The following is a 72,089-nucleotide window of genomic DNA, read 5'->3' as shown; positions in this document are numbered from 1 at the left end:
TTTTCCCCCAAAAATGAAGGTCAAAACTAATTAAAACAGTATTTTGCATTGGAAAACGTAAAAATAATAATAAAAGAACACGTTGGTTACTTCTAAAAATTTACCCTGATTTGGTAAAGTGCTTCTAGCCTTCTACAGCCTCAAATAATGCGAATGTTTACCCAAAAATCTCCGCCAAATGGAAGTGATCGGACTGTTGCTGAAAAATCCCAGCGTTGATACTCAAACAGCTGACACACAGCATCGATTAGTAGCCGTGGCGTCCTTAGCAACCAGCCGTTGCTAAGGATGACGTCAAGAGAGCTGAGTCTGCTCGAAAGTTGATTGATTGAATGATTGAATATTTATTGTTGTAAGGTATACACAGTACTTTTACAACAAAATAAGGTGGTGGATCTTGCCACACACCTCCTTCACCAAACACAATTTTGCAGTCAGTGATTATAAAATCGTGGGTGTAAGAGAGGCTATCTCCGCCGCGGGCGTGTGACTTTGGCGGCCATATTGAAACACCGACACTTCAATGAGGTACTTTCGGGTGTCGTCTGCTACCTAGCTGGTGAGCCCCATTCTTTGATAAAAAATATCATGCCCATGAACGAATACTTTAGACTGGGTATTATGCATATGCGTACATTGACCTTCCATCCGGCAATCCCTTACACACAGTCATTTCGTTGTGTTACTGATGAGTTCAGTGGAATTGGCGTTCATATCTTCATTCGTATCGTCTTTTTGAGTAAGAATAGTGCTTTCTTGAAGCTTGACATTGCCTCAGTTTTCTGAAATTTAATATTTGCCAAATACCGCCACTTGACAATTGTTTCCATACGCCATAGGCGACCATCCCCATGGTGCAGGGTTGCCATTCGTACGATAATTATCGTACACGTACGTTAAACTGCCTCTGGTACGATGTACGTACATTTTCTTATTATCGTACATTCTGTACATTATTCTGTGTTTTATGGCATAAGAGTTTTAATTAAAAAATGATAAAAAAAAAAAAGCCTTTTCATCAAGAGGACATTTTTCCATAGATAGTATGTCATCTGTAAAATGACAAGTCGTAATTTTCTTTAGTGCACGTATCCATGAGATAGCTAGGCTTGTTGTGCTTGTACTGTACGAAATGTACAGGCCACATTTCGAGTCACATTGACGGTTGACCGTTACGGTTTGAAATTGATCTTCTTCAGTTGTCACCGCGAAGCTGTTGGGCGCAGTCACGTCAGTGAAAGGCTCAGTATTAGAGCTGAGAATCGGACACCATTTCCAGGTCTTCTAATATGGGTGATAAGGCGCAGGACAGTGAGCAGGAAGTGCTTCCTGTAACGCCACAAAAAAGGTAAGTTATATGGTGTAGTTTTAAGCCGCTGTTCTTTTCTAATTTAGAGCTGTTCTTTTACACGTTAAAGTGCAAGCGCAGACAAAGAAAACAACGATATGGAATTCTGTTAACAAGTGTGAATATCGTAACGAACAGGGGAAAAAAAAGTGCTTTGATCTGACATAAACCTCCCGTTCCGTGTCAGTACACGAACGTGTCGCACGCACACACACACACACGATTATATATATATATATATATATATATATATATATATATATATATATATATATATATATATATATCACCATCATCATCATCAGCCGTTGAGGTCCACTGCAGGCTGTCTGGTAGAGACTGTATGTAGGGTGAGAAGTAATTGTGAGTGTGATTGTAGTGTTGTAGTGGTTTTGGGTGTGTGTGTAGTCTGTGAACCAAGTGTAATCGGCCCGCCTCAAGCCGATTGGGTGCAATCATAGTAGTATGCGACACTGGTTCAACCACAGCACCCCTTGCGTCCGCCAAAATGGCAAGTTGCTTGGTGAACTCTTCCCAAAGTATTGTTTACAACTGGCGGGAGGTGAACCCGCGCTCATCAGCGTGCGAAACGCACACTCTACTACTGTACCACAGAGGCTCCATATATATATATATATATATATATATATATATATATATATATATATGTATATATATATATATATATATATGTATATATATATATATATATATATATATATATATATATATATATATATATATATATATATATATATTCCTCAGACTAGTTCGAGTTCGGGTTCACATCATCAGCAACAGTATAGGAAGAACCTGACTTCAGGCCATAGCTACGTGGGCCTGTAGCAGTAGCAGTTAAAATATACGATAATTTTCACATGCATCCGATATATTTTTACGATAATTTGGGTGGAAAAACGATAATTTTGAAACATCAGTACGATACCTCGATCAAAAAAATCTGCCATGGCGAGTTAAAACATAGCTCACTTTTCGCTAGCTCTCGGTGAAGGCGGATGTGTAAACGATTGATTTATTAGACCATTATGGCGATTAACCAAGGTTTTGAAGTCCAATATTTGCATAATTCGTATGATGTACCTTGATATATACAGTGAGGATACAAAAAAGACAATTACAAGTTAGCGTAGTGCTGCTACATGAGCGTGATTACTTCCTTCACTATGAGGACGTAAATCACTTTATTCTTTATTCCGACGACTCTGTTCAGCTCAGGAGAGACAGAACTGGATGATACAGCTTCATTAATCCCTTTCAGTATGAGTATTCTAAATGGGAGAAATGGAATTCCCCCGAGCTAAGCCCTGTATTGGACTATATAGCCCCGCTAGGGTTACAGGAGGGAGCTACCCCTCCCGGCACGGCAGCCCGGGCGAGGCTCGAACTTGCAATCCCCCGATTACAAGTCCAGCGCGCTACCACTGTGCTACTATTCTAAATGGTAAATCGTTTGGCAGCAAGAATAAAACTGCGTATCATCGGACTGAGAAAGTTAGGCTTCTGACATCACTTTCTCTCAGAGGCTTACCTGATCATTTGGTACATGTTTTATAATTTATTTTATTATCCCTTCCAAAAATTGAAGGAACATACGATTCTAAATGGCATGGGAGACTTGGTACAACTTGTCTAAATTTCACATGCCACCGGGAAGGCAGTTTGTTCCGGTCTGAATGTGTATTTTCTAGGGAGTATGCACTTAGAGGTTAACAGGTAGCTAGGAATAAAAAATGTAGAAACTGTAGCAACTGCAAAATAATTGTGTAGTCACAATGGTAAGAGTTTATGAAAAAAGAAATGGATAAGAAAACACATCACACAAAACAACATTCAACATTTATTAGGTAACAGCATGTAGTGCTGCTCTCGGGTGTCTGTCCTTTCCTTTCCTCCTTCCTTCTTTCTTTCCCTCCTCTTCTGTCGTTCTTTACTTCATTCCTTCCTCGTCCTTTTGTCAGCGGGTGATTACGTTCCCTCTTCTATCTAACTTTCCTTCATTCTTTCCTCTTCCTTCTGTCTGTGGGTGACTTTACACTGAGTGACAAGCCAAATGGTTTCCTGTATACGTTAGGTAGCAACACAAAAGAACCTGACCCTTCGCTAACCACATTCTTCTTCTCCAACCATGTTTAGCCTTAGTCTGTTTTTGTAAACACTCTCGGTGGCCTTTTCTCAAATCCGGGACTGTCCCTTTGGTGCGCATGCGCGAGTGTATTGGAGAAATGTTAAGAGGTAAAATTTACTATCTATCTATCTATCTATCGCCAGACGCCTCAATCCCGTTTGGGGTGGCCACAAACAAATCGCCTCCAAGTCGCCCTGTCCCCCGCCATTTCACTACCCTGCTCCCAACTCACACCCCCCTCTCTCATATACCTCTCCACCCCATCCCTCCATCTCATCCTCGGTCTCCCCCTCCCTCTTCCATGTTCAAAATCGGTGTTAAGAATTAATAATGATCGGGACTTCATGTATGTATGGGATCAGCTACAATATCCAACAATCAAAATTGCATTTATGCAAAGAGAATGTATGAAAGTAATCACTCTAATATCCGGATGCCCAATATCTGTACATCCCCACTACCTGGACATAATCGTCCTGGGATCCAATATTCCCCCCCCCCCCCCAAAAAAAAAAAAAAAATCCATACTATACTTACCTCATTTCACTCTTTAGTGTCCTTTATTGGTGTGAATAGGGTGTTAGGAGCTATGCATGTGCAGTAGGAAGGTGTTTTTCTGAGTTAGGCTAGGTTAGGGTCCATAAGTACCAGAATATTTATTAATGTATGAACATTCTTCTAAACCCTCATTTTATGTTTCTTCTGCATTTATTTCAGTCATTTATGTGCCTTATTGGTGTGATTTGGGTCTTAAATAGGTGCTATGCATGTCCAGAGGGAGTTGTACAGGTGTTTCTCTGAGTTAGGGTCCATAAGTACAAGTCCATAAGCTGGGGCCCAATATCCAGACAGAATCAATATCAGGACCTACCTATGGCACTATTATGTCGGATATTGGAGTGATTACTTATAACATTTAAGAAGTGAGTCTACCATCGTAACTCATGAAACTGCACAAATTAAAAAGATCATTCATATTGATTATGAGTGTTCTAAATAGTATTTTATTATTCTCAATGATATATCCCATTACTATATCTCACAGTTCCACAAGGGAGTAAAAATAATCCATAAATATTACATGCATGGTAACTGGGAAAGAGCTGCCGCAGGACCGAATTAGGTAGCAGACAACGCGCTGAAAGTTCCCCATTCAAATTCAAATACTTCATTTCCACTAAGCAGTGATTATTAATGAAGAGACACGTTTTGCTTATAATACAAAACATATATGGATTATGATTTTTTCTGCCTAGTTCAACAAATTATATCAGGTACATTTAACCAATGAGTATAAAACAATGCCATGGGTTGCTGCAGTGCAGAACTATCCATGTCATGAAACCAAATGTCTAGATTGATAAAGACCGGAAGAAACAGAAATATCTACAAGAGAGTGTGGATAGAAGAGAAGAGGATGAAATGCGCACTCCTACCATCAAACCCCCCTCCCCACTATGGAACCGCAGCTCCACCCCTACCCACGAGGACACCACAGTGGGCCAGGTAAACACGATGCAGACTCGGAGCAAGACGGGCCCAGGTACATCCCGGACCTATCTCCCTCTTCCTCTCAACTCACCCAACCACGACATCACAGTAACGGCCACCTACATCTCGGCCAGACCAGCCTTCGTCAGGATCGGGATGGGACTGCTCCAGATACAGTCCCAGGCAGGACACTGGTAATGGCCACTGCACATACCGGGGAAGGGACGGCCACTGTATGCCCTTCAGCTGTTTCCCCCTGCAGCACCATGGTAATGGCCACTGTACGTGTCAGGGAAGGGACGGCCACTGTATGCCCTTCTGCTGCAGCCACACCTGGAGCCTGCCTTGGTGTGATGGCCACTGTACGCACACCGACAGGCAAAGGCAGGAGAGGTGGAACCGCGACGATGGCCACTGTGCGCATAAGGAAGGAACAGCCACTGTGTCCCTCATCCACCTCCTCCTCCTACGGGAGTAGCACCGCAGTAACGGCCACTGTATGTACCGGGGAGGGAACGGCCACTGTATGTCCCTCAGCTACTTCCCGCCGGGCAGGCAGAACTACGGCGACGGCCACTGTATGCGCCGGAGAGGGAATGGCCACTGTATGTCCCTCATCTGCCTCTTCCTCCTTCAGGAGCAGCACCACGGTAATGGCCACTGTATGTACCAGGGAAGGAACGGCCACTGTACATCCTTCTGCTGCTATCCCAATGGCCTGTGGAACTGCGGCAACGGCCACTGTACGGGCCGGGGAAGGAACGGCTACTGTACGCCCTTCGTCCACAGTCCTGAGGGTTCTCCCAGAAAAGGTCCCTGGTGCGGCCCACTCTCCACCCAGCGGCCGTGCAGGACGCCCTTCTGTCTCTCCCTCCAGGTGTAGTTCCCCGGAGGTGCTGCCGTTCCAGGAGTGGTGGCAAGGTCCGACAGCTGAAGGTGGAATCCACGCCCTTCAGCCTGCCTCTGGATGATCCCCAGTCTTGACGGATGCTCCACAGATGAGGTGCCGCAGCCAGCCCCTGATGGCACCCCAGCCTAGAGGTGACCGCAGTCCCCGGCCTCCCAGGGACACCCCTCAGACCCCAGGGCGGGATCACCCTGGCCTCACTCACTGTCAGCCCTCTGCCCACAGTAAGAAGCGGCTGGCCCAGCTCCTGATGCTGTTTGGCCCCAGCCCCGAGGGCCACCCACCAGGTCGAGGCCCTGACAAGAGAGGGTCTCCCTGCTTGGGCTGTGACGCCCCCAGCAGTCCTGTCTCTACTGCGGGAAAGCTCACCTGTAGGGCTCCCTCTGACCCCCGGGTGCCACCTTGACTAAGCCCAGACATCGGCAGCCCAGTGACGACACAGTGAGATCTCAGTGTTGTACCAAAGACTTCAAAGTGACAGTGCCCGTATATTCTAAAGACAGTGAGACAGGAACATCACACGGAAAGTGACTCTAACCTAACGTACCCAGTATACTGTGTCAATGCCTAAGTTCCCAGGACTAGAGTAATATTCAGGTGTTGTGGCGATACCTAAGTTCAACAGACCAGTATACTATATAAGGACTGAGGAAATAGGATGTATGAACTGTGTCACCATCCCTTTGTATTATTCTCCTGTACAGTAACTCGGGTGTTATCACAGTGTATGTGTGACGTGATGTACTATTGTTAACTAGCCTGTCACTATACCCGTTTCACATCTAGTATACCACTGTATGAATATTGTAAGGGAAATTGGATTAAGTCTTTAGGACGAGAAGCCGCCCTAAAAACATCCAGCACAACAGAGGACATGAAGAGAAAGACTGGAGATAAATGGGTCCGTTTTAGTGGCCTCATTTATGTAGGGATACTGGGGAAGAATCTTCCCATCCCACCCCAGGGGGCAATAATCTTATAGAATTAGCAACAAGATATATTTCTTACTTGTGAAATGTAATGCCAACTCTGATGAATTCCTGTATCCATTTTTGCATCCAGAAGATGCACAGCTGACCATGGCACTATATATTACGGAATCATCGGCTGCTTTCCAAAACCCAACGAACACCTCAGTTCAAAAACCGCGGGCATCAGGCGAGGTGTAACATGGCTGCCGCTACATCAGTTACACTCTGTTAGCCATGAAAAAGCCTATCCATATTATAGAGCTCAGTGGTGTAGCCCACTAAAATGCGTTCTCCCGCTGCCGGACTCCCCACCCTGCTACGGAGCCGTAGCCCCACCCCCACCCCAGGAGGACACCACAGTGGGCCAGGTAAATGAGACGCTGGCCCAGTGTGAGACGGTCTCAGATGTGCCCCGACCTTGTGTCCCTCTTCCCGTCAACCGGACCAACCATGACGTCGCAGGAATGCGAAACTACTTCTCGGCCAGACCAGCCCTCGTCAGGATCAGGATGGGACTGCTCCAGATACAGTCCCAGGCAGCACTGCAGTAACGGCCACTGTACGTACCAGGGAGGGAACGGCCACTGTACGTCCCTCAGCTGCTTCCCCCTTCAGCTCCGTGACAACGGCCACTGTACGTGTTGGGGAAGGAACAGCCACTGTACGTCCTTCTGCTGCAGCCACATCTAAACCCCACCTCGGTGTGACGGCCACTGTATGCACACCGACAGGCAAAGGCAGGAGGAGTGGAACCATGACAACGGCTACTGAACGCATTGGGGAGGGAACGGCCACTGTACATCCCTCATCCACCTCCTCCTCCTCCTCCTATGGGGGTAGCACCGCGGTAACGGCCACTGTACGTACCGGGGAGGGAACAGCCATTGTACGTCCCTCCGCTACTTCCCGTTGGGCAGGCGGACCCATGGCGATGGCCACTGTACACCCCGAGGAGGGAATGGCCACTGTATGTCCCTCATGTGCCTCTTCCTCCTTCGGGAGCAGCACCGCGGTAAAGGCCACTGTATGCGCCAGGGAAGGAACGACCACTGTACGTCCTTCTGCTGCTACCCCAAGGGGCTGTGGAACCGCAACGATGGCCACTGTACACGTTGGGGAAGGGACAGCCACTGTACGCCCTTCATCCACAGTTCCGAGGGTTCTCCTGGAGGAGAAGGTCCCTTGCACGGCCCACTCTCCACCCCTCAGCTGCATGGGACGCTTTTCTGTCTCTCCCTCCAGGTGTGGTTCCCCGGATGTGCTGCTGTTTCAGGAGTGGTGGCGAGGTCCTGTCGCTGAAGGCGGGGTTCATGCCCTGCAGCCTGCCCCTGGATGATGCCGGATCCTGACGGACGCCCCGCAGGCGAGGTGCTGCAGCCAACCCCTGACGGCGCCCCCACCTAGAAGCGACTGCAGTCCCTGGCCTCCCAGGGCCAGCCCCCGGACCCCAGGGTGGGACCATTCTGGCCCCACTTACCATCAGCCCTCTGCCAGGAGCAAGAAGTGGCAGGCCTGACTCCTGACACTGTTTGGCCCCAGTTCCAAGAGCCCCTCACCAGGTCGAGGCCCAAGCAGGAAAGGGCCTCCCTGCACCCCAGAACAGACACACGCCCGGGCCATGATGTCCCCGAGAGTTGTCCCGTGCGTTCTGCAGGAGGGCTCCCCAGTAAGGCTCCCTCCAAAACCCGGGCACCACCTCAGTTAAGGCCAGACCTCAGCAGCCCAGTGACGACGCCTCAAGACCCCAGTGTCATGCTAGAGACTTAATAGTGACAGTGACTGTATGTGGTATAGAAACAGTGAGACAGAAACACCACCCATAAAGAGTCTCTACCCCAGTTTATCCAGAGCGCTGTGTTAATCCCTAAGCGCCCTAGAACCAGAATGATATACTAGTGTGTGGCCAAGAGACCAATATACCACGTAGAGTCCAAAGAGACCGAGTGTATGAACAGTGTCACCAAATCTATGTGATATTCTCTTGTGTAGTAACTCAGGTGTAAGCACAGTGCCCATGTGATATATTGTACCAATATTAACCCCTAAAACGCGGCCATGGACAGCCGACCCCCCCCCCCCGTGTGGCGGGGTTGGATCGTGATCAGAGTACCTGTAGGAAAATATTAGCCAAAAATCAGAGATTAAACCTAGAACATTATACTTGGTATGGCAGATAGTACTTACATTCAGCTTTCTCCAGAGACAGGTGTTGAGCCTTTGTGGACTACCCAAGGACTTGTGGAGACTTGCAAAGTTGGGTAACAAAATCTTCACTTTCACACCTCCAGCAACTCGGTTTCCCCTCTACCACAGCCTCATTCTGTCACAGAAAACTTTATACTACAACGTACAGGTAGTTTGGAATCCGTATTTGTACAATAAGCACTGAAAATGAGGCTAAAATCAACGAAGCGTACGGCTGACATGCAGCGCGGCGGCGGTCTTCCCGTCACTCAACAAACATTTCCATTTTCACAGCTAAAAACACGTATACTACATTATTTTCAATCATAGTACTTCCCAAAACACCACCACGGCGCACTTTTATTCTGCCTTATGCCCGTCACTTTATTCTCATTCCTGTCGGCCGCTCGCACTGACTCAGAAGAGCTAGAACTCGCCATAATGTCACTTTGAAAGCCTGCGGTAAACTGACACTAAACAGGGGAAAACCGCGCGAAAAAAAGCTAGTGTGACAACTGGGGAAACAAGCGTTTCCTATTAGCATAAACTGCTTGTGAGAGGAGAGCGCAGATTTACAGTTCTGAACAGTCACCGCGCTGCCATATGTCACAGCCAGACTGGCCGGGCCGTGGTGGGGGGTGGGGGGGAAAAACGCGATACTTGGCAACAATGAAGGTCAGTAGTACAAAGGTCAAGTATGCTAATTGTAGCTAAAGGGTGGCGGTACTGATAGACACTACCAGCTGGAACATCCTTGCCCTTGCTTATTCAAAATTAACTCAAATCGCAAACGCGACGATCCGCCGTTATGTCCTTTTTGGCAATCGTCGCAAAAGCGACGATCCGCATTTAAAGGGTTCTGACCTGTCACTATACCCCATCCACATTCAGTGTACCACTGTATGTATATTGTAAGGAAGTTGGACTAAGGCAAAATATGTGTTAAAGTGTCTTGCCGAGTTTTTATGCCCTGTTCCTTTGTAAGTGTTCTATTTCCGGTCTAGAAAGAGGACCCCGCTCAGTCGCTGGTGTCTTTAGAACAAGAAGTCAGTCTAAAAACATCCAGCATAACACCCACCGAGCCAAGGCCACCGAAAAACCTCTGTAACGTCAGCAAGAGAGAGGCATTGAGCTCTATAGTATGGAGAGACTTTCTCATGGGTGGCACCGCGTTATATATGTAGCAGCCACCAGAGCGGAGCTGGTGTAGCGTCAGCCATGTTACACCACGCCTGATGCCCACTTCTTTGTATCACTGAGCTTTATAGTATGAAGAGGCTATCTCCGCCGCGAGCGTGTGATGTTGGCCGCCATATTGGAACACCAGCACTCAAATTCAAATACTTTTTTTTCTACTAAGCAGTGGTTTTTAATAAAGATCCACTCGTGGCTTATAATAAAATTAGCAACAAGATATATTTCTTACTAGTGAAATGTAACGCCATCTCTCTTCAATGAATTCCTGTGCCCATTTTTATATCCATAAGCTGGCAGTGGACCATGGCACTACATATTCCGGATTCATGAGCTGCTTTCAAAAACCCCACAGAGCAGCTCAGTACAAAAACGCGGGCATCAGGGGTGGTGTAACATGGCTGCCGCTACTCCAGCGTCGCCCTGGCGGCAGCTACATAAATTACGCTGTTCTACCCACGAGAAAGCCTCTCCATACTATAGAGCTCTGTGCTTTGTACAGAGTTGCTCTGTGTTTTTTTAAAAGCAACTGATGATTCTGGAAAATATAGTGCCATGGTCCACTGTACAACTTATGGATACAAAAATGGGCACAGGAATTCATCGAACAAAGATGTCGTTACATTTCACAAGAAATATAATTATCTTGTTGCTACTGCCCTCTGGGGTAGGGCAGAAAGATTCTTCCCAGTATCCCTGCATGAATGAGGCCACTACAAGGGGCCCATTTATCTCCAGTCTTTCTCTCCATGTCCTCTCCTCTTCTGTTCAAACTCTCGTAGATATTTCCATGTTTCTTCTGGCCTTTATCAATCTGGACATTCGGTTTCATGACTCATGAAACCGAATGTCTAAGTTCTTTCCACATCATTTCAACACCATTACTTCGACGTAAAACAGCTTCAACATCACTATCATTTCAGCATTAATACCACACTATCTTTTCCCTTTCTGCCAACAGCTTCAACATCACTATCATTTCAGCATTAATACCACACTATCTTTTCCCTTTCTGCCATTACCTTTCTCTGCCTTAGTGTCATTAAGGGTAAGTTCTGCACTGCAGCAACCTATGGCATTGTTTTATATTCATTGGCTAAATGTATCCGATATAATTCGTTGAACTAGGCAGAAAAAAAACATAATCCAAATGTTTTTGTATCATAAGCGACGAGTGTATCTTTATAATAACCACTGCTTAGTGGAAATATTTGAAATTGAATTTGAGTGCTGGTGTTCCAATATGGCGGCCAAAGTCATACGCTCGCGGCTGAAATAGCTTCTCCATACTATAGAGCCAGGTCTTGCTTCTGCCTATTTGACATTTTCATGGGTAACTGTTGAAAACTATCTCCCTTCGTGTGTGTGTGTGTGTGTGTGTGTGTGTGTTTTATAAGTTGTGGGTGACATTCTTACCCTTAGAATTTGGTAAATTCAGTGTTGGAGGTGCATCATCCTCTAGACTTCTTTGATCTGGGGGTACTGGTATGTCCAGCAGTTCGTATTTGAGTAACCTCTTAAATGCACTCTACTCAAAATGATGACTTCGTACTCGTGCTATGTCTGGGTTAAAGATGTCTTTTCTTTTACATAAAAATATCCACTTTTGACGAACTTCATCATTTCTTGGGAATCTGAAGAAGCTGACACCCTTAACCTTCTTCCTTGAGTCTTCATAACACCCGAATACTGCACAATTAGCAGGCATTATACAGACCTTTTCCAGTGACATCACAGAATCACGCGACTTTGTTTACGACTCCATATTGGATGGCAAACTCTTCGCAGTAATGGCTATCCACATAGGGCTGTCCGAGATGGAGCTCTCAGCAATCTGCAGAAATCTTGATCAGCACCATCAGGAACTTTACCAGCAGATAAAGTGTCTGGGGCTGGATCCATACACCATATCCAGGAAGAAATTTACTAATTTCAAGGATTGGTTTCCGAAACCAGATCTCGGATACGGCGATCTTTACCATTATTTGGTAAACACTTCGTCAAAGTTCACTGGGGCATCCCTCAAGGTAAACAGACATGTCATATTGCTTTTGTGTAATGCAGGTAGCTGGAAAAGACACACAGTACATGTTAATCTTCTTGACAAGTGGGACTAAGGGGGAGACTGGGAATCTAGCATGTGATGAATGTAACAGGCTACCCAGTGACATAGTTACTGTCCCCTTTTCAGAAAGTTCCAAGAATAGGATAAATAAGCATATAACAGGTCTATCTATCTATCTATAGCCTGACAGGTACAGGTTGCATATACAAATTGTCATTCTTGTAGTCACATGTCTGTGAGAGCAGACTAACTTGGGCCTGCTTCGGCTACCGGTATTGTAGGCAGGGTGGATTATTCACACTCTTATGGCAGCTGCCATGCATGGGCTGTTCTAGGCAGGGTAGATTAGTCACACTTTTGTGGTAGCTGTCTTGCATGGGTCTATTGGCCTACTGCAGTTATCCTATCTTCTTAATCTCTAAGTTAGGTCTGAGGTTAGGCTGGTTGGTTTAGCTTGGTTTGGTTTCGTTTCATTTTTAAAGGCTCCAACATGCTTGCATGCGTCGGCCTTGGTCACCTAATGGTGGCTCTCCATGCTGCACGATCCATTGCAGCCTCCCTGTTCAGTCCCTTAACCATGAGGTCACACTTAATGACCTCGTCCCATGTCTTTCTCGGTCTACCCCTCGTAACCCCACCCCCAGTATTGACACTTCTCACCTTCCTCACCCAATTATCATCCCCCATCCTCTCCACATGTCCAAACCATCTCAATCTACCTCTCCTCATCACAGCATCAATACACTCCAGTTCCATCCTACCTCTCAACTCTTCCATCGTGAACCCAGCCCCCCCAGACCTTGGACGCAGGGACGCACTACACATCCACCTAATCATTGTCATTTCTGTACGTCTGAGCCGGTGAATATCCTCCTCCTTCACTGCCCAGGTCTCACAACCATACAGCATTACACTCCTAACACATGCTGCATACAAAGACCCCTTAGCACGTAGGGAGAGTCCTTTCAATGTCAGGAGAGGCAAGAGCTCCCTGAACTTCTTCCAGCCACTTCTCACCCTAGCCACAGAGCTAGCTCCAGCCCCACCTCCAGCACACAACATGTCTCCCAAATAACAAAACTCTTCCACACACTCAAGAGATTCACCAGCAAGTTCAATTCTTTCACGTGTGACAATCTCCACCTGCTCTCCCCTCTCCCTGACACGCTGTACACATAAAATCAGCATTATCTCGCAGTCTACCTCTGATACCACTACATCTCTTATGCACCCATTTATCACAAACACCGCACAAGATGGAATTACTTCCCACGCCCTTGTGGCAAACTGATTTCCGACAAATAAATGATTCTTATTAATAACATTATAAAACAATGATAACAGAATTTCAGGTATATTTCCAGAATTATATCCAACTCATTTGAAGCTTATAGTTGTCTGGTGATAGGGGGTTCTCAGTCTTCTGCCTTGCAGAATAAATATGAACATCCTTTTCAATAATATTGCTATAAAATTAAAAACAGGAATGTGAAGTCAGACTCATTTGAAGTGACTGTCACCAATCATACCTATGTTACTTTTATCTTAACTTGGCCCATAATTTCATTTTGCAGCTTATTTCATTGAGAGAAAAAGTCGATACCAAGGCTCTACATCCTTTCCATATCACTTCTTCATGACTACCATCATCTTTTAGTGTTAATCTAGTCTGACAACTAAGAAGTCTAGATTGGGGGATGGCAATTTTGGCCAAGGTAGAGTAAAAGGAGTATAGACCTAGTACACAGACAGTTACATTAGGTTGGTTAGGTATTTAAAAAAAGAAAAAAAAAAAAATGAAATTAGTCATACAAAACATGTGAGTTGGGTGTAATTCTGGAAATTTACTGCTAAAAAACATTTACTTTGGAAATTTCTGTAAGTCGAGGCCTAGATACATACTTACAGCCTCTATATGTGTGAAGCAGTTTAAAAAGTTGTCAAAATAGTGTGTGCCAAAACTGTTACCATTACCACTGAAGTTAACTTTTATATTAGATACAACTGAAACATAATGCTGACACCAATTAAAATGAAGGTCATTTATTTCACGCTAATGAATACCACAACATAAAACTTGAAGACCTGGACAACATACCTTACATGACTTAACATTTTACGTTAACAGAAAAGTCTTACTACATACAGTAATTAAAGACAAATATAAATGGCTCTTGATATAACCTCTAGTAATTACATATTTTTTGTACTCAGAAAAAAAAAATGTATATTTAACTGGAGCACGTATTGACAGTTTGGCTTTCAGTGGAGCAACTTTCCTTTATACTGTAAATATAATGGAAAACTATACATAGTACCGGTAATACTAGCAATTATTTCATTTTAATCGAAACAGTTTAGCACAGGCTCATACTGGTATAAAACAATTTTATACTGTAGAATGGAACAGTGTTCTGTACTCATACTATTACAATGATCCATCATTAATATCCCCACTGTTCACCACTACCTTTTCTTCATCATTCTTCACACACTGCTCACCAATGATATCCCTGTTTTCCCCCTTCATCTGATTTGCTACCTTAAATATCATAATATTCCTTTCCACACTATTTAGGTTATCAAGTACAAGTCTCTGAGACTCAGATTTTGCCCTGTAAACCTGTTTTCTAGCCCCACACTTGGCAGCCAAGTATTCCTCTTTGTTACCACCCATTTTCCATGCCCATAAAAGCCTTCTTTTCTCCTTAAATGCAGCTTCTACATGTCATCCCACCACCATTTCACTTTATGTCTTGGGGGGGTACCCCTTGTCCATCCACACACTGAATCAGTAACTCTCAGGAGATTGTTCTTGAGAGCTCTGTACTGTTCATTAACACTTCTGTCAACAGCTCCCTGTTCAGCCACAACTCTACCCATCTCACTGTAGAAGGCATCCCTTATTGCCTGGTTTTCCATCTTCCATGTGTTCCTCCTAAGTGCACAGATCTTCTTTTTTAACACCCTCTTCTTAAGCATCATGTCACATATCAATAACTTGTGTTGCTGAACACACTCTTCACTCCCTGTAACATCCCTCAGTAACCTCCTATCAGCCCTCCTGAGCAGGAAATAGTCTATCTGGCTACTATTTCTCCAAGACTCATATGTAATCAACCTATTCTCTTTTCCTAAAATGCATGTTGCACATAATTGTGTTCATTGCCTCCTCAAACTCGAGTATCCTTTCCCCTTCCTCATATCTTGTACTGTATGTTCATCGCCCACGTACCCCTTCATATCCATGAGCTGCTTCAGCTACATGACCATTTAAGTCTCCTTCCAAAATTACAATCTCATCATCCCCCATACCACTTACCACACATATTAAGTAATCCCAGAATCTATCTTTTTCTGCATAATCCAAGCCAGCCTGTGCAGCATACATCAATGTAAATTAAAATATGACCCTATTGGGAACAAAATTTTCACTACTATTATCCTTCCATTCACTCTTATTATACTGATGACATATTCCACCCATTTTTCCTTAACCAGCACATCCACAGCACCATATCCATCTGCCTTCCCTGCCAAAATATCTTGTACTGACAATCCCTCCCCACAGTCATTCTGGCTGATCCTCCCCTATATCTAACCTCCTGTACCAGCCAACATCCACCCACATCTTACTCAGTGCCTCGACCCCTTCCCCCATTCTACTCTTCAAGCTATGCTCACTCCAAGATGCCACTCTGATCCCCTTGGGTGATATAGTATCATCAGGCATCCACTTCTCAGTTTTTGTTCAAAATTAAGTAGAGGGAGGGACAGACCACAGGCTCCACCCACCCTCACAGTCCCAAGTCCAGGCATGGGACCTGGGACCCATAGCCCACCAGACATGACCGCTGGCTATGGCTGGGATCTTGGTGCACCCTGCAAGGACAGCTACAGGGACACCCTCCAAGCATGCCTTGGCACTGTAACTGCCCCACAACTATACACCCACTGATACAGCAGCCTCCAAGGACGTTACTCCCAGGTCTGGCCCATAGCCAGGGCAGGTCAAGAGGGTCAGATGACCCCCACACCTGCCTAATGGTTCATCTTCTCACAGTCTGTTTTTTAATATCAGTGTAAAGAGTCACTCCCTGTTGTTCTGAAGTTTTGTGCTGCATCTCAACATCACTTATGCAGACACCCAGACTCCCACAGCATGCATGCAGCAGACCTTTAACCAGCCAGCTGCTATACAAGCCCAGATTCACTAAGGTCCTGCGAGTTCAAGCTCCTCTCTATTGGGTAGAAGCAACAGCCTGGGAACCGCAGTGCCCAGTATCCTCTAGCACAGATCCATGGCCCATCCCATCCCAGCCTCCAAAACTATGCTGGCGGAGCCCACGTCACGCCTCCCCTCAATAGGTCCGCCACTAGGTAGCACGGACAAAGTTTTCTGGCTGCACGCTCTTGCTGGTGTCAACCCGTGACACAGTGGAGTACGTTGTGTGATATGTAACGCACATGTAGGGTAGTGTATGAGAGTTAGAGGAAAGTGTTTGGGAAAATATGCTGGTCTACTCTCCATGTTCATGCCACACTGAAATGGTCGGCAAATGGAGATGGTCAGATATTCTGATGGCTAGTGCAACAGGAGTTTCATCTCTCCCTATCACCAGCATTCCCATTCCCCTTGGGGGTACCACCCTGACTGGCTGGTGCTACAGCCTACTCCCTGTTGTTGTAGCATTTTTATTGAAAACTGGCCTATGCATACCCTCCACAAGTTTTCAGAAATCTTGCAGGACACTCTGTAATAACTCTCTCATGTTTGCATCTTCTTTTGCTCTTTATTCCAGCCGATGCTAAACTATTTTATTCAGCTAAGAGTAAGTTACAGGAGCTTCAGTGTTAATACTGTCACTATTAACTCTCTCAAGCTCAAGACAACACTAACATTTTATTTAAGCTAATGTTAAATTATTCTATTCTGCAAAGATTGAGTCATAGGAGCCTGAGAGGGTTACTGAACTTTCATAAGGTAACATTTAAACATCAGTTACTCCTGACATTTTTCAGGTACTGCAGAGTGGACTGCCCATGTGTGGAACTGGGTGACTGTGAGTTGGAGCCAGGATTCTGAGGGTTTGAATAATGAGTGAACAAGGGTTAGGTCCATTAACTAAGCAGATTTTGGATAGTTTCAATCTCATCAATTTTTTTTGTTTTTCCCAGCTCTCTGACTCCACCTCACCATATCCTTGGGTGGAAAAAGAGCTCTGGATACTGATGACGATGATCATGATGGTGATGATGATATACACTAATGGTGGATGAGAAAAGAGGTCTGGATGACAATGATAATGATGATGATGATTATACACAGTACTGGACTGAATCTGACACACAGGAGGAAATCTGTCTGGTTTATGATGCAATGTCTGACAAAGAAATATGGTAAAAGCCAAACTCATATAATGCCTTTCAAGGGAAACTATAGCCTGGGGTCTATTGGGTTTTCATTCCAGATACACTAATGGTCACAGGAACTCCAGCAACAACAAGAAACTCCCAGGAATAAATGGATTAAAAATAAAAAGAAATAACATAATGTCCATCAGAGTTAAGATAAGCTAAAGAAAATAGTAACAAAAATGCACACTCACTGATAATACAGTAATAATAACAATAATAATAATAATAATATTATTATTATTATTATTAACCATAATAAAAATAGGTCAAATAAGAGAAGTCAAGATTCTAGGGGCTTGAATGGTGTGTGACTGAGGGTGGCCTACGAAAATGACCACATTGTAATTAGTTCTCATTCTAACACCTTTCTTCTTGCTCTCTGAATCCTGCTTCACCTCATCAGTGGATGGAAAAAAAAATAAAAATAAATATCTGGAGGATCATGATATAGTGGATTGAATCTGATAAACGGGAAAAAGAAAAAAAAAAAAGTTTGGTTTACGAAACAAAGTCTGACAAAGAAAACTGATAGGTCAATCCCATATTATGCCTATCAAGGGAAATTTTATCCTACAGTTCACTAGGTTCATATTCTGGCTGAACACAACATCACCATCACCATCATCATTGACAACAAGCTTCCTTGCAGCAACCAGGTTTAAAATAAATAAATAGAATATAATGTTCACCAGACTTATAAGACACTAAGGAAAACAGTAAACAAAAGAAAAAAATTATAATGCTTTAATACTCAAAAAAAAAAAAAAAAAAAAAAAAAAAAAAAAAATCGTCAGGATTCCGGGGGCTTGAATGGTGAGTGAATGAGAGTGTAGCTCATTTAACATAACAGGGCCAACTTCAGGTTAGTTTGGTGATAAGTCTGACACTGAAAAATGGTAACAGCCTATCCCATTTAATACTTTTCAAGGGAAACCTAAGCCTGCAGTCTGCCTGATTCACATTTCAGATAAAACAGAGGTCACAGTAAGTCCAACAACAATAAAAAACAACAATAACAAATACCTTGTAGTAAACAATTAAAAAATAAAAAGTAAGAATACAGCATTCATCAGAGTCAAGAGATGCCAAAATGGAGTAAAGAAAAAAAATAAAAATAATAATAATAATAATAATAAACCACCCAACCATTATCTTAATCTGAGTTGCCCCATGAGAAGCATAGAAGCCCAGGACTAGGCAAGTTGGTCCTGACATTTAAGCTGATGGTGACCAGCCTCACTCATTCCTGAGTGGCACTACTTGAGCAATAAACCCCAACCACCCCTTGGAAATGAACCGACACAGGCTCAATCCGGTTGGAGTGCCTTAATTACATAATAATAATAATAAAAATAAATAATGATCATAATAATACATATAATACTACTACCAATAATAATAATTAGTTACCTATATACTTACTGTGTAGCCACAGTAAGGAAGCTTTGCTGTAACTATTTATGGGATATAAATTAAGAAATTTTAGCATCATAAACAAGTCTGTGACCTTTGAAAGTAGTTCAAGGTCATTCATACTTGGAACACGTACGTAAATTAACCTACGGTAGCTTCTTCTCTAATATCAACAAGATCTGAAGACAAAGATGTGGAAGAACGCATGGGCGCATTTTACATTTGTCTCAATAACTGGCTAACTGCAAACTTAAATGTACCCATGCCCCTTTCAGATAATAAGAGGGACCACAGGTATATTTCTGTACAGTTACAGCTTTCCAGCTTTTTTGGTTTTCTCTAAAATGTGCGACAATGAAAACACTGAACAGATTTAAATTCAGTACTTTCCACCAGGCTAAATGGCAAGATATTCAGCCAAAGTTCTCAGCAAACATTTTTATCACAAGATTTTCTACCAAATTACTGTAGCTCAATTAGTTTCTGAGATATTTCAATTTTGAATATGAAATTTTTGACCTAAAATGAGTATATGACCTCAAAAAAATAGATCAAGGTCATTTATGGCACTTTTATGTGTGTGTGTGTATGCGTCCAACTCTAGGCATAGGCTTCACAGACCATTCCCAAGGCCCAGTAACTCTCCTACATACCATACACCTCTAGATGTCACCACTTCGGCGCTAACACCCACCGTCCATATTGAATACATGTTAGGGCTGACTCATACAGGACTGGTGTTTTGGTATTAGCAGGTCTTCTGGTAGATCAGTAATGGCTGCTTTTATGAAATTCAAATCCTTAAACTGTTCCCTGCTCCAGCCTGGATTTGAACCTGGGTCCATTAGGACTGCAGGCCACCTCTCTACCGATTCAGCCGCCCCTTCCCCCCAGGGCACCTTCCTGTATAATATCATCAAGATCTAAGAAAAAAAGTGCCAAAAAAAACAAACAATAATAATACTTATGAAAACAACAATTCTTCGTCATTTACAGGGTGAAGCTTAATAATAATAATAATACACATGGTGGTAGTACAGTAGTAGTAATAATAATGATGATGATGATGATAATAAAAATAATAATAATAATAACAATAATAATAATAATTATTATTATTATTATAATACAGTGAACTCTCAATTATCTGTCGGTGCAATATACAGCCCAACGCAATATCCGGCGCAGCTATCTTGACTCTAATAAGGCAATATCTGGTGATTTTATGCAACATCTGGCACTGAAATAGGACTTAACTGGTGGTCCAATGCAATATCTGGCATTAAGGAGTCTCAACCAGCTTGCAAGCAGTAGCCAACTGGTGCCAGGGGAAATCCCAAAACTCAGAGGCCAATGAAAATGCCCACTACGCACCAGCCAACCAGAATCCACCTCACTCGGCACACTGAGAATACTCCTGCTCTTTCATTCTTGCCCATGGATGTCATTCAATGAAGACATATCTGTGCAATTCGCTCTTTCGATCACACAGTCGCAAAACCCTGGTGCTGTTACTGTTTGAGGTTGTGTACTGTACAATATTGTATTGCAGAGCTAATGGCCTGTCAGTGATCATATCCTAGTGCTCTACTGTTATTGTAAAATTATTGTGTACTGTACTGTTTACAAGTGTCAGTACTACCAGCCAGCGCTGTTACTCCTATCCCCCCGTGCTGTTTCTCTTGACGTGCCTCACCTATGGCCTGAAAGTCCTCTTAACTACATTAGTTGTGATTGACAGCTGAGTTTGTGGTTTTTGTGGTGGTGCCCTAGCTAGTGCAGGTCCTGCTGGCCTTGTGTTTTGTCCTGGTCCTTGTCTCGATGGCACCTCCACCACCTGCTAAAAGGCATCGTATCATTTTCTCCAAGAAGAAAGATGGAGCAAGGCTGGACCATCGCAAGGCTATGGAGCACTATGACATGCCCCGGACCTTGTTACAGGATTTGCGGAAGACCAAGCACTCCATCAAGATTTCTTCCAGGGTCAACATGGTGAGACTGTGCCACAGCATGAAAGCAAGATGATGGCCAAGCCACGCTTTTGTGAACTTGACCAGGCCTGCCTAAAGTGGTTTCGACAACAGTGTGGCAGTGGCATGACTGTGCATCCCCTCGAGCTGAAGACCGCAGCCACAAAGTTCTCTGAGCAACTCGGGATCATGGATTTCAAGGTGTCTGAAGGTTGGCTGACTCGGGTCAAAATTCAACATGGGCTATCCAACAAGATGACCTATCGTGAAGCATTACTTGCAGACACTGAAGGAATTGATGAGTTTTGCACTATGCTTAAAAACCTAACTGATGAAGAAGGGTTATGTCTCAATCAGGTTTATAATGCTGATAAAACTGGTCTGTTCTTCAGATCAGTGCTGACTAATACCTTAAAAGAAGAAAAAGTCTATACTTCACCATAAGGTGAGCAATCAGCACATCTTTATTTTGTGTAGTGCTGATGCAACAGGTTCCCATCATCTGAAACGTGTTGTAGTGGGGCATGCTAAACAACATCACTATCTCCAGGGGTTGATGAATCGTCTCCCTGTGATTTATTTCCACCCAGTGAAGGCTTGGTTTGCAGCCAAGATCTTCCAAGACTGCTTCTACAATCATGCTGTGAAGGAAGTTATTTGTTATCAAACGGAGAGTCCTTGCCGTGCCTGCGACCAAGTAAAGGCTCTGCTGCTCCTTGATGATGCTCCTGCTCATCCTTCTGAAACGGCGTTGGCTGGAGATGGAAGTCATATTGGGGTTATGTTCTTGCCCTCTAACTTGACCTCAATCTTGCAACCCATGGACCAGGGTATTATTGTCGAAACGAAGCGGCTGTACCAGAAGAGGTTTATGGAAGACGTGATGGTTGTGCTCGAGGACATGGAGAAGACAGTCCAAGGCAAAGACAGTAAAGGAGAGAGGACTTTGGCCATCCTCAAGCAGTATTCCTTCAAGTCTGCGGTCTACGACTGGGCGCAGTCTTGGAGGGAACTCTCTGTGCTCATGCTTGAGCATGGTTGGAACAAGCTCCTCAAGGGTGAAAAGGCCATTGCTGACTTTTACCAGCTTCAAAGCTCAGGACTTCGTCTGACATATGGAAGCAGCAGGAGAACAGGTAACTGAGAACACAATCCACAATTGGCTGGAAGTGGACAAGGGAGACCCTGGGTACCAGACTCTGTCCAACAGGGAAATTGTGGAGTCTGTGACTGCATTGGGCACAAAGCACGAAGTGGAGGAGGAAGAGGAGGACAATGATGATGACGACGAAGTGGCAGAAATCCCAAGGCTCCAGCAGGTTTGTGATGCAGCAGATGTCCTTCTTGACTGCTTCGAGCATCCTAATTGGTGGCCCATCTTTGCCAATAACATGGCCACTTACCTGCAACAGGGCTGTGAGAATGTGATAAAGCTGCAGTCAAGATGGATCCCCAGGCAGTTGTCCATCACATTCTTTTTCCGCCCTGTGACACCTGCCACTCCATCGCCACAGCGCTCAACCTCCTCGCATTGTCTTCTGTTGCCTCAGCCATTGATTTCCTCATACTGGCTTCTGTCACCCCAGTCCTCTACTTCCTCACATTTTTGTTGTCTACCCCAGTGAGGTACCACCAAGGCCACTTCTTCATCTCAGCCAGGCATCTTGCCCATGGCACTACTACCTGAGGTCTGAGGTCTTCCCCAAGTCAGAGGTCTCACTGGAGGTCCACTTGATTCCCTCTGCCACTCCATCTTCACTACCTACTCCAGCACCCTTGGCAGATCAAGCCTGAGGCAGTGGAGCTGGAATAATCTTAGGGGAAGGCATTTGCCACTACACCACATGGGATTATGTGTACTGTACTGCACAGTGTACGATTCCACCCTCCATCGATGCCAACAGTTGGTGAGTACATAAAATAGTACACTATGTACAGTACTATATTACTGTACTGTATCATTACTATCTTGTTTTTATATGCTTAGTTTTCATCATTTATTCATGGTAAAGTTTTCAGGATAGAGGGTTGAGACAGGACCACAGTATCTGGCTCAAAGCCAAATGTTTTGCTGGATGTGCAGTATCCAGCATTTCATGTTACATGTATCTGGCATAGGGCTTGGCTGAATTATGGTGGAGAATTGAGAGTTTACTGTAATGGTCAGGATTCTAGACGTCAGAATGGTGAGCGAATGAGTGTGGCCCACATGGGAAAGAAGAGGAGATAATGATAATGATGATGATGGTGATTTACTTTCTGGTGGGTGTAATAAGCTCAAATGTGGTAGGTGCAGGCACTCACCATCCACTCACTCGATGTACTGCTGCTTTGGGTGTCTACCCTTTCCTCCCTTCCTTCCTCTTCTGTCTTTCTTTCCTTCATTCTTTCCTCTTCTTTCTGCCTACGGGTGACTTTACACTCCCTCTTCTGTGTTTCTTTCCTTCATTCTTTCCTCTTCCTTCTGCCTATGGGTGACTCTACAGTGAGTGACAAACCAAATGGTTTCCTGTACACCAGAAAACCATTTACTACGCTGGGTGGTAATTATATGGCCAAATTACAGCGCCTGGTGGTTTAGTGGGTAATTAAGGTGCTCCAATCGGACTAAGCCAGTGCAGGATTATATCCATGGGGTGGCTGGGGTTTATTGCTCACATAATGCTACTCAGGGATGAGTGAGGCTGGTCACTTTCATCTTAAATGTCAGAACCAACTTGCCTAACCCCGGGCTCCTACGTTCATCATGGGGCAACATAGGATTGGATGATGGATGGATGGATGGTAATAACCTCATACTTGTTGGTGGGTCCCTTCTCCAGGAGCAGAGAATTTTATGATGATGATGAGGATGGTCGTTTACTTTCTAGTGGGTGGAATAACCTCGTACTTATCAGTGGGTCCCTTCTCCAGGAGTGTGCGCAAGAGATGTTTGGCAGAGAATTTACGTGACAACACCAGGTATCTGTACTGGTTCTTCCCATGGCTGGCACTCTTAAGCTTGTACAGGTGAGAGATTCTGAAAATATACAATGATTATCACAATTAAAACACTCTATCTATCTATCTGTTTACATGACAGCACCAGGTATCAGTACAGGTTTTTCCTGTGGCTGGCACTCTTAAGCTTCTACAGGTGGGAGATTCTGCAAGTACACCCATGGCTCGTTATCCAGCGCATCAATAACTGGTACTTCATTAGACCATACACAAGAAGTAGGTGAACATTCCCACAATCCAAACAATCCGAATGTCCGTCGCCTCGTTAGTCCAACACCCTTCCTCTCCAGTCCAACACATCGCCTCTCCCTAGGTTTGAAACAAGGCTCTCCCAGTCCTCCCTTCCTCCCTCCACCCCCTCTCTTCTCCCTCCCCCACATCCCTCCACTTCCCCTCCTGTCCCTCCTCCATTCCCCACCACACTCAGCAATGCCAAGCATGTCTCCCTCCCAGTCCTCCAGTCTTCCCCCACTTCTGGTTGTCTCCCTCTCCACCCTCTGCCACCCCTGCTTGTCTCCCATGTGTGTGTATTTACCTAATTGTGATATACAGGAAATGAACTAAGCTCGTGGGGTCCCATCTCTGTTTCTCAATGAGTCAAATTTTGCTTTAAACTCGTTTAATTTTTAGACTGGATGACCTCTTTGTCCAGGCATTTCCACAGGTCTATACATCTATAAGGAAAAGTATATTTCTTGATATCCTTCAAGCAGCTTGGTTTCTTCAGTTTCATTCTGTGTCCTCTTGTTACTCTCTTATCCCATAAAAATAGATCGTCTTTGTCAATTTTATCTACTACCATCATGGTCCTGAACACTGCAATCATGTTGCCTCTTTTTCTTTTCTCTTCTAAGGAAGGCAAATCCAGCTTTTCCAGCCTCTCTCTGTACGACAGATCTGGCAGGCAGGGGACCATTTTGGTTGCTGTTCTTTATATTCTCTCAATCTTGTTTATATCTTTCTTTTTGTGTTGGGACCACACTACTGCTGCACATTCTAACCTGGGGCGAATCATGGCCACTGTCAGTTTTTTCATCATCTCATCCATATAATGAAAAGCTACTCTTATATTAGTCAGGCATTTATACGTCTCTAACTGCCTTGTTAATGTGTTTTTCAAGTGACAAACTGTCCTGGACCAGCACTCCCAAATCTTTCTCTTCTCTCGCTTCTGTGATTGGTTCATTACCCATCAAATAATTCAATGATGGCCTCTTGGTACTTTTACCCATTTCCAATATTTTACATTTCACTGCATTAAATTTCATTCCCACATCCGGTACTAATCATGTATCCTATCCAGATCCTCCTGCAGAATTTTACAATCCTCCTCAACCTCGACCTTCCTCAAGATCTTTGCATCATCAGCAAACAGACTTGCATAACTGTTCACTCCATCTACCATATCATTTACATAAATCAGGAACATTACTGGCGCCAACACCGAGCCCTGTGGGACTCCACTGGTTACTTCCCTCCATCCAGACATCCTATCCTTTATTACTGTTCTCATTTGTCTGTCTTTCAAAAAGTCTCTCATCCATTCCACAAGGTTCCCCTTCAGTCCTCCTATATGCTCTAGATTCCACATTAGTCTCGTATGGGGTACCTTGTCGAAGGCCTTCTCCAAATCTAAATACACACAGTCCACCCAACCATCTCTCTCCTGATGCATGTCAATTGCTCTTGAGTAAAAACTCAACAAGCTGGAAACACATGACCTTCCACTTCTAAATCCAAACTGGCTATCAGCCAAAATATTCATCTCTTCCAGATATTTTATCCATCTCTCTTTCAGAATTTTTTCTCACAATTTTGCAACCATGCTGGTTAGGGACACTGGTCTCTAATTCAGGGGTTCATCCCTGTTTCTTCCCTTATAAATTGGTACCACATTTGCCCTCTTCCATTCTTGAGGCACTTTCCCTTCTTCCAGAGAACACACAATTAAGCTGTGAATTTTATCCGCCAGTTGTTTTCTGCATTCCTTCAGTACCCAATTAGAAATTCCATCAGGTCCTGGGGCTTTCCTTACATCCTGAGTTTCCAGTAATTTATACACTTCCTTTACTTCCAGTTTTATATCTTTTATCACTACATTTCTAGTCACTCCCTCCCCTTCCACAAACTGCTTTTCATGAGTGAAAACTGATTGGAAACATTTGTTCATTATTTCTGCTTGCATTGCTGCATCTTTATAGACCTCTCCTTCTACTTTCAGTTTGGTGATTCCTTCCTTTTGTTTCAGTTTGCCATTGACAAATCTATAAAACAGTTTGGGTTCATCCTTACATTTATCTATTATACCTTTTTCAAAGCAGTGATAAGAAACAGGGAAGTGAGCATGGAAGTGAATAAGTTACTACATGACAGTATTGTGATACCAACTCTAACGTACGGAAGTGAAGCTTGGACGTTGTTGGAAGGACACAAGTCAAGAGTGAGAGCAGTGGAAATGAGTTATTTAAGAGGAGCTTGTGGAGTCACGTGGAGAGACAGGCTGACGAATGAGGATATAAAGGAGCGTTGTGGTGTTGATGTGGATGTGATAGGAAGCGTTGTGAGGAACACACTGAGGTGGTTTGGCCATGTGGAGAGGATGGAGGGTGAAAGACTGACGAAGAGAGTGTATGTGAGTGAGGTGGAGGGTGGAAGAGGGAGGGGGAGACCGAGGATGAGATGGAGGGATGGGGTGGAGAGGTATATGAGAGAGGGGGGTGTGAGTTGGGAGCAGGGTAGTGAAATGGCGGGGGACAGGGCGACTTGGAGGCGATTTGTTTGTGGCCACCCCAAACGGGATTGAGGCGTCTGGCAATAGATAGATAGATAGACCTTTTTCAAAGTTCTTTTCTTCCTCTCTATGTATTCTTGTGTATTCATTTCTAGTTCTTTTATATTCTTCCTTTGTTCTGTTGTTACCTCTCTTTCTCCAATTGTTCCACGCCGTGTCTCTCTCTTGTTTTGCTCTCATACATCTTCTATTAAACTACTCCTTTTTCCTGTTTTCTTTCCCTCTTACTCTTGGCACAAATTTTTCCACTCCCGAATTACTGAGGCCTAGAAAGATATCCCACTTCCTCTGTATCTCTCTTTTCTCTGAATTTTCTCTGATCTGCATTTTCGAAAAATTTTCTCAATCCTGTAAAGTTTGCTTTCCCAAAGTTGTAACTTCCCTGCCTATAAAGCTCGTCTCTTGGCTCCACATTCCCTGTTATCATCTGGAATTCAATGACCACATGATCACTTTTTCCAATAGGACACAGATATTTCAAGGATTCTATTACACTGGGTTCTTTGGTAAACAGTATGTCTAGTCTTGCTGGTGTGTCCTCACCTTGGAACCGTGTCTCTTCTTTGACCCATTGCGTCATCACATTGTTCATTGTTATATTTAATAATATAGTGCCCCACGAATCTTCGCTGCCTCCTGAGTCCCATTCCTCCCAGTTCACCTCTTTACAATGGAAGTCACCCATTAAAATTATATTGTTGCTTTTCTCAATCATTTTCTGTAAATAACTAGCCATGTCTGACAACATTTCCTGGTATTCATCATCATTCCGTGCTCTTGTCTTAGAGGGAACATACACTACTGCCATATCTCTCTTGCTATTCTCTCCAGTTTCTAATTTCATCTTTATCACTTCAACCCTGCCTTCTCCCATTTCCACGGTATTTACATTTATGTTGTTCTTCACTGGTGTCATCACTCCTCCTCCTGTTTTTTCTTTTCTGTCTCTTCTCCACAGTTTGTATTTACCATCTCCCATATGAACATCAATATCATCACTTAATTTGGTCTCTCCAAAGCACATAACATCAGGTTCATGTACCCTCAAAAAATCATTGATTTCTAGCCTTGCTGATATTAAACCATACTCATTAGTATATGCAAGCTTCCAATTATTTTTGATGTTTTTTATACCCTCTTTTCTCCTTCTCTCCGCTGGTACCACTTCCTTAATTTCTGATCCATGACTCTCCAATAAAACACTGTCTTCTCTTCCTCCGTTCTCTGTTTGTTTTTTACCTTTGCTTCCTTTACTAACTCCTTTATTTTAGCTCTTTCTTCCTCATTTGCATCTCTCCTTATCCAAACATTTTTGAACCCTTCCTTACCTGATAATTTCCATGTTCTACTGGTAATTTCGTTTACTGTTGCATGGGACTTAAACTTTACCTTCAATGGCCTTGTCCCTCCTTCCTCGCACTTTCCTAACCTAAACACCTCTTCAATCTCTTCTTGAGTTTTGTTGTTTTCCTCCATGACTACTGATATTATTTCTTTAACTTTACTCAGTTCTTCTCTTTCTCTTTCTGATCTTATTGTCATACGTTTTTCTTTAACTCCTGAAATTATTACACATTTTTTCTTATCTGCTACATCCCTAACTAAAGATTCTCTACTTCTCAGTACCCTAACCACTTCCCGCTCCACCTTTTCCTTGCTTTGTTGTTCTGGAATCTTTTTCAAATTTACATTTCCCTCTTCCTGAATTTTCTTCCACCCCTTATGTTGCTCCTTGATTTGTTTAATGTGCTCCTCCTGTATTCTTGATTTGGATTCATACTCATCTAGTTTGCTTTTCATCCTATCTCTTTCTTCTTCCAACCTCGTATTCTCCCTCTTAAGCTGTTTTATTTCATTTGAGGCTGATTCATTGCTTACTTTTAATTCAGTAACTTCTCTTTCTTGTTCGTCACTATGTGTAAACATTTTTTCCAGTTTATTTTGCAGACTTTTGATTTCATTTTCCTGCTCTACAGTCCGTTCCTGTAGCTCTTTAATTACTGCTCATACCTTTTTTTTATCTCCTGGACAGTCCTCTCCGCTGTTTTCTACACACCTGCTATTCTTGTTTGGTTCAACTTAATACTTCCATTTGCCACATCCTCTTCAGCAAAGCCCTCAAACTCTCTCTCACCGATTGTAAACAATGCACTGTCACTTTCTGCCATGGATCAACCTATGGAGACTTTCTATTATCACTGTCTCTTGTTCTTTTTATGACAGAAACCGCATTTTTTTTTAACTACTGTCCAACGGGACCACCACTCACGCACTCATTACATAATCACAAATAGGCTGGTCTTCTTTTCGTCACTGATTCAGCGATTATTTCCCCACGATCCAGGAAGAGCTCCATCTCTGTCGGCGACGTGTGTGTGTGTGTGTGTGGTAAGTGACAGTGAGTGAGTGACTGGTGAATTAGTAAGAGCGAGAAAGTGAGTGAGAGTGATGAGTAAGTGAATGAGAGTGAGTGTGTGAGACTAGCGGGGAGGTAGTAGGGCTGTTTGGCTTTCTTGACTCCTTCCCTGTCCCCCTACCCTCCCCCACCCCCACTTGTCTCCCTCCCCCACCCCTGTCTGTCTCCCTTCCCATCCTCCCCCACCCCTGTTTGTCTCCCTTCCCATCCTCCTCCATTCCTACTTGGTGCACTGCCAGCAGCCTGCCAGGCTGTTTAGTTGCCCTGATGCAGTGTTGAACACTGCACATCCCACCAGCCTACCCTCCTGCATGTGATGTTTAATATGCCATTTTTCAGCAACAGTTTATTGTTTCATTTTGTTTTGAAGGCTCCAACATGTTTGCATGCATTGGCCTTGGTCACCTAATGGTAGCCTTCCATGCTGCACAATCCATGGCAGCCTCCCTGTTCTGTCCCTTAACACTGAGGTCACATTTAATGACCTCATCCCAAGTCTTTCTTGGTCTACCCCTCGCAACCCCACCCCCAATATTAACACTTCTCACATTCTGCACCCAATTATCATCCCCCATCCTCTCCACATGCCCAAACCATCTCAATATACCTCTCCTCATCACAACACCAATACACTCCGATCCCATCCTCCCTCTCAACTCTTCCATCGTAACCCCCCCCCCCAGGCCCTGCACACAGGGACGCACTGCACATCCACCTAATCGTTGTCATTTCTGCATGTTTGAGCCTGCGAATATCCTCTTCCTTTACTGCCCAGGTCTCACCACCATACAGCATCACACTCATAACACATACTGCATACAAAGACCCCTTAGCACATAGGGCGAGTCCTTTCAATGTCAGGGGAGGCAACAGCTCGCCGAACTTCTTCCAGCCACTTCTCACCCTAGCCACAGAGCTAGCTCCAGCCCCACCTCCAGCACACAACATGTTTTGCAAATAACAAAGTTCTTCCACACACTCAAGAGATTCACCAGCAATCCTTTCAAGCCTGACAATTATCCACCTGCGCGATGCACACATAAAATCAGCATTATCTCACAGTCTACCTCTAATACCACTACATCTTGTGCACTCATTTATCACAAACACTGCACAAGATGAAATTACTTCCCACGCCCTTGTGGCAAACTGCACATGGACGCTCTCCCTCTTCTTTGACCGTACTGCCACCAACCCTAGATATCATCACTTTTGTTTTATCTGCATTTACCCTTAACCCTTGTGTCCCATACCCTCTCTCCTCTTCCTAAATCTTTCCTCCGTCTCCCTTTCATTCTCTCCAATCAACACCAAATCATCAGCATACAACATCTTCCACGGGAGTCCATTTCTGAAGTCACGTGAGAGGGCTTCAAGTACCATGATAAACAATATGGACTCAAAACTGACCCCTGATGCACACCAACATTCACTGAAAACTCATCACTCAAATCTCCATTCACTCTTACTTGGGTGCAAGCACCCACATAAATGGCCATAACCACCCTAACCAGCCACTCCTCCAAGCCAAACTTTCTCATTGCCCACATCACCACCTCTCTAGGGACTCTGTCAAAGGCTTTTCCTAATCAACAAAAACAAAATACAGATCCCTTTTCTTTCCTATATATTTTTCCTGAAGCTGCCGAACAATGAATATGGCATCAGTGGTCCCCATGCCTGGCATAAACCCAAACTGCATCTCATTCATAATCACTCTTTCTTTAATCATACCTTCTAGAACTCTCTCCATTACCTTCATTATCTGATCTAAAAGCTTTATACCTCTATAATTTCCTCTTTCCAGGGCATCATCCTTCCCTTTTTACACATTTACAATTACACTCATCAGCCAATCATCTGGGACAACATACTCATATATAATCATATTTATCAGGTCACTGACTAACCTCACTCCTACATCTCCTGAGGCCTTCAACATTTCAGAAGTCAACCCAGACACACCTGCTGCCTTCCCCACCTGCATCCTGCCTATTGCCTCACTCACAGTAGCAGCATCAATCAAAGGCCAAGGGCCACACACTGGATCTGCTGGCTCCAAACCTTCCCTGTCCCAATCAAAATCCTCATTTAACAACCAGCTATAATGCTCTCTCCATGCATCTTTAAGATCCCCACTGTTCACCACTACCCTTCCTTCATCATTCTTCACACACTGCTCGCCTATAATATCCCGATTATCCCTCTTCATAAGATTTGATTTTGTTTATGAGGATAATAATATTACCTATTGTGTTTCTGTGTCTGCCTCTATTGATTAAGGTATTTGAGAGTTTGGGTTTGGGTCTGGAACACATCTCTGACCTTTCTTCAGTATCTTATGGGGAAAACTGTTTCGATATCTGACATACTTGCTGACCGAACACTCCCACTGGTACACAACACTGCCGGATATTGGGGTATTATTATCAGGATTAAAACACCCTATGACTGGTGGTGAAGTCAACCTTTTTCATGTTCTTATGAGCCTGTGGTTGCTACCAATACAATGAACCCTAATTAATTTTGGCTTTTCCTGTATAAGTGGTGGCAGGTACAGTCGCCCCAAGAAGTGATGGCAGAGTTTCAGATTGCTCTGAACTGATATACATCGAAAACTTAATGAATATATGGTAAAACTTCTGTGGCTACATTATGTCGTATAAAACAAAATATATGTTATATCACGCTACGAAGTATGTAAAACGAAGAACATGAGGTGGTGATATACAGTAATATTCCTAATATCCAATGTAATACAGCCACAGGCATGTCTGGGAAGTGGGTTTGTCCAGGTACTGGGACCATGCCTCCTGGACTGGTACTTATGGACCCTAACTCAGCCTAACTTTGAAAGCCATCTAAATAACTCCCTACTGGACATGCATAACACCTATTTAAGACCCTGTTCACACAGATAAGGGACGTAAAGCATGAAATAAAAGAAAAGGAACCAGAGAATGAGGAAATAGAAATGAATGAAAAGGAACTAGAGAATGAGGAATCAGAAATAAATGAAAAGGAATCAGAGAGCGAGGAATTAGAAGTGAGTATGGAAAATATTTAGCAGTGTACAGGGTAATTACAGCACATAAATGGCCACCTCCTCTAAGGCTCTGGCAGTTGTGAAAATTCTCTTGAAGCACGGACAGTAATCCAGTGTTGTGCTGCACTTAATTCTTTGCACTATGAGTTATAACTGTTTAACATTGCACATTCTGTTCTTAATTGTGCCATGCCAGTTTCAACCACCAGTTTGCACTCCACACTTAATCCTTTGAACTCTAAATTTAAATTTCTTAACACTGCACAACACTGTAAATTCCCATGTGGTCTATTGGCTAGGTATTGCAGTTTATTCACTGTTTATTCATAAAAATGAGCACATGCAGCATCCCTCGCGATGAGCATCTACTCACAATGGTAGTTAGGCGGTAACTGGGGAGGGGAGGAACAGCAGGGGGCCGGCAGCCGTGCGTAAACACAGCTGTTCGGCACCGCGCGCCAAGTTCAAATTACAGGTGGGGAAAAAATTAGGATTTTTTTTCGTTTTTTGGCCACTTGGGGGTTCTGAAGGCCCTGGCCCAAAATATCCGGGTAGTGAGGTCTCGGGTTATTGGGCGTCCGGATATTAAAGGGATAACTGTATTAGAAGTTAACATTCAGATAAATCTCTTGATTTGAATGAATGCGTAATGTATTACTCAGTGTGTGGCGTGCAGCATAACCCCTCTGTTCCTGAAGTATTTGCTTCCCAGGATTTCAAATACAGATGCTCAAGTTTCGAAGCTCAATTATGGAAAACTCTTGTGACTGCAATACACTACCTCATTTTCAAATGCTATGGTGATGATACAGCAACAATGAGGATGCAGCAACAATGAAATTTTTCTTAGTAATGATAACCTACCTGTGGTAGCAGCAAGACCATTCTGCCTTTTATTCCTTGTCTTCCCCTCACTTATAATAATCTGTGACTATATTCCTAATTCATGCAAAATTATTTTAAGTTGTAAGAAGATATGGCAGATTTTACCTTTTTCTCCCATACCAGGCAATAAAGAGGACCAAAACATGAGTTTACACTCTTGTAATGCAAAAGCACAAACTTTTTGCACTATCTCTAGTACCCTTCTTTTTAAATAAACTTCTGTGTCCAGCTTAACTGAAAATGCTGACCTGAAAGTTTTGAACTTAGTGATTTGTTTATGAACATCTGCACTTTCTTTCCCTTGCCAATTGTTTAGACACTAAGGATACTATAGGCTGACACAAGTTTGTGATTCTCTGAGGAGCTCCTACTCTCAGCAAATTTTTGAGGTTTTCCTTATTTTTCATTCACTGGTAGTCCTCTGACTTATATTAAAACTTCAAGAGAATTTTCTTAATGAAAAACTGGCCAAATGCAGTGTAATAACTGCATGTCTTTAAGTAAAAGTTGTTTCCTTCTGTGCATGTTGATCAAACCATTTAAAATAGCCTAGTATCTGACACTGCATTCCCGCTGTTTGTCGTCGTCCATGGAGACAACAAAAACGGGAATAAATGACTTTAAATTATTCCTTAGTATTGTAACGGACATCATTTTATAAATAATACTGACTGATTTTAATCGATTAGTAAAGCGCTTTTCTTTTTAGTCTTACGCTACTACAAAATTATTGCACTTTACCATATTAGATACGAACTCCGCAAATTTTTCCTGACTGTCCCTGAGCGAAAGTTCTGAAATTTCAAATAGTTCCGTTTAGGATTTTGTATTATTGTAACTAACGAACTGCTCCCTACAATTTTGAAATATACCAGTACTTTTGCATTTACTTATTGTTTTCTGGAACAATTTTACATAACAGGTTTCGCCTTGTAAAGATATAAGGAAGCATATGTACATTATCGCTGACCAAAAACTTCTGGATACTCTGCCGTCACTTCTTGGGCTGACTGTACAAACTGAAAGAATATCATTTTAACTTAGAGATAGCAATGCAATTCATGACGAACATTTTTATGCAAATTACTTGTGACTTATGACTATATGAATGTCAGAAAAAGTGACTTATGGCACAGAATTATGACCACAGTATTAATAGTGAGAATGCAAGGGTGTGAGCAAGCCTCCAATAATCATTTAAGAAACACCTATAAATGTTAGATGTGATCAGCCTGCATCCCATCTTCCAGAACACAGTCAGCAACAACAAAGACAGGTCAGACATGTTCTATCATTACCTCTGTTATATGACCATTTTCAAAGGAATGCCTGTAACTGAGTTATTTGAGAAGAGCCTGTGGAGTCACATGGAGAGACAGACTGACGAATGAGGATGTGAAGAAGTGTTGTGGTGTGGATGTGGATGTGATAGGAAGCGTTAGGAGAAACACACTGAGGTGGTTTGGCCATGCGGAGAGAATGGAGAATGAGATACTGATGAGGAGAGTGTATGTGACTAAGGTGGAGGGGGGGAGAGGGAGGGGGAGGCCAAGGATGAGATGGAAGGATGGAGTGGAGAGGTATATGACTGAGGGGGGTGTGAGCTGGGAGCAGGGCAGTGAAATGGCGGGGGACAGGACAACGTGGAGGTGATTTGTTTGTGGCCACCCCTTACGGGATTAAGGTGTTTGGCAAATAGATAGATAGCCCTGTAAGTGTCTCATGCATCAATCTCCATCTCTCTGTACAGAGTATAGCCCACTGTAGAGAGTGTAGTCAGTAATGAAAGACAGGTCAGTCATGTTCCATAATTACCACATGTTTGTCAGTCATGTTTTATATTTACCACATGCTTTGTAAAAAAAAAAGGGGGGGGGGCTTGTCTGCCTTTGCACACAATCAATTTTGATAATACAGACTTGACTGAATAATCATAGATTTATCCTTATTTGTGGTACTGGAGAAAGATGCCTTCATGTGGTAGCACCTACACAGCCAGGCAGTGGAGCTGCTTGGTTATACATCATGTAGCCAGGCAATGGAGCTTTTTGGTTATACATCATGTAGCCAGGCAGTGGAGCTGCTTGGTTATACATCATGTAGCCAAGCAGTGGAGCTGCTTGGTTATACATCATGTAGCCAGGCAATGGAGCTTTTTGGTTATACATCATGTAGCCAGGCAGTGGAGCTTTTTGCTTATACATCATGTAGCCTGGCAGTGGAGCTGCCTGATTATACAAGCATCCCTCAGCTCCCTTCTTAACCCCACAAAAATGGATGATGGACAGCACGGAAAAGTCTATTTCCGCCTACAGTTTAGTGGGTTGCTTTCAGATAAACCTGGAGCTAAAACTAACAACAACAACTACTACTATCCTTACTTGTGTATCTCAACGCGCTGCTCCTTTGTGAACTCGCTGGAGAAGGCCAGGTCACCCAAACCCGAACCATTGGCAAAGTCTCTCACTATGCTGTGGATTTTGTCCTTGAAGGCTGGAGTGACAGTGTTGTTTGTTCCTAAGCCATCACGACCAAAAATCTGGACTGGTCTGAAATATGCATATGTGAATTAGTGCAGTGTAAAGAGGATAGTGAGAAATGTTATAGGTTATATCTGTCACTGTAGTTGGTCTATTGGTCTGTATCTATAGCCAGATGCCTTAATCCCAGAAGGGGTGGCCAAAAACAAATTGCCTGCAAATTACTCTCATTTCTGCTGTCAGGCTGCCCTCTCTCCAACTCAAACATTCCTCTCTCGTGCACCTCTCCACCCCATCCCTCTGTCTCTTTATTGGTCTTCCCCTCCCCCTCCACCCCTCCACTTCACTCACATAAGCTATCCTAGTTGGCCTCCATTACCTGATGGGCTCTGTAATTCCCGTTCCTTCCTTTCCCAGGCCACCTCCAGTCCACCCCATTAGTTTCAGCAGTTTGCTACCCATGGAATTCTCCTCAACTGGCTTGTCCATACCCGTCTTCTTCTGCTTGCTGGCCTCTCCCGAAACCTCCTGAAGCGACACGTGTTCCTCTGTGTCGTGGGTTCTCAGAATCTGTGAATAAGATATACAGTGTAGGTGTTGTGGATGTTGTTGTCATTGCTGTTGTTGCCTCAGGCTCATCTGAACTGAAAATATGGTGCAGTGCATGTTTTTTGTACACCATCCCTGATAACTGAAACTGCCCTCATGCTTAGTTTTTCCCTTTACTGTACTTTTATAGCATTAAACATCTTTGTTACTGTTTTATGTCAGCAGGCTATGCCCTTAGGAAGCATACCTATATTCTAGTTGGCATCATAGAGGGTCTTTAATAGGCAAGATGCAATCAGGGAAGAGGGTTGGTTAACCATTAGATTTTAATAATAGATTAAAGATATATAAGTGCACAGATCCCTTGGTTAACACTTTATCCATGCATGCACAGGGTTCAGTGTATTTAGATGAGATTGTCATGGAAACCTGAGAGTGTTAAAAGGAACAGCCACATACTCTTATTGTGTAGCAGTGCTTGATTAATTCATTGAGCGCCTTGGCTGCCACTGCATTCTTGGCTTCCTTCCTGGGCACTCCTTCCACTGTGGCAACTCGAACACCATTCACCACCACAGTGCACACTCTGAGGGGAGGAGGGTAAAATGGCAACAGTCCGTCCATCTACAGCCATTCAACTTAACCCTGTAAGGGGTGGCCAGAAAATAATCACCTCCATGTCACTCTCTCCTTCTTTATCAAACTGCCTTCTCTCCAAATCAAATTACCTTAACTCATATGCCCTCACAGAAATGAAACTAACTCCAGAAATACTGTATATCCACCTGCCAATCTTCCACACCACCCTCTCCTATGCTATCAGGCTGCCCTCCCTCTGGCTTACCACCCTCACTCATATTCTTCTCCAGAGAATTGATCTTATCATCTCCATATCATCCCATCCTCTGTCGTAAGGTTGCCTTCCCTCCAGATCCCACCATCCTCACTCATATACATCTCCAGTGAAATGACACCTCATTGTAAAACCTGTACCTTAATACAGCCCATGTATTTGTCCTCTAGCATCATAATTCACGTGGCTCAGAGGCGGAAAGCAAAATTACTACAGCTCTACATCTTTTCCATTGCACTTCTTCTTGACCAGCATTATATTTCAGTATTACTCTACCAGCATCAAATTCTCCTGTTCATCTTCTGAAAAAACTCAGCATTCAAGGTGGAGAGGACAATTTTGGGTAAGTTAAAGTGGGAAGTGTATCACTACCAAACTCTACCCACCTGGCCGGGGGGTTACAGTCATAGGTGATGGGATGGAGCAGAAATCAGCCGAGCCTTAGTGTATGACAATGGCATTATGGTTCTTCCATCAGGCTGCCTGTCTTCCAAATAGCACACCCTCACTCATACACCTCTATGGGGAAATAAAATCAACTGCAGAAATATACCCAAATCATCCTGTCCTTCACCATTAGGCTGCCTTCCCTCCAAATAACACACCCTCATTCATACACCTCTTCAGGAAAATAAAACTAACTGTAGAAATATACCTACACTGACCTGTCCTTTCCATCAGTCTGCATTTCCTTCACATGATCTACTCACTTGCCAATGGGGTTCCAGTTATATGTGACAGGAATGGAGCAGAAGTCAGCCGAGCCCTGTAGTATTCCAATAGCGTTAAGATTCTGCTTGCTATATTCTCGCTGGATGATCACAAGCTGAGACAGAGGGTGGTTGCTCTCCCAGTAGTTTGTTGTCGGGTTGGCCAGTGCATTACGTCTGAAACACACCAAACAGTCATATCTATCTGACTATTGCCGGACATCTTAATCCCCAATGGGGTGGCCACAAATAAACTGCCTCCATGTCACCCTGTCCTCTGCCATCTGGCCACCCTCTCCAACCACACCTTGCTCTCTCATACATCTCTCCACTCCAGCCTTCCATCTCATCCTTGGTCTCCCTCTCCTCCTCTCCCCCTTCACCTTGCTGACATATACTCTTCAAGTCAGTCACTAAATTATCATCATCAAATCTGGATGACATCCTTTTTTAACACACTGGCCAGAGATGTCTTTTTCATTTTATTGCTGTCATCTGCTAACAATTTCACTAAGCTCAGACAGACTTCCTGAACTGGAGGGTTCTGTATACAGTGGAATCTCCTACATCACAGCTTTATGGTACTGAGCACACGCTGCAGTTTGAGAGTTCCTTGAGTTAGAAATAACTAATCTTGTGGGGAAAATTACATATGGGTCTGTCTTCTTAGAAAAGTTGCCCCCTTTACCCCCAAACCTACGTCAAACTGGTCACCAGAAAGCAATAACAACCTGAAAAAGAAATTAATTAGTAAAGCATATCTAATGGGAATGAACAATACTGTAAGAATCTTACCTGACTCTGACTGACAACACTGCTAAAACAGAAGGGGGAAGGGGGAGGGGTTCCAAGGCTTGACGCAGACTATGGCCTCTCTGCACGAGGCAATGTGTACTGCTGTCTCATGCTGCCACCTCTGCGTCATTTCCCCACATCTGCCTCCCTCGGGAAATCCTCAAAGTCCAGTGTGGTGACAACGGAAGCACTGTCATTGTCGCCCTGTCATCACGTTGTCGTAAGAGTTGTCGATTCATTGAGATTACAAGTCCCCCCTTATCTTCGGAGGATACGTTCCAAGACCCCCAGTGGATACATGAAAACTGCGGTTAGTACTGAACTCAATACAGTACAGTATATATATACACTGAAAGGAAGTACTGTACTTTTTGGCTTCTCTCTGGCATATCTGAATTGCCAGGATCACAACTCTCGTGCTTTGGGGCCATTATTAACCCCTAACAGCCGGGTGTTGGTCGGAACTGTCAAGAAATCAGTGGCTGGGTGGCGCTGGGTGTCGGTCGGAACTGTCAAGAAATCAGTGGCTGGATGTCAGTTGGAACCGCACTTGTTTTCGTGCCACAGTTTGAAGTGGCTGCCACTTAATCTCATCACCAAAAGCTAGGAAGAGACTCCCATCAGTCAAGCCAACCATACCTCAGTCATCTCTGTGACTCTGCCAGGTGTAAGACGATCTCTTCTTAACCCTTCTTGTCTGATTCCGTTCCCGCCTCATCCATCCCTGCCAAGCCTCTTTCCAAGGACCCTAGGAAAGGACCCACTGCCACAGGGCAAGCCTTGGACACCACTGTCTAGTTTATCTAGTAATGGAGAAGCTATCACTTTGAAAGCGAAGCCATAGTTGGGGCCACAGGCAGAAGCACAAACACGTCCTGTTCTTGCTGCAATAATTAGTCCTCTTTCTCACATCATTACTCATGGATGCGACGGCCTACAGACCTGGGGATTCTTCTACTTGCAAGAAGAAGAGTTGGTAAGTAAAATGGTTTTTAATTTGTTTCCCTAAGTGCTATAGTTTCTGAGATATTAAGGCTTGAAAACAGGCTATTTAGGGAAAATTCCCATAGTGAGTGAACAACGGCATTGTAAATAGCCCAGCGTGCAGGGGTTAAGTAAAATAAGGGTTATTTGAACACAAGAACTGAGATACCACAGCAGTTGTTGATCTGATAACCGAGACAGCTACTAAGTGACTAACGGGCAGGTGGTGTATACATTATCTTTGTACGCATGTAAAAACACAAGCTTACACTCTTTAAGTTATTTTTGGTCATATTCATAGTGAAGTACTGCTCAGCAGACATGAACAGCAAACATCTTTGTGTGTAATAATGGAATGAAAAGCTTATGCATTATGACATCCAGTTTATTGTAGTGGACTGCCATACTGTCGTGACATATCACGAGGTGTGGGGGGGTTGCTGAGGTGACCACGCAAGCGCCTTGCCCGCCAGACAAAGACAATGTTGTTCACAGATGTCTTTGTATTTTATGAATTGTTTTATTGTCATGTTAGTACTGAAAATTACTGTGTTTTAGAATCTGTTTCAGCAAAATCTGTCAATACAGTAATCATCAGCAATGAAACATTTTGATAAATGACAAACATAACTGTGCTCTGTGGCAGTAGGTGGCTGGTAGTGCACTGTGTGGTGACTGAGTTGAACACCCATACCTTGCCCAGGGTAAGGCTAGGCCAGGTCTGCTGAAGTGCTCACTGTCTGCAACTGATAAAATAGCAGTACAGTACTGTAGGGCATGGATACACTGGAGAAAGGGATGATTCACATCCCAGGCAGGACGGAGCAGAACAATGTGAGACTTCATCGTGCTACTCACAACAGTGTGCAATTTTCAACTTGTGAATCGTTTATTTCTGGAATTTTCCATTTAATATTTTCGAACTGCGGTTGACCACAGGTAACTGAAACTGTGGATAGCGGTTCTGTGGATAAGGGAGGACCTCTGTAATTCTTCACCAAACAGGAATGGCCTTTCCATATTTTCTATTGAAATAAGTCTTTCACAGGTTACTGGACTACTACAGCTACTGGGCATTTTTATAAACTTACCTCTGAAAGCAATAATTAGGAATCAGAATGCATGATTCACTGACGCATCCAGTCAGAGCGGTGGTTGGTAAACAGTGCAGCTAGTTGGAGAGATTGTTGGTAAACACTGCCACGGACAACCTGCCCGCTTCTAAAATAGGTATACTGTATTTTGTTTTTTCCACTCACTTCTGGCAGTGACAATTCACCAGTTAACTACCAGTGTTGCATATGTGCCAAAATTAAGATCTTGAGTTTGTTATAATACAGGTGGAATTGCCGTGCCTGTATGGTGAAGAATTACCTTGTTGAGTCCATAACAGTGGGCAACTCTGGCTTTTTTTTCACCACCATCAATCCTCCTTATTACTTCTAACTTTTGGGTGTAATTTAATGTTGGCTTCTTCCTCTTCCCCTTCCTCGAAAGAGATTTAAGCTTAGGAGGGTTATGATCGCCCATGGTAACACTGGGCAGGCAGAGGAAGAATGAAGGAAAAAAAAAAATCCTCTCGTAAATCATGCCGGAACCACATGCTAACAACAGAAAGGAGACAATGCGCTGACCTGGAAGCGGGGGGATCAAGCATGTGTGTCCTTCATGCTTGGTGTGAGAGGGAAACGCTGTGATTGGGTTATAGTAAGTGCTATGCTTGAAAACGACTGGTTTAGTAATTGCTATGCTTGACTACAATTGGTTTACGCCCAGAGAGACGCACGGGCTTGAGGTAATGGTGGTGCGTATTACACAAGGCATTGGAAAAGCATCACTTTTGAGGTTGCATTTGCAAATTTTGTTTAACTTCTGCGAGTTACTGATAATGCAAAGTGTTTCATGTTGTTGCTGAGTATTATCTATCTATCTATGTAAAGCCAGACGCAATAATCCCGAAAGGGGTGGCCACTTGACTACTGAGTTCTGAATTCGCTATTTAGGATGGCATAATTTAGGAGATTCCACTGTACCATTAATAAACCTTTCAATACAACAGACTGATCCTACATTGAACGAAAGTATCTGGTAGCAGCAAGACTAAACTAAAAAGGATGTCAGCTGGATTTAGTGGGTTAATTTGTTCTTTTATCTAACTATCTATAGACCGACGCCCTAATCACGCAAAGGGTGACTGCAGACAAAACACCTCCAAGTTGCTTTGTCACCCACCACTGGACTGCCCTCCCCACAACTCACTCCCCCTCCCTCATATACCTCTCAACTCCATCCCTCCACCTCATTCTCGGTCTCCCCCTCCCTCTCCCTCCCTCCACTTCACCTACATACACCCTCTTAGTCAGTCTTTCATTTTCCATTCTCTCCACATGTCCAAACCACCTTAGTGTATCTCTCCTAATTCTCTAAATCACATCCACATCCATCCCACAATGTTCTTTCACTTCTTCATTCGTCAACCTGTCCCTCCATGTCACTCCACACGCTCCTCTCAGGTACCTCATTTCCACTGCTGTCACTCTTGACTTGGTCCCCTCTAGCAAGGTCCGCTCCTCACTTCCATACGTCAGGGTAGGGATTGCAATACTATCATGCAGTGACTTCTTAACTTCCATACCCACCTCCCTATTTCACATCACACCTCTCAGTGAACCAACAACCTTCCTTTCCTGCTGTACCTTTGTTCTTGCTGCTGCAAATTAATTTTACTCAACTTACAGAAGGTCAAGGGATGGGTAGGGATTGCCTTCATGTGGTAGCACCAATATAATTAGGCAGTGCAACTACCCAGTTATAAAAATGTCCATCAACTCCTATCACATCCCCTGAAAGGTCGGTGGTGAGCTCCAGAAGAATGACAACTTCAGCCTGCAGTTCACTGTGTTCAGATTGAAATGTGCCTGGGGATGCAGCAGCACACACCCAGCAGATAGTGAATCTATCAATTGTCATGTTAAAAAAGAGGTGCCAAACCCATATCCTGTGCTCCTCTGCACAAGTCAGATCCCAATGTTCACGGAGGTTATGTACCAGAACTCACTGCAAATACTGAATTCCGCGAATATCCCAGACCTACCACAGAGGTCACTGATTTTAATGTTTTGGCTATTCCTATTACCTAAAGACCCACTATGAGACCTGTAAATACATTTTATGGCAAATTAGTACTTCCTAAAAGGACAGTACCCTTTTGGGTACAGTGCACTGTACTCACCCACGTGATGACCTAACACACCATACTCTCGTTCACACCAAAATGGCACCCAACAGGGGTCTGGGTCATTTTGGCTGTAAAGTCACTTAGGCCATAATGTAACCTAACAACCCAACCTAATCTATCCTAACCTAACTTCAACAATGTCAACTTGATGAAGTTTAGTTATTTAGGTTGTAGCGAAAGGGATGCAGAAGGGACGGAGTCTTTCTGGAATGTTGATGACTGTCTGCAGAGTTTTGGAGCGAATGTGAATGTGGTAATGATGGGAGATCTGAATGCTAGTCATAAGTGTAGCTGCTGAAGGTGTAGTTGGTACGCATGGTGTGCCTGGAAGAAATGAAAATGGGGAAAGAAAAATAGGGATGTGTGTTGAGTGAGAGATGGTGACTGGAAATACCTTGTTTGAGATGAAAGATATTTATAAGTACTGTACTGTATACATGGGTGAGACAAGAGGGTGGAAGGGTTGTTGACAGAGCACTGATGGACTATGTGGTTGTGTCCAGGAATGTAATTGGAAGATTGTCGGATGTGAGAGTTTTGAGAGGGGAGGAGGGTGGAGGTATGTCTGACCATTACCTGGTGGAGGGAAAGTTAGGAGTAGGTAAGAGATGGGTGAGAGCAAGGAGAGTTATGTGTGGCAGGGAGGTTTTGGAAATGAGTGAGTTGGATAAAAGAGAGAAAATGATTGAGAATCAGAAGTTGAAAGATGAGTGGAATGCAGTGAAAGATCAGGAAAATGGCAGTGTGGAGGAGGAACAGCAGTTGTTTAAGAGCGCTAATTTGTCAATGAAAATGATAGACAGTGACTACGATCTTTCTTGTAAGTAAAACAGCGCAAGTGGAAATGTACGGTAAATAATGTGTAAACAGCAAGTGAAAGCAATGAATGTAAATATAAGTGAACAGTGGAAAAGAGTTTTACAAGTTACTGCAAGTGACAGTGCATAACACAGTGTAAATAAAATAGAAATGTAAATAATGTAAATAAAATAGAGAATGTAAATAGAAATGTAAATGAGTAGTAATATAAGAATACGAGTATATATACTAGGAGTAATGAAAGTGAAAGTTTCACTCTAGCATGTATGAACACTATGAGTTATGAAAGTGAAAGTAATAGATTCACTCTCAACGCTAGTATACAGGACGAGAAAGTGAATGCTACGTATTTTACTCAAAGAGAAATTTAATGCCTACAGTGACAATAAACTACTATTACTGAAGGAAACTTATGGAGACTGTAGATATATATAAGTGTTATATAGTAATAGAAATATAGTGTGAGTGTTTTTATGAATAATAAATGACAGAACACCAACGGCGAACGATCGCATGTGAGAAGCTCGTACGTGCTCTTAATTTTCATTGCTTTCACAATGTTTTTTATTTTGTTCTATGGATTCCAAACTACTTGAAAATCATAGAATAGTGTTTCTAGTGATAATATCTGGCTGTGGTGGTCATATTACGGGGTGTCAGGAAGTGTAAAGTGGAGACTTCGTTACCCAACTTCAGAGGTCTCCACAAGTCCTACGGTACTCGACGAAGGCTCAACAAACATCCCAGGTGAAAGCTGAAGGTATGTGCCATATGCATATATAATTTTAATATTCAAGGACTAATAACTGATTTTTGGCAAATATTTTTAGAGAGTCTGTTGGAGCGCGAATATGCCTGCGAGACACGCAAGTCAAGCAAAAACAACCCCGCGGTTTAGGGGTTAAGGTAATTAGGTGTGAAAGAGCCTATATGTGGTAAAAATAATATTTTCCAATTAAAAGTGGCGATGCTGAGCTTATTTGGTAAATGACTGCCGATTCGGTAATTCATTACACCAGCTATTGTTCAGTCCTCTCTTTGAACAGCCAATAGGACAGACGGAATGAAGACACATAGGCAGATAATAGGGATGCTACCCTAGGAGCCAGTCACAAGCAAACTCTCATTGCAAGAAAAAAAAAAATGGGAGATTTGTGTTGTGAAATACCAAGTGCTGTAAAGTGCTGATGCTCTGTGCTGAACAGCATATGCCTATACAGGGTAACTGCACAGTTTAACTGTAAAGAACAGAGTTTCTCATGGCAAACATGCAAAACACTCACTTATGAATCACTAGGAACAGATGATGTTGTGGGAAAAACAGGAAATATCTTCCTGTGTATTTTCATCATACTGTAAGTTTCCAGAAAATCCGCGAATATGTGAACCCATGAGTAGTGATCCTGTGAATAGTGGGGGTTGACTGTAATTCATCCCAATAACTTCATCTACTTTCAGTTTCCTTGCTAGATCTACTTCTGTACCCTGCTTTTTAACACATTTACCATATCCTTCCTCTTTCTTTTTTCTTCTTCCTTCAAGCTCACACACATACTGTATATACTTGTCATTACCCGATCTACATGTAACCAAACTCGCTACTACCCATTATCAACAAACATCCTTACCCCACATCTTTTGTGAATCATATTTCTTATCTTATCTACTCTATCGCTCAAAATACAGTCTTCATCATCATCATCCTGCTTCTTTTTCACACTCACAGGAGGGGTGAGGTATTGTCCAAAATGCAAGGACACAAGAAAAACATTACAATGGGATAATTATTCGATAGCAAGCCCAATAAATGGGCCACACACTCATTTACTTACCACTTAAGCCCCCTAGAATCCAGGCTCCACACCAGGATTCTGGGGGCTCAAATGGTGAGTGGCCCATTTCACTGGATAAGTTGTTGATTAGACCCCCACATACATTCCTCAGCAATTCCATTTCCACTGCCCTTACCCTGACAGCCATATTATTAAGACTGTGAGTGCAAAAGTAAAATCAAGAGTCTAATTTCTTACGACCATAAGGTGGTAAGTGGGGGCGCTCTGCATCCACTCATTTGATGCAGTGCTGCTCTCTGGTGGCTGCCCTTTCATCTCTTGTCTTTCTTTCCTTCCTTCCTCTTATGTCTTTTCCTTCTTTCTTTCCCCTTCCTTCTGTCTACTGGTGACTCTACATTGAGTGACAAGCCAAATGGCTTCCTGTACACCACGAAACCATTTATTACACTGGGTGGTAACCATATAACCAAGCTATGGCGCCTGTTGGTTTGGTGGGTAATTAAGGCACTCCAACTGGATGGAGCCTGTGTCAGTTTATATCCATGGATGGTTGAGGTTTATTGTTCATGTAATGCCAATCAGGGATGGGTGAGGCTGGTCAGTCTCATCATAAAGGTAAGGACCAGCTTGCCTAGCACCGAGCTCCTACGCTCCTCCTGGGGCAACACAGGATTAGATGATGTATGTATGTACAGTATGTATACTGTATGTGGAATACTTGTAACTGTTAACTGCAGTTAACCTGCATCCCACATTACTGAATTTAGCTGGCAACAATATAGAAATTTTATTTACATATGCTTCAGAATTGGTTTACATCTTTATGCACTCTTAGTTTAAATAATGCTGTCATCCTTTGCATTTCACTGTTTTGACTTTGATGCTTTTGATTATTCACAAATGAGTGACCCACCTGAATATACACTAATTTATTGTGTATCCTGAGATTTCATCAAAACTTGTGCTTAAATAAACCATCATCATCATCATCATCATCAAGACTTCCTCTCCCACCCTAGGGCAGGGTGAGTAGCAACGTCCAGACAGCCCAAGTTTGCCCAATTCAAAGGGGCATGCCTCCATTCACTCACCATTCATGCCCCCAGAATCCTGGCCCTATCTGGGATTCCAGAGGCTTCATGGTGAGTGAGTGGAAGTGTGGCCCACTGAACTGAACAAGCTTGGGCTGTCTGACATTGTTACTCCTCACCCTGCCCTAGGGTGGGAACTTAAAGAAGTAGACTCTAATGCATGGTGATGCTTGGGGCACTACAAAGAATTTCTGGGCAATCACATGGTTAAATTTTGGCTGAGAGGAATCTTTTAGATGGGTTTTCATTATTTGTGAAATTTTGCCATTCCCAGTTGTGTCTATCCCCTAACACTATACACACACACACACACACACACACACACACACACACACACACACACACACACACACACACACACAAAGGGGAGGGGGGGCAGGCTGATTGTACAGTTGTTAGTGCAGTAAAATATCCATACCTTAGTAAACCTGGATTTGAATTTCTTTGGACCTGTGGTTGTGACTTCTGACTTGTTGCCATTAAGCCTCTCTGATTCTGAGCTGGGGCATTGGTGTTAGGGACTTCCATCTTCTTGCTGGATTTCTTGGAGGCCTTCTCATATTTCTGAATAGTTGCTAAGAGTCTCATGTTGATGGCACCTGGAGTTGGTTCACCTGACACACTTGTCCCTGCCTGGTTCCAGCTACTGAGTAAAGCATCGTTCCGCTTTGCCAGGTTATCCAAGCATTCGGATTGCTCTCTTGTCCTGTTCAAGCTGGCGTTGCCCTGTTTCGACTTATTTGCCACACTTGTGCCAGCTTGGTTCCAGTTAGCAAGTAGTGCATTTGCTTTTGGAGTTGTGGGTTTGAGTTCCTCTCTCCTGTTTCCAAATGGATTTCTGCTGTCTTTCCAGGAGTTTAACTTGTTCTGGTCTTGAGCTGGACCTCTACTGTTTTGCCATGAACGTTCAGGCAGCAAGCCAGAGTCTTTCTTGTTACTTCCCTGATAAACACTGTCATTGGCAGCTCTGTGTGATGTACTGTTGTCTTTGTTTGGACCATCATACTTCATTCTCTTCATCCCTGAGAAATACAAATAAGTACTTTTGTTTTTATAATTAAGAAAAAATTGTGAGTTTATGTGATTTGGAAGAAAAGAGTGATGTAGTATACTGGTTAAAGGGAAGTAAGCAGAAGAGAATTGGTTGACAGAGTGACAGGTGGGTGAGGATATGGTAGCCTGGAGGCACTGCCACAGTCATCCCATTCAGTGGTTCCCAAAATGGAACAGATTCTGATGATAAAACCTTCCACTAACTGGCTCAAAGGATTTAGTGCCTGGAGAGCTATTATTTCCATACCTTCCTTGGGCTTTATGTGCAAAAGTTTAACAAGTGGAGCCCACTGACCTTCAACCTGGTGTCCCTCTAGTACTTGAAAATCCCAGGTGCTGAAGAGGGTTACCTTCACATGGGGACACAGATACAACTGGGCAGTGGAGCTGCATGTTTATACAAACTTCTCTCAGCTCCTCTTCTGTCCCTCAAATGAAGGAGGGTAAAATGCCTAAGAAGGATAACTTTGGCCTGAAGTCCATCAGACTCACATTTTTTATGAACCTGGGGATACAGCTTCACTACAGTACTACTGCTATTACTACTTGAAAACCCCAGACCAAATTGAAGGCATCCTGAAGGATTGCCGGGTCTGAGTGCAGAGGAACCCAGGGTATTAAAGTCTCTCCAGATTCTCAGTCTAATCACATCCCAACCAAAGTCATGTAGTACCAGTACAGTGGAATCTCCTAAATCGTTGCTTTATGGTACTGAGCATATGCTGCGATTTGAGAATTCCATGAATTAGAAATGTCGGGACCAACTGCCTAGCCCCAGACTCCTACGTTCCTCATGGGGCAATGTAGGATTGGATGATGGGTGGATGGATGGATAGAAATATCTAATCATATGGGGAGAGTTACTTATGAGCCTGTCATCTCAGAAAAGTTGCCCCCTTTACCCCCAAACTTACATCAAACTGGTCACCAGTGAATACTAACAACCTGGAAAAGCAATTAGTAAAGCATAGTTAATGGGAATGAACAACATTGTAAGATTCTTACCTGACTCAGAGTGACAACATGGCTTGAATGAACGGGGGAGGGGAGAGGGGTTCTGAGGCTTGAGGCAGACTATGACCTCTCAGCACGAGGCGAGTGTGATGCCGTCTCATGCTGGCACCTCTGTGCCGCTTCCTCCTCGACAGCTTCCCTCAGAAACCTCTTGATGTCCAGTGTCCAGTTTGGAGACAACAGAAGCAGTGTCGTCATCATCCTTAACTGCCTCTGTGTCATTGTAAGAGTTGTCAATTCGTTGAGTCCATAATAGTGGTCAACTTTGGCTTTCTTCTCACTGCCATCAATCCTCCTTATTACATCAAACTTTTGGGTGTAAGTTAATGCTGTCTTCTTCTTCCCCTTCCTCAAAGAAGTTGTAGGCTTAGGAGGATTACAAATGGCCATGGTAACACTGGGCAGGCTGAGGAAGCATGGGGGAGAGGGGGAATCATCTCATAAGCCACGCTGGAACCACACGCTAACAATGGAGAGGAGACAATGTACTAAGCCAGGCATCAGGGCGCCATGCACATGCATCCTTCATGCTTGGCGTGGGAGGGAAGCACTGTGATTGGCATTAATTCTCTACCAAATGGGCATGGCTTTTCCATATTTTCTATTGAAATGAGTCTTTCACAGGTCACCTGTTATTTTTTCTGAATTACCACAGCTACTGAGCATTTTTATAAACTTACCTCTGAATGCTATAAATGAGAATATAGAATGCGTAAATATTTTGCCAATGTCTACCAGTAGCTGGCCACATTAGGCGTTCCTAACATTCATTTTTTAATTTGAATGCTGGCTGTCAAACACAAGTGAGGTTAGGCTGGATTAGGTCTGGTTTGGTTAAATCATTAAGTTTTCCATAGGCTTGGTTTGATTACATTAGGGTTGGTTAAATCACCATAGCTTGACATGGGATACACTGATGTGTCCAGTCAGCGTGTTGGTTGGTAAACAACGTGGTCAGTTGAAGAGATCGTCGGTAAACACTGCCGTGGGCAACCTGGCCGCTTCCTCCCCCCAAAAAAGGTATATTTTGTCATTTTCCAATCGCTTCTTGTTGTAACAATTCAACAGTTAATTGTGTTGCATATGTATCAAAATTACTTACCCTGAGGTCATAAGTTAAGTGAAATCACCACATTCGTTTGGTAAAGAAATTACTAACTGGCATACAGTAAAGTGCTATGCTTGAATATGATTGGTTTGGTAATTGCCATGCTTGACCATGATTAGTTTACACCCAGCCAGACATGCGGACTTGGGGTAATGGTGGCACATATTACATGAGGCATCAGACAAGCGTCTTTTTCGAGGCTGCACCTGCGAACTTCGTGTAATTTCCACGATCTACTGATGTTGCAAACTGTTGCAAGATGTTGCCGTGTATTATGAATCCTCTGTTTAGGATCATGTGATTTACGAGATTCCACCATAGTAGTAGTAGTACTTGCAATCCCAGGCTCATCTGAACATGAACCTAGTGCACAGCAGAATGAACCTCTTTTTTTTGACCAGTTTACCATCTTCCTTTGGGGGACAGGGAGGGAATTTAGGGATGTTAGCATATCTGAGAAGAGTAGTTGCCTGATTATGTCTGTGCCACCAAAAAAAAGACATTCCTCTCCAGCATCCTAGACAGACCATGGAGAGACTTAATGGCTGTGAAGCACCTTGACCATAGGTGGGCAGAACTTTGTTGCCTAAAAGTTATTCCCCAGCATTTCAAGTAACAATGACACCTGGTGGTCTGGTTGAGTATAGGTGCTCCTACCAGATGGTGGAAGGTGGGGGCGCTCACCATCCACTCATCCGAAGTAGTGCTGCTTTTGAGTGACTGCCCTTTCCTCTCTTCTTTCTTTCTATTCGTCCTTCCTCCTCTATTTTTCTTTCCTCCATTTTTTCCTCTTCCTTCTGTCTGCAGGTGACTCTACACTGAGTGACAAGCCAAATGGTTTCCTGTACACCAGGAAACCATTTACTATACTGGGTGGTAACCATATAATCAGATCATGGTGCCTGGCAGTTAAGTAGATAAATACGGGCTCCAGTCGGATTGAGCCTGTGCAGGTTTATATCCAAGGGGTGGTTGGGGTTTACTGCTCACGTAATGCCACTCAGGGATGAGGAAGGCTGGTCACTCTCATCTTAAATGTCAGGAACAACTTGCCTAGCCCTGGGCTTCTACACTCCTCATGGGGTAACACAGATGATAATTTATTTAAAGGGTGGTTGGAGGATATTAGTCACTCAGGAGGTAAGCAAGGCTGGTCATACTTGCCTTAAATGTCAGGACTGAGTAGCCTAGCCCTGGGCCCCTACACTACTGATGAAACAAAAGAATAGATGATTGACAAGAAAGACAGAGGCAGACAAAATATTTCATGTAACAGGGCATCTAAGGAGGCCATAAATTGTGGCTATTCAACTACACTAGAAGTAGGGCCAAATTATGAAACTCATATTAACAAAAGGGCCATACATTATTTTACCTCTTTTTTCCCTCTATCTAAACACTTATAGAAAAAATAAATTCAAATGTTACCTGCATTTACATTTTCTGCTATATACATATATATAAAAACACAAAACTGTCTTATGCTTGTTTATTTGTTTATTTCCACTCTTCTGAGTTGGTCAAAGGACCAAACAAAATTGACTCAAGGGCCGGATTAGGCCTGCGGGCTGCCAGTTGAATAGCTCTGCAATAGACTATAGATTAAAATGTGCTGGTTGGTTCAAGTGTGCAGAGTGAATGAAAAGGAGCTTTAGGGTCTACAGTGAGACTACTACAGATATTCTGACTCTCTTCCCAGTCTAAAGGCACTGATAATGTGGAACCCCAGAATTCGTACTTGTAGAAGTCGGTTTTTGTACAGCTTTTTTGTCCAAAAATCGCTCCAGTTTTCGTACGGCGACCCGCTATTCGCATTAACGGACACAGCGTCATAGGTGCCACGTGATTGCCAGTCCCATTTTCTCTTCCGTCAGCTATGCATCAGTCATACAAGCTCCATTAAACTTTGTGATAAATTACGTACAGTAATCCCTCCAATATGCAACGTAATAGAGCCATAGGCAGGTCCGGATATTGGGCCCCAGCTTATGGACTTGTAATTATGAACCCTAACTCAGAGAAACACCTATACAACTCCCTCTGGACATGCATTGCACCTATTTAAGACCCAAATCACACCAATAAGGGACATAAAAGACTGAAATAAATACAAAAGAACCATAAAATGAGGTTTTAGAGGTGAGTTTATACAATATTAAACATTCTGGGTACTTACAAGTCCCTGGCTCCTGGACTGGTTTGAACCGCCAGTTTGCAGTCCACAGTTAATCCTCTGCACTCTAAATTCTAATTTCTTAACACTGCACAACACTGTAAATTCTTGTGTGTTCTAGTAGTGAGGTATTGCAGTTTATTCACAAAAAACAAGCACCTGTGGCTTGCACTGCTATGAGCATCTGCTCTCGATCAGAGTTAGGCAGTGACTGTTGATGATGGTGGGGTAACAGAGTTGCCAGATCGCAACAACCACTTTACCAATCTCCTCAACTTTCATTATCAAATTTAACTTTTCATTACCAAATTCATAAAGCTAGCATTTATTCTTCACTAATTATATATACAAGTGGAAATACATGCAATCACTCTCCTTATAATTAACACCATGTTGATTATTTTCACGCTATGTAGGGTAGCAGATTAATCAGAGAGAGCAAACAATCCACCATCTCCATCCTGTGTATCCTCATACATGTGATAAATCCATCTGGTAATGCATTATTCTGATTCATTACCAAACGAATTTTTCATTACCAAATTGGCCCACACTTGGTAATGAAAAATACCAAATGGCAATCCTGACAGGGGAGGGGGGAGGGGGAGGAAGGAAGGGGTGAAGGGACCATGGTGTAACAGCTGTTCGGTGCCAGGCGGCAATTTCAAATTATGGGTGGTAAAAAAAGTCAGATTTTTTTCAAATTTTTTGCAGTTTTTGGCCCATTTTGGGAATGTTGGATCCCAGGACGATTATGTCCGGTTAGTGGGGATGTTCGGATATTGGGCGTTTGGATATTAGAGGGATTACTTTTCATTAGCAAAATTGTACGTAATCATGGGCCCTAAGAAGATTAGTGAGTCAGCTTGAGCTAAAAGAAAAGCAATGATAACAACAATTGAGCTGAAAAAAGAACTCATTGTAAAGTTTGAAAGTGGAACCCGTGTCTCCAATCTTGCTATTCATCATGGTATGGCGAAACCTACCGTTTCATCCATACTAAAGAACGGATTAATGCAAAATACTGTACTGTACATTGTTTCTTATGGAAAAAAATGATTCAGTTTTCAAACAATTCGCAACTAGTACAGCCTCCTGAAACGAATTGTGTAAAGATTCCGGGGTTCTACTGGATGTTTAATGTCAATGTAATATTCATCTCATCATTATGATGATGTGCATGAAAAAGTTTGGAAGGAATGAGAGAGTGTTTTTGGCAGGTGATATGAATGGTAAAGCAGGGAATGTGAAGGAGGATGGAATAGTTGGTGAGTGGGGTGTGCCTGCTGAGATAGATGAGAATGGCAGTGCGTTAGTGGACATTTGTGCTGGGAGGGGGGTTGGTGATAGCCAATACCCTCTTCACGCACAAAATGATCCACAGGTATACATGGCAAGTGATGAGAAGGGTGGGTGGTGAACTGAATGAAAGAAAGGCAATGATTGATTATGTGTGTGTGGATGAAAGGATGCGAAAATGTGTAATGGATTCAAGAGCTTATAGAGGTTGGGGGAGTGGACTTTCTGACCACTAATTGGTGGTGGCCAGAATCAAGGTCCAATTAGGATGGAAAAATAGAAGAAGGGAAGGACAGGAAGGAGTATTTGTAAGGAGATTGGAAAGGTTACAAGAGGATGAGAAAAAGGCAGAGTATAAGAGAAAAGTGGAGGAACGATTGGGCAAATATGAATTGGAGCAGATGGGGGACATGGAAGGAGTGTGCAGGATATTTACAGAAGAAATATGCACAGCATGTGATGTGGTGTGTGGGATGATGAGAAGACGGAGGGGTGTGCAAGGAACAGCGTGGTGGAATGAAGAGGGGAGACAGGCTGTGGTACAAAAGAAGAAAGCATACAAAGAATGGATAAGAAATAGGGGCGTGGAAGAAGCTGAGAGGCAGAAGAGAGAGTTATATGTAGAAAGAAAGAGAGAGATGAAAAGATTAGTAAGAGAGATTTAGAAGAGAGCGGATGAGGAATTTGGAAGGAACTTGAGTGTAAAGTGGAAGGACTGTAAGTAAATGTTCTGGAAAGAGGTGAAAAGAGTTAGACAGGGTGGAAGCTTAGTTAGCAGGGGAGTGAATGATAAATATGGTAGATTACTAGTGGAGAAGGGAGAAAAAGTGAGCAGATGGAGAGAACACTTTAAGGAATTGTTGAACATAGAGGATGGAAGTAATGCGAGTATAAGTGGCTGGGGAATGGCTGGGAGAAGGAGGGAGGTGAGAAGACAGGAAGAAATCAAAAGGATAGAATTTATGGAAGCAATGAAGAAAGTTAAATTGGGGAAAGTCCCAAGAATTGATGGAGTGTGTGGTGAAATGCTGAAGTATGGGGGAGAGATAGTAGTAGAATGGACGTGGAAGATGTGCAGATTGGCCTGGGAGGAAGGTAGAGTCCCGGAGGATTGGAAGTCAGGTATAATTATTCCCTTATACAAGGGAAAAGGGGAAAAGGAAGTGTGTGGTAATCATAGGGGCATTTGTCTTCTTAGTATAATAGGAAGAGTGTATGGTAGGATACTTATTGACAGAGTTAGAGAAAGAACAGAGAAATTAGTTGGAGAAGAACAGGGAAGCTTTAGGAAGGGAAGTGGTTGTGTAGATCAGATATTCATTCTTAGATCTTCAGTGGATAAGTTTCTAGAGAAGGGAAAGAAGTTGTATGTGGCTTTCATGGATTTGGAGAAAGCATATGACAGGGACTGGATAGACAAGGATTGTGGAAAGTATTAAGAATATATGGAGTAGATAGGAAGTTGTTGAATGCTGTGAAGAGTATGGATGATGGTGCTAAGGATGCAGTGCATGTGGATGGTGAACTGAGTGAATTTTTCTCTTTGAAGGTTGGGTTGAAACAGGGATGTGTCATGTCTCCATGGTTGTTCAATCTGTACATGGATGGGGTAATAAAAGAGGTACAAGGTAGGGTAGTGGATGTTGGAGTGGCCCTGGTGAGAGAGGGTAGTGTTTGGAAACTCCCTGTACTGTTGTTTGCAGATGATACTGTGGTGTTGAGTGAAGACGAAGGGGAGCTGCAAGGCTTGGTGGATGAGTTTGGGAGAGTAAGAAACGGAATCTAAAGGTGAATGTAGGGAAGAGTAAAGTGATGGTCTTTGAAAGAGGTGAAGTCAGTGAATGTACAGCGAGGTTGGATGGTGAGGAATTGGAAAATGTGAGTACGTTTAAGTACTTGGGTAGTGTGATGAGTAAGGATGGAGGTTTGGAGGGTGAAGTGCTTGAAAGGGTACAGCAGGGAAGAAAGGTTGCTGGTTCTCTGAAAGCAGTGATAAGAAACAGGGAAGTGAGCATGGAAGTGAAAAAGTTACTACATGACAGTATTGTGAAACCAACTCTAATGTATAGAAGTGAAGCTTGGATGTTGTTGGAAGGACACAAGTCAAGAGTGAGAGCAGAGGAAATGAGTTATTTAAGAGGAGCCTGTGGAGTCACATGGAGAGACAGGCTGACGAATGAGGATATAAAAGAGCGTTGTGGTGTGGATGTGGATGTGATAGGAAGCGTTATGAGGAACACACTGAGGTGGTTTGGCCATGTGGAGAGGATGGAGGGTGAAAGACTGACGAAGAGAGTGTATGTGAGTGAGGTGGAGGGGGGAAGAGGGAGGGGGAGGCTGAGGATGAGATGGAGGGATGGGGTGGCGAGGTATATGAGAGAGGGGGATGTGAGTTGGGAGCAGGGCAGTGAAATGGCGGGGGACAGGGTGACGTGGAGGCGATTTGTTTGTGGCCACCCCAAACGGGATTGAGGCATCTGGCAATAGATAGATAGATAGATATATACACACAGTACAGTAAGACCTTACTATGATGGACTAAATGGGCCCCAAAGCATTCCAAAAAATGCGAAATTCAGATAAAAGCAAAGTCCGGACTTCCCCCTGCTAACCTGGACTTTTTCTGATATGTCAGACATTAGTCCGGATCGCATGAATGGATTTTAAACTTTTCTGACTTCCACTGCGATACTGTACTGTGTTATAACTTCACTACATTCATCAAATGGTATAATATATATATAATAATACTGCACTGTACACTGATAAACATGTCTTTTATTTACCTTATTGTGGTGAACATAGCTGAAGTGGTCAGGCAGTCCAGACTGCTTCTGGCTTTATCAAACTTTTTCTGATATATAGGAATTTACAGTAGTCTTGTAGCTCCTCGAGTCCAAGAAAAGCGAATTCCGGTCTATTGAAGTGTGTTACATCAAGGTTTTACTATATATATACAGTATATATATATGGATGTACAGTAAGCTCACCCTGAATACGTTCTTGCCGAACGCGCTAACAATTATACGCAGTAAGTGCTGAAGGGGAAGACAGGAGGAAACAGCTCCTGTGATATGAGTGGAGAATTTGCAAGATAGTGAGAAAATGGCAGAGTATAGGGGCACAGTGGAAGAAAGATTGGGAAGGTATGAGCTAGAGCAGATGGAAGGGGTGGAAGATGTACGTAAGATATTCACGGAAGAGATAGGCGCTGCGTGTGAGGTGGTTTGTGGAGCAAGGAGGAGATGCAAGGGTGTGCAAGGGACACCATGGTGGAATGATGAGGTGAAATGAGCTGTGGAACAAAAGAAGAAGGCATATAGTGAATGGTTGGCGAGTATAGGTAGGGGAGAAGATGAGAGAGAGAAGAGAGAGGTATATGTAAGCAGGAGAAGGGAGGTGAAGAGACTGGTGAAGGAGAGTAAGAAGAAAGTGGATGAAGAGTTTGGGAGGAATCTGAGTGTGAAATGGAGGGAGAGTACGAAATTGTTTAGGAAGGAAGTAAAGAAAGTAAGGCAGTGTGAAAGGGGAAATAGTAGGGGAGTGAAAGATATGAATTATAGATTGTTGGTGGAGAGGAGAGAGAAATTGAGGAGATGGAAGGAGCACTTTGAGGATTTGTTGAATGTAGAGAGTGAGAGCAGTGCGAGTATAAGTGGCTGGGGAATGGCTGGGAGAAGAAGAGATGAGAGGAGGGAGGAAGAGATCAGTAGGGCAGAAGTAGTGGAAGCAATGAAGAAGATCAAGTTGGGAAAGGCCCCAAAAATTGACAGAGTGTGTGGTGAAATGCTGAGGTATGGGGGTGAGATTGTTGTGGAGTGGATATGGAAGTTGTGTAGATTGGGAAGGGTTCTACAGGACTGGAAATCAGGTATAATTGTTCCTTTATACAAAGGAAAAGGGGAGAGAGAAGTATGTGGTAACCATAGGGGTATTTGCCTTCTTAGTATGACTGGTAAAATATATGGTAGAATACTCATTGATAGGGTTAGGCATATGACAGAGAAGCTAGCTGGAGAAGAACAAGGGGGATTTAGGAAGGAAAAAGGGTGTGTAGATCAGATATTTGTTCTAAGATGTTTAGGGGAGAAGTATCTAGAGAAGGGAAAGTAAGTGTATGCTGCCCTCATGGACTTGGAGAAAGCTTTTGACAGAATAGATAGGCAAGGTATGTGGAAGGTATTAAGAGTATATGGAGTGGAGGGGAAATTGTTGAGTGCTGTGAAGAGTATGTACGAAGGAGCTAGGGCTACGGTGAGGGTGGATGGTGAGCTGAGTGAGCTCTTTGATCTCAATGTAGGACTGAAACAGGGTTCTGTGATGTCTCCATGGCTGTTTAATATATACATGGATGGGGTTGTAAAGGAGGTGCAAGGTAGGGCAGTGGATGTGGGGGTTGGTCTAATGAATGAGGGTGAGATTTGGAAGCTTCCGGTGTTGCTGTTTGCTGATGATACAGTATTGTTGAGTGAAGATGAATGGGAGTTGCAAGGTTTGGTGAATGAAGTCAGGACAGTGTGTAGGAGGAGGAAGCTGAAAGTTAATGTAAACAAAAGTAAAGTTATGGTGTTTGAGAGGAATGAAGTCACAGAATGTACAGTGAGGTTGGATGGTGAGGATATGGAGAATGTGAGTGCATTCAAGTACTTTGGTAGTGTGATGAGTAAGGATGGAACGTTGGGGGATGAAGTGCGTGAAAGGGTACAGCAGGGAAGGAAGGTTGTTGGTTCACTGAAAGCAGTGATGAGAAATAGGGAGGTGAGAATGGAAGTTAAGAAGTCACTGCATGACAGTATTGTGATCCCTACCCTGACGTATGGAAGTGAGACATGGGCCTTGCAAGAGGGGAACAAGTCAAGAGTGAGAGCAGTGGAAATGAGTTACTTGAGAGGAGCATGTGGAGTGACATGGAGGGACAGGTTGACGAATGAAGAAGTAAAGGAACGTTGTGGGGTGGATGTGGATGTGGTTGAGAAGTTTAGGAGAAATACACTGAGGTGGTTTGGACATGTGGAGAGGATGGAGAATGAACGACTGACTAAGAGGGTGTATGTAGGTGAGGTGGAGGGAGGGAGAGGGAGGGGTAGACTGAGGATGAGGTGGAGGAATGGCGTTGAGAGGTATATGAGGGAGGGGGGGGGTGAATTGGGGGGAGGGTAGCCAAATGGTGGGTAACAGAGCGACTTGGAGGCGTTTTGTCTGCGGTCACCCTTTGCGGGATTAGGGCGTCGGGCTATAAATAGATAGATAGAAGTGCTGAGATATGTATAAGACAATATAAGATTAAAGAACCATTATGAAAACTATAAATATACCAAGAGAGGCCTTTAAAAGGACAAATGCTCCATAGGCAGGATTGGATGAAGTAGAGAGAGACAGATTTTGGGATGATTTAATACGTGTAGTAGGTGGTATGCGGGATGATGAGATAGTGGTTTTGGGAGGGGATTTAAATGGTCATGTAGGTGAAGCAGCACAAGGTTATGAAGGAGTACATGGGGGATGTGCGTATGGTATAAGGAATGCGGAAGGTGAAAGGTTACTCGAGTTTGGGGAGGCAACGGACATGATTGTGTGTAACACATATTTTAGGAAAAGAGAGAGTACGTTAATTATGTATGAGTCTGGGGGAAATAGCAGTCAGATAGATTATTTTCTGGTTAGGAGGGCTGATAGGAGGTTGGTGAGGGATGTTAAAGTTATAGGAAGTATGCAGCAGCACAAACTATTGGTATTGCGATATGGTGCTTAAAGGACGAGTGATGAAAAAGAAGAGGAAAATATGGAAGCCGGAAAACCAAGTAGCGAGGGATGCCTTCTACAGCGAAATGAGGAGAGTGGTGGGTAAACAGGGAGCCATAGACAGAGGCGTTATTAAACAGTACAGAGCCCTCGAGAACAATCTCTTGAGAGTTACTGATGGAATACGTGGCTAGAAAAGAGGACCACCAAAATATAAAATAACCTGGTGGTGGGATGAGGGTGTAGAAGCTGCAGTTAAGGAGAAAAGAAGGCTTTTCTGGAAATGGAAGAAGGATGGTAGCAAGGAGGAATACTTGGCTGCCAAGTGTAGGGCTAGAAGAGAGGTATAAAGGGCAAAGTCTGAGTCACAGAGACTTTTACTTGATAACCTAAATCATGGCGAAAGGAAAAATATGATATTTAAGGTGTCAAAACAAGTGATGAGGAGGGATAATCAGGATATTATAGGTGAGCAGTGCGTGAAGAATGATGAAGGAAGGGTAGTGGTGAACAGTGAGGATATTAAAGATGCATGGAGAAAGCATTATAGCCTGTTGTCGAATGAGGAGTTTGACTGGGACAGGGAAGGTTTGGAGCCAGCAGATCCTTATGAGTGTGTTGTCCCAGATGATTGACTGAAGACTGTAACTGTAAATGTGTATAAAGGGAAGGGTGATGCCCTGGAAAGAGGAAATTATCAGGGTATAATGCTTTTAGATCAGATAATGAAGGTAATGGAGAGAGTTTTAGAAGGTATGATAAGAGAAAGAGTGAATATAAATGAGATGCAGTTTGGGTTTATGCCAGGTAGGGGAACCACTGATGCCATATTCATTGTTCGACAGCTTCACGAAAAATATATGGGGGAGAAAAGGGATCTGTATTTTGTTTTTGTTTATTTGGAAAAGGCCTTTGACAGAGTCCCTACAGAGATGGTGAAGTGGGTAATGAGAAAGCTTGGCTTGGAGGAATGGCTGGTTAGGGTGGTTATGGCTATGTATGTGGGTGCTCGCACCCAGGTAAGAGTGAATGGAGATCTGAGTGATGAGTTTTCCGTGAACGTTGGTGTGCATCAGGGGTCAGTTTTGAGTCCCATGTTGTTTATCATGATACATGAAGCCCTCTCACATGACTTCAGAAACGGACTCCCGTGGGAGATGTTGTATGCTGATGATTTGGTGTTGATTGCAGAGAACGAAAGGGAGGCGGAGGAAAAGTTTAGGAAGTGGAGAGATGGTATGGGGCACAAGGGCTTAAGGGTAAATGAAGATAAAACAAAAGTGATGATATCTAGGGTTGGTGGCAGTACTGTCAAAGACAAGGGAGAGTGGCCATGTGCAGTTTGCCACAAGCGCGTGGGTAGTAATTCCATCTTGTGCAGTGTTTGTGATAAATGGGTGCACAAGAGATGTAGTGGTATCAGAGGTAGACTGCGAGATAATGCTGATTTTATGTGTGCGGCGTGTCGGGAAGAGCAGGTAGAGATTGTCAGACGTGAAAGGATTGCGCTTGCTGGTGAATCTCTTGAGTGTGTGGAAGAGTTTTGTTATTTGGGAGACATGTTGTGTGCTGGAGGTGGGGCTGGAGCTAGCTCTGTGGCTAGGGTGAGAAGTGGTTGGAAGAAGTTCAGGGAGCTCTTGCCTGTCCGACACTGAGAGGACTCTCCCTACATGCTAAGGAGTCTTTGCATGCAGCATGTGTTAGGAGTGTAATACTGTATGGTGGTGAGACCTGGGCAGTAAAGGAGGAGGATATTCACAGGCTCAGATATACAGAAATGACAATGATTAGGTGGATGTGTAGTGCGTCCCTGCGTCCAAGGTCTGGGGGGGTTGGGTTTACGATGGAAGAATTGAGAGGTAGGATGGGACTGGAGTGTATTGGTGTTGTGATGAGGAGAGATAGATTGAGATGGTTTGGACATGTGGAGAGGCTGGGGGATGATAACTGGGTAAGGAAGGTGAGAAGTGTTAGTACTGAGGGTGGGGTTATGAGGGGTAGACTGAGAAAGACATGGGATGAGGTCATTAAGTGTAACCTCAGGGTTAAGGGACTGAACAGGGAGGCTGCAATAGATCGTGCAACATGGAGAGCCGCCATTAGGTGACCAAGGCCGATGCATGCAAGCATGTTGGAGCCTTTAAAAATGAAACAAAACAAAATCCTCAAACATCAGAGCAGCAGCACTACGCACAGTTTGTTTTGATTACGTGATCATGTCCTGCTTCTCCACAGTACAGTATTTGTATGTTAAATATTTACATTACTGTTCTGGTAAGTTTATGTGCAAGTTAAAGTACTATTAAATAACGTTAAAGAAAGAAATAAAGTCTTATAACCAGTTTACCTGATAGGCTCAGAATATTGCCTTTTTTATTTGTTTGTTAAATATTTGCTGTACTGCTTTTCCACAGTACTGTATTTGTAAGTTAAATATTTACTGTTCTGTGTACAGTACTTGTAGGTTAAAGCACTTAAATAAAGGTAAAGCATTAAATAATGCCTTGTAACTAGTTAACCTGATTTATATGATTACCCATGATCAGTGTCAAGTCAGTTCACCGTCAGACAATTCCCTGTCAAAACATGGACGATTCCTCGTCACCCTGGACAATTCCTCGTCATTCTATAAATATACTTATTAATTAATACTTTTATAAATATTATTAATTAATACTTTACTAACTATATTTCAGTGGGATCCATCAAAGTCTATGTTCAATAGCGCAGGCTTTGGATATTATTTATTAGTTGCACCTTTAGTCACTAATTAACTTGTTTCTTCCTCAATGTAGTTGCCTTTGAATTATAGTTTAGCGTCCCCCATAGCTGTCTTCATTAATGACGGCAAACTGTCTTGTTATTGTTCTGACGGTCCCGAAACCAATTGGCGTCAGAATGTTGCCTTGTGTTTATGTATCTGTATGTTGAAGTTTTGCTGTGCAGTACTGTATTTGTAAATTATAACACTGAATAAACCTTCTAACCACTTAAAGTGCTTCATATTGATTACCAATGGCAGATAACAGCAAAACACCACATTTAGGGGGTGTAGGGAGCAAAATAAGGAGTAGTTAAAACTTCCGCGGTTTTGCACCGAATGCGCCACGTTAGGAACGAAACCCATGTGTCAGGGGCGAGCTTGCTGTATGTATGTATTTATGTGTGTATATCATCATCATCTGGACCTCCTTTCCCACCACATGGCAAGGTGAGGCGCAGCAACATCCAGACAGCCCAAGTTTGCCCATTCCAATGGGCCATGCTTCCATTCACTCATCATTCAGGTCCCCGGAATCCTGGTTCTATCTGATACACCAAAAACTTTCACCACATTCTGTAGCTTCACATAAACGTATTAACACCATCACATTAAAAAAATGGGGTGCCAAATTCCTGCTCATGCACTTCTTCTCACAACATTATTCCAGCCAGCTCGATCTCTTGCCAGTCCACTAGCCTCATCGACTTGCATACCTCTCTTCCTCACGCACTTATCCACCATATCCTTCCATCTTCTCCTTGGCCTACCTCGCCTCGTTCCTCCTTCAAATTCATTCATACTGTATATACCTTTTCACCACTCTATTGTTATCCATCCTCTCCACATGCCAATACCATCTCAGTAAATTCTCTTTGATTCTGGTGTCCACAGACTTCCTCACTCCTTATCTCTCAAGAAACACATTATTTTTTATCCTATCCACTCTCTGTACTCCACACACATTCCTCAGCTGTCCCATCTCCACTGCTCTCACTCTTGACTTTTCATTTTCATGTCACCCTATAGTTTCACATCCATATTTTAAAGCTGGCACTAACACTCCTTCATGTAAGCCTCATGCAGCTGCAACACTCAAGCCTCTGTTTCTTAAGATGGGTTTCATAGCACCAGCTACCTTCCTCCCTTGTGTAACTCTACTTTCCATTTCTTTTGCACATTTTCCTCTCTTTTCTAGCACTGTACCCAGGTATTTAAACTCTCTCACCAATTGCAGTCTCTCTCCACTCACTTCAACATCACACTGGGAGTCACCTTATCTTTCGATTACCATCACTTTACTCTTTCCTACATTTACTCACACGGCACAATGCTCACAGACATCAGCAAAACTCTGCACCAATCTACCAAACTCATGTCTGGTATTTGCAAGTAGCACTGCATCATCTGCATACAACAAATTTGAGATATTCTATCCATCACCAATCATTACCAACGCCATCCCTCTCTCCATTACTCGTGTTTTTACTTCTCTCATCACCCCATCCATATATATATATTGAACAACCATGGGGACATCACCTGGTCACATGCCCACACTGATTGAGAACTATTCACTCAGATGCCCATTTACCCTTACATATGCCTCACTACCATCATAAAAACTCTTGACAGCACCTAGCAGCTTACCATCTACAGTACACCGTACATGTGCAAAACCTTCCACAATCCTTCTCTGCCTACTTTGTCGTATGCTTTTTCCGGATCCATAAATGCCATAAACACTATATAGTCCTTCTCACATGCCTTCTCCACTATATGTCTCAATGCAAATATTTGAGACACACATCCTCTGCCACTTCGTAAGCCACCCTCTTCATCATTTACTAGGACTTCTGATATCTTTCCTACTTTCTCCATAATATTTCTCCATATACCTTTCCTACAATACTGATGATAAAGATATACATATATATATATCATCATCATCATTACCCGGACCTCCTTTCCCACCCTAGGGCAGGGTGAGGAGTGCAATGTCCAGACAGACCAAATTTGCCCAGCCTAATGGGCCATGCTTCCATTCACTCACCATTCAAGCCCCTGGAATCCTGGCCAAAAACATTCACCAGGTACTGTAGCTTCACATAAAGGAATCTGATAGAGTGAATCCAGCCGCTGTCACATTAAAAAGGCGTGCCAAATCCCTGATCATGCCCAGCCAGCTCGATCTTTTGTCAGTCCCCTAGCCTGACCAGCTTCAAAACCTCTTATCCTCACACACTCATCTGCTATATCCCTCCACCTTCTCCTTGGCCTACCTCGCCTCCTCCCTCCTTCAAATTCGCTCAGATATACCTTTTTCACCACTCCATTGTTATCCATTCTCTCCACATGACCATACCAACTCAGTACACTCTCTTTGATTCTGGTGTCCACAGCCTTCCTCACTCCACATCTTTCACGAATCACATTATTTCGTATCCTATCCACTCTCTGTATTCCAAATACATTCCTCAGCAGTCCCAACTCCATTACTCTCACTCTTGACTTTTCATTTTCATGCCACACCATTGTCTCACATCCATATGTTAAAGTTGGCACTAACACATCCATATGTTAAAGTTGGCACTAACACTCCTTCATGTATGCCTTGTGCAGCTGCAATACGCAAGCCTTTCTCTTATCAAGGCCTTCATTGCACCAGCTACACTCTTTCCTTGTCATTCTACTTTCCACTTCTTTTACAAATTTTCCTCTCTTTTCTACCACTGTACCCAGGTATTTGAACTCTCTCAACAATTCCAGTCTTTCACAAGTCACTGTAACATCACACTGGGAGTCACCTTCTCTCTCAGTAACCATCACTTTACTCTTTTCAACATTTACTCTCAAGACACGATGCTCACAGACACCAGCAAAACTCTGCACTAGTCTACCAAGCTCTTGTCTGGTATTTGCAAGTACAGTAGTTCTGCATCATCAGCATACATATATATATATATATATATATATATATATATACAGTATATATATATATTATATATATATATATAATATATATATATATATATATATAGATAGATATATATATATATACAGTATATATATATATTATATATATATATATAATATATATATATATATATATATATAATGATGGGTGGGAGGGGGTAAAGCTTCACTTGGCTTGCATAAAACATGTCCATGCTTCTGGAACAAAGCACATCGTACTCTTACTGAAAAACAATTCTTCGTGGCAGACGAACAGGAACAATGAAAGTCTTCTTCTCTTTATATGTACTATATTTAATACAATGGATATCAAACTACATTGAAGTTTCTTTCTTCAGAACAAGAAATGCTTTGTACCAGTACAAGGACATGATGGTATATAATACTGCTACATACAAACATCCAGTAAAATATTCAGCTGTCTGTTGTATACAATGCCATATAATTACTCTCCTCCCTTCCAATTGTATCTGACTTTGAATAACAAACAGGTCTACACCTAATTGCAAAGTTCACTAACTACATACACTCATCAAACATGCACATATCTGAAAATTAAGTGAACAAAAATGTGGGATTAAAATGCATGTTTTACATATAAACAGTACTGTACACTGTACTGGTACAAGTACTCCACAAATCTCTAGTAATATTTTGGCCAACTGATATGTCAAGACCATACCAAAACATTACCATACTTATATAGAGTGGGGCAACTGACTTCTTCAATCCCATGATGCATTTTCAATTATATTCTTGTCACCACGTTATGATTTTATTCAGCTAAGTGGAGATCTTTTGAACTGCAGTGATTAGACATAACCTTCACTTACCCCTTCACTACAAGAGGTCTCCCCAAAGCTGCTCAGAGCATGAATAAACCAATAAAACACATCACTAGTCTGAAGAGGGTACATATCGGTACTGTTCCCAAAAGAACAAGGAGTACTACAGTCTAAAAGGCTTACACACACACACACACACACACACACACACACACACACACACACACACACACACACACACACTGTGTGTTCTCTGGAAGAAGGGAAAGTGCCTCGGGAATGGAAGAGGGCCAATGTGGTAGCAATTTACAAAGGAGGGAATAAAGAAGATTATAGACCTGTGTCCCTGACCAGCATGGTCACAAAATTGTGCAAGAGAATCTTGAAAGACAGGTAGATAAAACATCTGGAGGAGATGGACATTTTGGCAGAAAGTCTGGATTCAGAAATGGAAGATCGTGTGCCCCTAATTTGTTGAGCTTCTACGCAAGGGCAATTGATGTGCTACAGGAGAGAGAGAGAGAGAGAGGGATGGACTGCGTGTACTTAGATCTGGAGAAAGCCTCTGACATGGTACCCCATAAGCAACTACTGTGGAAACTGGAGCACAAAGAAGGACTGAAGGGGAACCTCTTGGACTGGATGAGAGACTTCAAGAGAGACTGACAGATGAGGACAGTAATAAAGGACATGATGTCAGGGTGGAGGGAAGAGGCAAGTGAAGTCATGCAGGGCTCAATGCTAGCACCCGTTATGTTCCTGATTTATGTAAACGACATGGTCGATGGAATGAACAGTTATGCAAGTCTGTTTGCAGATGATGCACAATCATGAGGAGTGTATAGAAGATGAAGAGGATTATAAAATGCTACAAGATCTGGACAAGATTTACGATCCGAGCCAGGCACGGGAAATGAAATTCAGTGCATAAAAAATGCAAACAATTGGAAATAGATAAAAGTTCTAAGAGGCCATCACTGAATTACTCGATGGAAATGGAACCAATCACAAAAGTGAGACAAGAGAAGGACCTGGGAGTGTTCGTCGAAGATAATTTGTCACCAGAAAAAACACATTAACAAAATTGTCAAAGAGACATATAAGCTCTTGACAAACCTAAGAGTGGCATTTCAATACATGGCTGAGGAGACAATGAAAAAATTGATAATGGCTTTGATCCACCCCAGGTTAGAATATTCAGCAGTGGTGTGGTTCCCACTTAAAAAGAAAGACATAAACAAGATCGAGAGAATACAAAGAGCAGAAGCCAAGATGATCCCCAGCCTGGCAGATCTACTGTAGAAAGAAAGACTAGAACAGCTCGGTCTGCCTTCCTTAGAAGAAAGAAAGGAGAGGGGTGACATGAATGCAGCATTCTAAGGCCAGGATGGAAGCAGACAAAACTGACAGATGATCTGTTTGGGATGGGGAAGCAACAAGAGAACATGGAATGAAAATGAAAAAGACAGGTTGCTTGAAGGATATCAAGAAATTAAGATTTCCATACAGATGCACTGACCTGTGGAATAGCCTGGGCAAAGTGATCATCCAGTTCAAAAACTTAAATGAGTTTAAAGGAAAGTCTGATTTTTTGGGACATGAAGACAGGACCCCACGAGCATAGCTCATTTCCTGCATATAACAACTAGGTAAAATACACCTAAGTAAATATGTGTACTATACGGTAAAACCTTGTTAAGTCAAAGCATATGAGACTTTGTTCATTTATCTATAGCCTGACATCTTAATCCCAGTGGCTACATATGAACTGCCTCCAGGTCACCCTGTCCTCGACCATCACACTGCCCTGTCCAACTCACACCTGCCTCCCTCACATGCTTCACCATCCCTTCCTTCCATCTCATCCTTGGTCTCCCCCCACCCCCCTTCAACTCTGGCCTTTCTGACTTATCACTTCTTGCTTCTACTGTCAAACATTACCAGGCCATAGTGGTCCACAGACATCCATTCATCATCTTATCATATTCAGGTACTGTAATAACAGTTTGCTCAACTTAACACAGTGAAGATTTGAATTCTTCTGGAGCTTATTTTCCATGGCTCAATGGCAGAATAAGATAATACTATGGCCCTGCATCCTTCCTGATGAATTCTTTCATGATTAGCACAAGGCTGGTTAAGCAACCCCACTGTCATTTCTACATAGATTTTTACACCCAGTCAAAGTGAAGTGAGTTTATTAATTTTAACAACAGAGTAACACTTGCCAGCATTACAGGCAAGCACTGACACTTCTAGTGTCACTGTAGTGACAGAGACTATGTAGGTGACTTATTTGGCAATTATCTTACATATGGCATAATTCACAAATTATCCTTTAAAAATTCTGAGAGAACAATCATTCCAGATTATCTTAAACTATCACTTCTCAAGGTAAGCAATTTGAGAGAACAGTCATTCCAGTTTATCTTAAACTACCACCTCTCAAGGTTCTACTGTACTCCTGGTGCTGAAGAGGGACACCTTCATGTGGTGGTTATAGATGGGCTGCCCTACTGCTTGGTTATATAAACATCCCTCAAGTCCCTCCTTATCCAAAGCAGGATAGTGTGTTGCAGGAAGAGGCAGCTCTAGTCTGCAGTTCACTTGGTTCACATTACAATAAGCCTGGGTTGCAAATACTGTACTCCTCTGTTTAGGGGAACACTTCCAGGTGCTCTGGCTGTGGCCAAAGAGGATTCTCTCATGAATTCATCAGACAGAACCAAAATTAAGAAAGAACAGAGATTCTTCACTTATCTTTTTTCAACTGCCCCTAGTCAGAAAACATTAACAAGTACAAAATGTTAAACTACCAGCAAGCTACAGTGTGCAGCTTAATGCATCAATATAAAACAGTACCGGTAACAGCCAGTCGCATATTATGCCCCTTCAAGGTGTAGAGGCTTGAGGCTAGGCTAATGTGGTCCAGTAAATTTTAAGGGTTGAAGACCATTCTACTTCCACTGATGCAATGCACGATCAAAAAACCATCATTCCCCTCTCGGGAAAAAACCTACAGCCTGTCAATTCGACGGGTGTTATAACCACTTGACTACCAGGCACCTTTGTATATTTTAAATGATGATTAATTACAAGGAAATTATGATGGGACATACTGGTTCTGAAACAAATCCTTACTGTGAATATAGTTATGGGTATACAGTAAGTGCCGACAACATTCACATCTTACATTACACTACAACCTTACTGGCCCATTTTGCCAGGGGATGTCTTTTTCATGTTAGTCTTGCCACTTCATGAGTATTCTATTCATAACAAAGCTTTTCCAATCTGAAGGGGTTTGATTATCCTTTTCAATCAGATAACATCTTTTATACTAAGGACTTATAATGATGAGTTACACTACCTGCATTCAAATACCCTCCAGAATTAACCAGTTTGCTCATAACTGGCCTATTGGTACCAGTTTGCGGTTGTTACTTGTTTTCGTATATCCTCCAGAACTAACTACTCTGCATTTAAACTATCCTACTGGTACTGGTTTGGGGCATAGTTGGGTCTGCTACCTTTGGCTCTGGCTTCTGCTGCATCAGATGCCTTCACAAATGTCCGCTGCAACTTGTGTTTCTTGCTCTCCTTATAGTCCAGTGCGATGCCACGGCCCAGCTCGGCAACCTGACGCATTGTCTCATCAGGATACCTGTTGACACATACATCAAACCAAGTAGCTATTCATCAATCTATCAGGACTCTGAGGCCCACTTAACTGAACAGTTTTGTTGGTTTTTCCCTATCAGGTTATTTATAGCTCTCTGGACCCTAACTGTCTGCTTCACACATGTACACTCTCCTTGTCAATCTCTCTTCAGGGTAAATTTTAGATCAGCCCTCTCTCCAAATCTCTAACAACCCTCTCCACCCACTTATATACTCTCTCCTATTCAAGGCTCTCACTTTCCATTCTAACTATGGTATATGACTAAAATACAAATGACATCCTGGAGGTGAAAAGGTTAACCAGGTGATTCAACTGTAGCCGGCTGATAGGTGGTGGCGACCATTATTCACTCACTTGATGTAGTGCTACCTACTTCTTTATTAGCCTACTCTTTTTCTGTGTCTGCCTTCCTCTCTTCCTTTTTCTCCTATCATTCCCGTCACTTTTTACTACTCCTTCCTTTCAGGTGGCTTCATATTGAATGACATGCCAAATGGTTTCCTGTAACCCAGGATGCCATTTACAAAGCCGGGTGGTAACCATACGACTAACTCATACGTGTTCCCTATGTGTCAAGTGGGTTGGCGGAGGGTTAGTGCCCCTCCCTCTAAAACAACTAACTCAAAGGCAAACGAATACCCCTTATGGGACTTACGGCGTTTGACTATAGACAAACAGAATTGGTTGATCCATCCCCCAAACCCACCCATCCTCAAATCGCTCTGGTTAGGGTAGGTTAGATTAAGTCAGGAGGGATTAAGTCAGATTATGTTAGATTGTCACATTAAGGTATGTTAGACCATTAAGTCAGGTTATATCAGGTTTGCTCAGTATGGATATAATGAAAGGGGAGTGGGTATAAACTGAGCTTGGAGCCAGATCAACCCGAAAGCTGCTATAACCTACCTGCATCCAAGCAACTCAATGTTCTGGTAGAGCTGAGCCAGACACACGAGCCGATCCTCTGGAATCCTGCCTTTGTGCACCTCCATGAACTCCCGTTTGAGGCGCCAGTGTTCTTCACTTTCGTGTGCTTGCCGATATGCATTGATGTCCCAGTTGGTATCGTAGTACACACTCATGGTGACACCTCCACTCAGTTATCCTGATTGCCAAAAGTGCAAACCATGTTTATGATTCATGTCTTGATATCAATGCTGCATACTGTTCTATCTATAATGGCCCAGTAAATCTGGTGCAATTTGCAGGCAAAGTGTTGCAAAATATAAATTATATTATATCAGTTAAGGTACAAATTTCTAAATTTGGGTTTCCACAGTAAATATATATTTTTTTTCTTTCAGTGATTCAACGATGATGATGATATGGTGCAAAAGGTCCAAGATGGACCATGGATGACACACATCACAGCATTCAATTCATCAGTCTATCAGAAGCCAGCAGCATGGTCACCAAGGCTAGTTTATGAAGGGTTAGGCTATGGATGTATTTCACTAAGTTTAAACAGTCTGCCATTGCACTTGAGAAATAAGCACACATAAGAGAATGGGAATATGAAATAAACACACACACACACACACACACACACACACACACACACACACACACACACGTAATGATATGGTAGATGGAGTGGACAGTTATGCAAGTCTGTTTGCTGATGATATATAAAGATCATGAGGAAGGCTGAGGTTGAGGAGGACTGTAAAATGCTACAGAAGGATCTGGATAGGAAACATGATTGGAGCTGGACGTGGGAAATGAAATTTAACGTAAAGAAATGTAAAATATTGGAAATGAGTAAACGTACCAGGAGGCCATCACTGAATTATTTTGTAGGGTAATGAATTAATCACAAAAACGAGAGAAGAGAAAGATTTGGGAGTGCTGGCCCAAGATAGTTTGTCACCTGAAAGACATACAGTATTAACAAGATAGTCAGAGAGACACATAAACTCCTGACTAACATAAGAGTAGCACTTCATTATATGGATGAGGAGATGAAGAAATTGATAGTGGCCATGATCTGCCCCAGGTTAGAATATGCAGCGGTAGCGAGGTCCCTACACAAAAAGAAAGATATAAACAAGATTGAGAGAATACAAAGTACAGCAACCAAGATGGTCCCCAGTCAGGCACATCTGTCATACAGCCAGAGGCTGGCAAAGCTGGATTTGCCTTCCTTAGAGGAAAGGAGAAAGAGGGGAGACATGATTGCAGTGTTCAGGACCATGATAGGAGTAGATAAAATGGACAGAGAAGATCTGTTTGTATGGGATAAGAGAGCAACAAGAGGACACGGAATGAAATTGAAGAAATCAAGCTGCTTGAAGGATATCAAGAAATATAGTTTTCCTTACAGAAGTATAAACCTGTGGAATAGCCTGGACAAAGAGATCGTCCAGTCTAAAAACTTAAACAAGTTTAAAGCTAAATTTGACTTATTTAGAAACAGCGACGGGAACTCACGAGCATAGCACATCTCGTGTGTATCACAATTAGGTATATTAGGTAAATACTGTACATAAATATTTGGAACGACTTAGAAGAAGAGGTGGTGCAGGCGAAAAACATTCATGTTTGTAAAAGCAGACTAGATAAATGTGGATATGGAGACAGGACAACACGAGCATTGTTCAATTCCTGTATACTACAAATAGGTAAATACACAGGACGTCATTAGTGGTGGAGCAACATGCAGATCGTGGGAAAATAACGCTAAATCAGCAGTGAGAAGGAAGCATGCCTGTTGTGAATATGCAATTTGAATGCATAAGTGGTGGTCCCGTATCACTTGAGTGAAAATAAGCCAGTGTTGGTCAGAAAAAGCAAAAACACAGTGATGGTTTTTAATTTTGAATGATTGCATCATGGCGGAGAGAAGCAGTTCATTGTTTACATCCAGTGATAGTGAATCTGCAGGGTTCTCTAATGAAGACCAAAACAATGGACATATCAAACTGAACCAGACAGGAGTA

At 43.0% G+C, this 72,089-nt stretch overlaps 2 protein-coding genes across 2 annotated transcripts in view; both read right to left on the bottom strand.

Annotated features, from left to right (window-relative positions):
* LOC145417877 (uncharacterized) overlaps positions 1-200 on the bottom strand; it is a 31,277-nt gene extending 31,077 nt beyond the window's left edge. The window contains exon 1 of the mRNA XM_080286492.1: positions 162-200. The gene's annotated coding sequence lies outside the window, so the exon portion shown is untranslated. The remainder of the gene's footprint in view (positions 1-161) is intronic.
* Positions 201-23,754: 23,554 nt separating this feature from the next.
* LOC145417875 (uncharacterized) lies at positions 23,755-70,346 on the bottom strand. The gene is made up of 10 exons (XM_080286491.1): positions 70,057-70,346; positions 68,962-69,132; positions 48,692-49,030; positions 47,858-47,946; positions 46,976-47,579; positions 37,838-38,014; positions 36,734-36,860; positions 36,105-36,295; positions 35,627-35,794; positions 23,755-24,126 (listed from the first exon to the last, which is right to left on the bottom strand). Exons 1-10 carry the CDS (start codon positions 70,230-70,232, stop codon positions 23,967-23,969), a joined length of 2,202 nt encoding a protein of 733 aa, XP_080142617.1. The 5' UTR covers positions 70,233-70,346; the 3' UTR covers positions 23,755-23,966.
* Positions 70,347-72,089: the final 1,743 nt, after the last annotated feature.

This window comes from Coenobita brevimanus, chromosome 111 (genome assembly GCF_032717465.1).
Source record: "Coenobita brevimanus isolate Jiangsu-jjx chromosome 111, ASM3271746v2, whole genome shotgun sequence".
NCBI lineage: Eukaryota > Metazoa > Arthropoda > Malacostraca > Decapoda > Coenobitidae > Coenobita > Coenobita brevimanus.
The sequence above is the reverse complement of the archived record's forward strand: the minus strand, read 5'-3'. Positions and strand labels throughout refer to the sequence as shown.

Coding starts and splice junctions, on each gene's coding strand:
- LOC145417875 (XM_080286491.1), bottom strand. CDS start 70,232: ATGAGTGTGTACTACGATACCAACTGGGACATCAATGCATATCGGCAA. Junction 69,133..70,056: donor ATTGAGTTGCTTGGATGCAG/GTAGGTTATAGC, acceptor ATGTGTCAACAG/GTATCCTGATGAGACAATGC. Junction 38,015..46,975: donor TCAAATCCAGGTTTACTAAG/GTATGGATATTT, acceptor GGTGTGTTTCAG/ACGTAATGCACTGGCCAACC.